Here is a 72,089-nt window from a genome sequence, read left to right on the forward strand (position 1 = left end):
AAACTACTTTATTTTAAAAGCTTCTGCAACGAGAAACATTTTAAAGCAAATGTTTTAAATAAGTAAAACAATTCCCTTTAAAACTAATAAGAGATAAAGATAGGTAGTAACATTGAAATAATTTTATTGTAATAATTTATTTTTTGAACACACTATCATGTAACATCGCCAGATTCGGCCATAATGTCTAGGCCGGGTTTGGGGTGTTACATTTAGTGGTATTAGAGCCAGGTTACAAAACTTGGCTGTGGATTATAGGTTTTAAATTTGGTTTTTGAAGAATTGATTTTCAAATTTTTTAAAATCCTTCTACTGAGTATGTGGTACACCGAGTCTCCGGCGCCGATCCTGTAAGTATTCCAAAACTGATATATGCTTTAATTGAAAATGCTATGCTGTTCTGAAACTACTATAAATAGTATACTATGAAAATACTCTAGTTAGTATACACTGAAAACGGTAGTTGAACTGAAACTATAGTAACCTATTAGAGACTGCAATAAACGAAAACAAACTATGAACTTCTAGTACTGTTTTACATAAAATATTTGTTAATAAACACTGGAATTGTAACTGATTCATAAAACTTTTAATATAGATAAATTTGATTAGATATGAGCACACGAGGTATCCGCGGATGGGGTACTAGAGGCCGAGGTAGAGGCTGTAGAGGGACTCGAGCTGAGTCCTTGTCATCGGGCAGCCTGCCAAATTTGGATACGAGTGAGACGCTAGTGTCACCCGCTACTGAGACTAGGTCTCAAGATCACATTTCTAGGGACGACGCATTGTCCTAGACTATGCTCAGGATTTTGGAGAGGGTCGCTGGGCCCAATACTTGATCTGGGGGTCAAGGGTTGGTTACGGAACGACTCTGGTCCAATAGAGCTGAATTATTTAGGGGTGTCACTGGAGTTGCCACTAATGTGGCCGAATACTAGATTGAAGCCACGGAGAGGATCATGGATGACTTGGATTGTACCCCCGAGCAAAAATTTAAGGGTGCAGTCTCACTGTTTAAGGACGAGGCTTATCAGTGGTGGCTTACTGTTAAGGAGGGCAATAACCCGAACGTCTGACCTGAGAGTTCTTTAAGATCGCCTTCTAGTGGAAATATGTGGGAGCCAGTCATGTGAATACCCGTAGAAGGAAGTTTCTGAATCTGGCACAAGGAGATCGAACAGTGTCCGAGTCTGAGGTCGAGTTTTTGAGACTGAGCCGCTATGTCCAAAGTATGGTGGCATCGAACTACGAGCGATGTGTCCGTTTTGAGGATGGCCTCAAGGATAACCTAATGGTTCTAATAGCTCCGTAGAGGGAGCGAGATTTTTCTACCTTGGTCGAGAAGGCAAAGATCTTCAAGGAGATTAAGCGCACTGAGTGCCAAAACTGCGATAGAGAGAGTTAGGAACAATAAGGATTCGGAGCCCTCAAGTTCTGTATAGAGGCCTAAGAAAAATGCCAGAGCTGATGGGCCCCCTATTGCTGCTACTGGATAGCAGTAGTGTGATGATTATGGTAGACGCCACCAGGGCAAGTGTTGAAGGAGAACTGGGGTGTGTTTGAGGTGTGGATCATTGGATCACCATATCAGGGAATGTCGACTGAGGGCTGATCAGATGTAAGCTCAGGGTACTTGTAATGCACAACCATCGAGGGTAGTACAACAGCCACCGAGAGGCCGTGGTTAGGCTAGGGGCGGTAATGGCATGGGCTGTGGGTAGAAAGCACCGGACAAAGGTGCTGGACAGACTGAGGCGAGGCAGTCGACTCTAGTATATACTGTAAATTGCCAAGAGGATGGAGATGCTCCGGACATTATCACGGATACGTTCCTTATTCATGATGTACCTTATATTGCATTGATAGATATAGGACCCACTCACTCCTATATAGCCTGTATTGTGTCTAAAAACTTGGGGATATTGGTTGAGAGCATTACGAGTGAGGTTATTGTACTGAGTTCATTTGGGCAGTCTATAAGGGTTAACAAGTTATTTAGAGACATCTCTTTAAAGGTTTAAGGGGAAACCTTTCTGGCTGATTTGATGGAGCTTCTGTTTAGGGAGTTCGACTTAATATTGGGAATTGATTGGTTGGTTAAACGCCGTACCAGTTTGTATTGTGTGACCAAGATGGTCGTATTGAGAACTGAGGAGGATAATGAGGTGGTAATGATAGGAGAACGCCAGGATTATTTGGCTAACATGATCTCTACTCTAGTGGCTGAAAAACTAGTTCGTAAAGGATGTGAGGCGTACTTGGCCTATGTAAATGTCTCAGATTCTAAGGCTACAGTTAAGGATATCAGAATGGTAAAGAATTTTTTGGACTCTTTCCTGAGGAGCTACCGGGTTTACTTCCAGATCGTGAAGTGGAGTTTGGGATAGAGCTCATTCGTAGTACAGCTCCGATGTTCATCGCTCCCTATTGAATGGCATCGAAGGAGCTTACAGAGCTTAAGGTTTAGATTCAAGAGTTTTTAGACCCTGAGTTCATCCGCCCTAGTGTGTCTTCGTGGAGAGCACCGGTACTGTTTGTTAAGAAGAAGGATGGATCCATGAGGATGTGCATCGATTACTGCCAACTGAACAAGTTGGCCATTAAGAACAAGTATCCACCTTTCGAGGATAGTTGATTTATTTGACCAGTTCTGAGGGGCGTCTGTGTTTTCTAAGATTGATCTACGTTATGGATATCATCATCTAAGGGTTAAGGAAGCTGATGTATTTAAGACGGCATTTAGGACTCGTTATGGACACTACGAGTGCCTATTAATACCATTTGGACTGACGAATGCATCGTCGAATTTTATGGATCTAATGAACCGAGTATTTTAGCTTTAGCTGGATCGGTTTGTGGTGGTGTTCATCAATGACATACTGGTTTATTCGAGGACTGAGGATGAGTATGACGACCACCTTAGAGTTGTTCTTCAAACTTTGAGTGAAAAGCAACTCTATGCTAAGTTTAGCAAGTGTGAGTTCTGGTTACGTGAAGTAACATTTCTGGGACATGTGGTTTCTGTTAAGGGGATTCGTGTTGACCCTCGAAAGATTGATGTTGTGTTGGACTGGAAGCAGCCTAGGAATGTGTCTAAGATCCGCAATTTTCTAGGGTTGGAGGGTTATTATCGGTGATTTGTAAAAGGCTTCTCCTTGATTGCAGCACTCTTAACTAAGCTGTTACGTAAGGGGGTACAATTTAACTAGACTGATGCACAGCAGGAGAGTTTCAAGAAGCTCAAGACTGTATTGACTAAGGATCCTGTTCTGATATAGCCTGAATCTAGAAAAGAGTTTTACAATTTATAGTGATGCATGTCGGTTTGGGATATCTACTGATGCAGGATGGTAAGGTGGTAGCATATGCGTCTCGTCAGCTTAAGACACATGAGGCGAACTATCCGACGCATGATTTAGAGCTGGCCACCGTGGTATTTGCACTAAAAATTTGGAGGCATTATCTGTACTGTACGAAGTGTATCATCTACACTGATCACAAAAGCCTTAAGTATCTCCTTAATAAAAAAAAGCTGAATTTTAGGCAGCGTAGATGGATCGAGCTACTTAAGGATTACGACTGCACCATTGAGTACCATCCTGGCAAAACCAATATGGTGGTCGATGCTTTGAGCCATAGGGCTATGATTGATTTGAGAGCGATGTTTGCTCGCCTTTGTTTATTTGATGATGGTAATTTGTTAGCTGAGCTTCAGGTTAAACTAACATGGAAATCTGTGTACTGAATAATACTGATTTGAGGTAGTCTATACTGAAATAGGCGCATAGTAGCGCTTATGTTATGCATCCTGACAGAAATAAGATGTACCGATACCTTCGTTAGTTCTATTGGTGGCCAGGGTTGAAACGTAAGGTTACTAATTTTGTGGCAAGATGTCTGACGTGCTAGCAAGTTAAGGCTGGGCATCAGTTACCTTTAGCTTTACTGCAGTCGGTTAAGATTCTTTTATGGAAGTGGGAGCGTGTAACTATGGATTTCGTTAGTGGGTTGCCTCTAACACCCACTAAGAAGGATTCAGTATGAGTCATCATGGATTGATTGACCAAGTCTGTTCACTTTATACCAGTTCTTACTGATTATTCTCTGCAAAAGCTGGCGAAGCTTTATATTTTTGAGATAGTGAAACTGCATGGGTTTCCAATTTCTATCATTTCTGATAGGGATCCTTTTTTCACGTCTCGATTTTGGAAAAAGTTGCATAAGGCTCTGGGTTCAAGGTTAGACTTTAGTACTGCGTTCCATCCTCAGACCGATGGTAAGTCTGAAAGGGTGATTCAGATACTAGAGAACATGTTAAGGAGTTGTGTTATTGATTTCTGAGGTAGCTGGGAGGATTATCTACCATTAGCGAAATTTGCCTATAATAATAATTACCAGTCCAGTATCCAGATGGCACCTTACGGGGCACTATATGGTTGTAAGTGTCGCACTCCCTTATGTTGGACTGAGTTGGGTGAACGACGTTTTCTGGGTTCTGAATTGGTTTTCAAGACAGAGGATAAGGTTAGATTGATTCTGGATTGTTTGAAAGCGGCTTCTGACAGGAAGAAGTCTTATGCAGACCTGAAGAGATGCAAGATTGAGTATTTTGTGGGGGACTTCTTATTTCTCAAGGTTTCGCCGTGGAAAAAGGTTTTGAGGTTAGGTCGTAAGGGCAAGTTGAGCCCTAGATTTATTGGACCTTACCATATTCTGAAATAAGTGGGACCAGTTGCTTATCAGTTGGAGCTACCTCCAAAGTTAGATTGTATTCATGACGTGTTCCATGTCTCTATGTTGAGGCGCTACCTTTCTGATCCTACTCATATTGTCCCTATTGAGGAGATTGAGGTTAGGCCAGACTTAACCTTTGAGGAGGAGCCTGTCCAGATTCTAGATCTTGACGTAAAGGTTTTGAGGAGGAAGTCTATCCCTTTGGTGAAGGTTCTATGGCATAATCATAGCACTGAGCAGGTCACGTGGGAGCCTAAGGATGCAATATGTTAGCAGTATCCTCATCTATTCTGATCAGGTAAATTTCGATGACAAAATTTCCTTTCAGGGGGTAGAGTTGTAACGCTCCAAAATTTTAATTTTTGTTTTTTGCGAATGTGTGACACAGTTTTTGGACTTTACGTTTTCTTAATTTATGTTTTATGGTTTTGTTATTATTGGGATGTAATTTGAGGACTCTTGAGACTTTTGCTTAAATTTGGTTTTTATTTATTTGTTTGTGGAATTATAACTGTTAGTAGTAGGAATTTTGGTTTTCAAAAAGCTAACGTATTTTCTAAAGTCACGATTACTTAAACTGCTTTGTTTTAAAGCTTCCGCAACGAGAAACATTTTAAAGCAAATGTTTTAAATAAGTAAAAGGATTCCCTTTAGAACTAATAATAGATAAAGATAGGTAATAACATGGAAATAATTTTATTGTAATAATTTAGTTTTCGAACACACTATCATGTGACATCACCAGATTCAGCCATAACGTCTAGGCCGGGTTTGGGGTGTTACAAAAATAGTAACGACCTAGTTTCCAGTGGTACTAAAAATTTCAGTTTTGGAACTCTATTTCCATAAATCGAGTCCATAAATATCAAATAAAGATATTTACAGAGTTATTATATAGATGAATTGAAATTTTTATAGTTAATTTAACCAAAATTGTGATTAATTAAGGCTCAGGGACTATATCGTAAAGTCCAATCACTAAAGATTTTTAATTAGAAAATGAATTAGGGACTTAAATTGTAATTAAAAAAGGTCCAAAAAAGAAATTAGACTAAGACAAAGAAAGTTTTAGTGGGCGGTATAATCATAGGGTTGTTAACTTAATTAATTTAAGATTTATTTAACTAAATTTAGGTTAATTAAATTAATTAAGAAAATAATTTCACTATATAAGTGAAATTTCGGTGGAAAGAGAGATAAAACTCATCTTCCCAACTATATTAAAAGAAAATAAGAATGGTTGACACCATTGTTAAGTTTTGGAAGCTTTTGGTCCTTAATTCAAGTAAGTCCCTAACCATTTTCTTTGAATTTTATAGATTTTTATCTTGGAAGCGTGATTAAGACTAACTCAAGGATAAATTTGATCAATTATTTAAGTTTTTATAAGATTCCATTGTTGAGAATTGAAAGATTCGGTGTTAAATTCATAGAAATTAAGCTTAGTTTAAGAAAATGACTAAATTACAAAGCTTAATTGATAGCAACATAAATTAAGGACTAAATTGAATGAAATATAAAATTGGCATGAAATTTCAGTAGGAATAAGAAATAAAAGGTCTTTAATGAGTAATTGTGAAACTAGACTTCAATTTGAAGTTTTAAATTGAAAGTTATGTTTGTCCTCAGTTTAGATACTAAATTGAATAAATTGTAAAATGTGCTTGATTTTGTGTTTGGTTCTAATTTGAATGGAATTTGATAATATTATGTGTTTTATGATTTTATTTAGCTAGTGTTGACATGAAACCATCGAGAGGAAAAAGAAAATTGAAAGTCAATGATGAATAGCTCAAAATTTTGGTTTGTATTTCTATTATTCAAAACTCATTTATTTCATGCATTTTTTATGTAATTTTGAATTCAATGGAGTTTGATGTGAGTTATTGATGATTATTTGAGTTAAATTTGTAACGCCTAAAATTTTAAACATTTGTTTGATAAATTTTGTCACTAATTAAGTCTTTGTATTTGTAGTTAAGTATTTTGTTTATGTGTTTGAGATCAAGGGTTCGAGTCTTCCTTCTTGAATTTTTAATGTTTATTTTGGTTTAACACCTACCATTGAACTTTTGACTTAAGTTTATTTTTGCGTTAGTCTATGTTAAGAATGAGCTTGATGGTTTAATGGTTAAGTTTTTATATACCTTCTGGTCATTTGTTCGAGTTTCTGTGTAAGCGAAGCAGAGATGTTTTTATCGCTCTGTAGGATTAGTTATTTTTTTTAAAAAAAATAATAATTAAAATGTTTTTTCTTTCTCTTCTCCTCTACTTTTTTTCTTTCTTTCTTTTTCTTCTCTTTCTTGATCTTTGAAGTTACCGTAAATTTTTGTTGTTGTGTGGTCGGGGAAGTAGAGTATTTCGTTGTAGTTCGAATGCAAGGTTAATTGTGTGATTTCTTATAGAATTTCTGTTAACGTCCGTTCTTGTTAGTTTTGCCAAAAAAAGTTGGTTCGTTCTTGTTTATTTTAATTTTCTCGATTTAAGTTTCGTGTGGCTTTCTTTTAAGCGAGGATCTTGATTGTAATGTCTCTTCAATGAGTTAGTCCAATGTATTGTTGGTTCATACAAGGGTGAGTACCTAATTTTTTAGTTGGGTTTTATGTCAAAGCTTGCGACGTAATTCGATTTGAATGTTAAATTAGCGTTTTAGTTCGATCTAATCGTGTAATTGGACAATTGGTTGTCATTTTTAGGTTTCGGGATCACATCTACTGTTTCTATGTCAAACCCATCCTAGGTGTGTATCAAAAACCCGAAATCTTGCGAATGGAAAAGGCCAAAAAAATGACTGTCGATGCCATACGGTCCTATAGTAGGTCGTGTGAGCCACACGATCGTATGTCAAGCCGTGTGGTAGGCCATGTAACTCACTTTTTTAGCATTAAAGGCTCATAGGCTAGAGACACGGGCATGTGTCCGGATTGTGTATCTTACTGTTTTTGAATTAGAGACACACGAGCCAGAAACACGGGCGTATGTCCATGCCGTGAGAGATACATTTTGGGTCTTGAGTCACATAGGTGTGTGCTAGGCCATGTGATAGGCTGTATGAGACACTAACATTGGCTATACGGACGTGTGCTTGGCTGTGTGGACATATGGGCTAGCCACCCAGGCCGTGTAAATCCACACAGGTGTGTGGGTCAAAAATTAAGATTTTCCCTAAAGTCATAATCATCGTTCGAATCAAACGTAGACCTATCGTAGAGCTCGTATGATCTGAATTAGATAATGATATCATTATCTGATGATCTATTACTGAATGATCTGTTATTTTCATATAAGAAATTTTTTATATGAAAGCTGATAAGTGTGATAGCATTACATGAGCATGATCTGAATTTGTCTTCCTGTATACGGATGTATGATATCTGTTAAATTTGCATCTGCATTGGGTTGGGATTGCAAAAAGGAGGAAGTGTGGACAGTTTAATAATCTGTCAAATTGGTGGCTAAGCCACAAACATATATCTGACTCTGGTGATTTATCACATTATGATTTGGCAACTAGATTGCAATTATTTTAAAACATGACCCACCGTCAATATACGGTGTGTAGGGATGGATAGGTACTTGAGACCCTATATGGTGTGTAGGGATAGACGAAGATGATGTGTAGCAGCTGAGGGTAGGAGCCTATATTTGTATCTGAAATGTTCTGCAATTGTATATGATATCCTTTATTTTTGTTTCTGTATCCGATTATAAGAATTGATTGATTAATGAAATATTGAAGTCATATTTTTTGTGTTACTGATTAATTGAAAATGTAAGCTACACATTGAGTTGTAAACTCATTTAGTTTGTTTGTTTAGATTACAGGTAACCCACAAACTTAGACGGGTCAGCGTGGTAGGAGTTTGGTCATCTCTCTTTTAGTTATTTTACTATTTTATTTAGACTTATACTATTATGTGTTTCATTTCAAACTACGATTTATAAGTTTGGATTTCTATATTTGGTTTAACTATTTAAATGATTTCTGATTGATAAACTTGAAATAGTTAAAGGTTGGACTTTTTTGAAATGCTTTAATGTAGCTCTTCAGACTTAGTGAACGTCTAGGCCGGGTATAGGGTGTTACAGAATTGATGTAATTAAGAATGATTATTGAGACGGGGACTAAATTGAATAGAATAAAAGTTTTATGATTTGATTGATATTTGATAATTAGTTTGAAATTGAACTGAAGCATGTTGTGTTATATGATAAATTAATGATTGATGATAAATTAAGATTGAAAGAATGTGAATTGATCTACATTTGTAATGAACTGAAAATTGGTTACCCTAGTAGTTGTTTGGACCGAGTCGGATATAGTTGGCTTGCCATTTGTTCAAAATTGTAACGACCCGAAAGCCAGTTGTGTCGGAAGTGAAGGTTTTGGAACCCCATTTTTTATGTTTAAGCTCATAAATATTAGCGAGGAAATGCATAGAGATCAGAAAGAACACCAACGGCAAAAGCACTTTACTGGGCCGACACTAACACTGAAAGACGAAAGCTATTGGAGCGAATGGGATCAGATACCTAGTAATCCTCGCCAGAAATAATGAATACTAGGTGTTGTGTGTATCGACCTGTGCACTGCTATAGCTAGCGCATTAAGCATCTAGCTTGGGGTGTACGTTCACAAGAATAAAACTCAAAAGAATTGACGGTGGCCAACACAAGCGGTAGAGCATGTGGTTTAATTTGATGCAAAGTGAAGAACCTTACTAGGGCTTAACATGCCGCGAATCCTTTTGAAAGGGAGGGGTGCCTTATCGAATACGGACACATGTGGTGCATGGCTGTTGTTAGCTTGTGTCGTAAGTTGTTGGATTAAGTCCCGCAATGAGCGCAACCCTCATGTTTAGTTGCCACTGTTGAGTATGGAACCCTTAACAGACTAGCGGTGATAAGCCGGAGGAAGGTGAGGATGACATTAAGTCATCATGCCCCTTATGCCCTGGAGGACACATGTGTTACAATGGATGGGATAAAGGGTTACGATCCCACGAGGGTGAGCTAACTCCAAAAATCCATTCTCAGTTTAGATTGCAGGCTGTAACTTGCCCGCATGAAGCCAGAATCGTTAGTAATCGCCAGCCAGCCATACAACGGTGAATTCATTCCCAGGCCTAATACACACCGCCTGTCACACTATGGAAACTAGCCATGCCAGAAGTTGTTACTTTAACCACAGAAAAGGGATACCGAAGACAGGGCTAATGACTGGAGTGAAGTCGTAACAAGGTAGTCGTACTGGAAGGTGCGGCAGGATCACCTCCTTTTCAGAGAGAGCTAAGCTATGTCTAAATTAAACTTAGAGATGGAGGCCTTCTTTTGTTTCTCGACGGTAAAGTAAGACCAAGCCCATGAGCTTATTATCTTAGGTTGAAACAAGTTGCTAGGATATTCTTTTATACCGCTAGGTCCCTCCCATGTGGCGACATGGGGGCGTAAAAAAGAAAGTGAATGATAGGGTTTCTCTCTCTTTTGGCATAGTGGGCCCTCAATGAAAGGCCTGCACAATGGGCTATTAGCTCAGTAATAGAGCACACCCCTGATAATTGCGTTGTTGTGCCTGGATTGTGAGGGCTCTCAGCCACATAGATAGTTCAATGTGCTCATCAACGCCTAACCCTGAGATGTGGATCATCCAAGGCACATTAGCGTAATTTACTTCTCTTGTTCAAACCGGGGTTTGAAACCTCTTCTCAGAAGGATAGATGGGGCGATTCTGGTGAGATCCAATGTGGATCGAACTTTCTATTCACTCATGGGATTTGGGCGGTCTAGGGGTACCACCACGGCTTATCTCTTCTCGATAATCCATGCATCCCCTATCAGTGTATGGGTAGCTATCTCTAGAGCACATGTTTAGGTTCAGCCTCAATAGGAAAATAAAATGGAGCACCTAACAATGTATCTTTACAAACTAAGAACTACGAGATCGCCCCTTTCATTCTGGATTGACAGAGGGATCATACCATTCGAGCCTTTTTTTAATGCTTTTCTCGAAAGTCTGGAGAAAGCTGCAATCAATAGGATTTTCCTAATCCTCCATTCCCAAAAGGAAGAACATTAAATTCTTTTTCTTTTCTTCAGGGACCAAGAGATTGGATCTAGCCATAAAAAGAATGCTTGACTGATAAATAATTCACTTATTGGTCTTTGACCCCTTCAGTCACTACGAACAACCCCGATCAGTGCAATGGGATGTGTTTATTTATCTATCTCTTGACTTAGAATAGGAATAGGCTTGAAAAAGGATCTTAGAGTGTTTAGGGTTGGGCCAAGCGGGTCTTTTACTGCCCTCTTTTTTTTTCCTTCTCATCCGAGTTATTTCTTATTTCACAAAACTTGTCATGGTAAGGATGAAGGGAGGAATAAACACACTTGGAGAGCGCAGTACAATGGAGAATAATACTTATGAGGTTAGTATGAAATTTAATTAAATTTTGGTCCTTTAATTTTGTTAATTTGATAGTTGATTAAGGTACAAGTGTATCAACACTAAAGTTAATGGTGTCAGAAAATGAGATATTGGGACCTCATTTTCGTAAATCAAGACAAAAATTATTTTAATAAATATTTAGGAAATTACTATATAGGTGAATTGAATTTTGGGTAAATAATTTTGTCGAATTAGTGATTAATTGTAGTACAATGACTAAATCGTAAAAATGGTAAAAGTCAATCATCATTAATTTTTATTTGTTAAAAAAACTAATTAATATTAAATCAAGGCTTTAATTGGAAATTTAGCCATTTTAAAATATAGTGCAGGATTAAGTACTTATTTTTTTTAATTAATGTTAAATTTATAACTTAATTATGATTATATGTAAAATGTTAAGAAAAAAGTCATAATCTTTTCATTTGGTTTTCCAACACCTAAAATATCAAGTAGAAGAGGGATAAGCCATTGTTTAACTTCAAGAAACATTCGGCCATTGCTTGATGAGCTTAAACCGATTTGTTTTTTTGTAAATTTTATGTTTTTGATATTGTTGTAGCTTAAACTAGTTAGCCCAGGGACTATTTCATAAAATTTTAAAAGTTTTGAAATGTTTTCATTTATGAATTTTGAAGCGATTGGTGCTAATATGTTGGTTTATAAGCTTAGAAATAAAAAAATAGACTAAATTGTAAAGTTAGAATGCTAGTTTTGTGTATAGGAACTATAATGAAAATAATTCAAAATTAGCATGAAATTTCTATAATTATAGATACTAAAAGTCTGTAGAAGTATGTGATTGAAATCGGATTAAAAAATAATACTTAAATGTGAAAGATATAATTGTTTCGATTTTAGGGACTAAATTGGATAAAATGTAAAAATTTAGGAAATTATTAAAAAATGACTTTGGACAGTTATATGCATGAAATAAACTGTTATAAGACATTTTAAACTGATAAATTGAAATAAATTACCATATAGATCAAGATTTGAATCAATGATAGATAATCGAGGAAAAAGGAAAAATTGTGGATTAGTCCCTAATACTTTAATTATCGCTGATTTTACTTGGTAAGTTCATATGGAACTTACTATACAAATTTTATTATATGTTTGATTATATTTAATTTTTATTAGTTTAAATTAATTCTAATATTAATGAATTTACTTAAAAGGGATTAAATCGTACACTTTGAATTGTATAATAAATATGAATAAGTACTGTCGAAACCACCTTTCAAGGTTTTGAAAAAACGGGGATCGACTTTAAAAAAACGGAAATGGAGCCGCCACCAATCTTTTTTTGTTTAGGTGTGATTGGGTCACCTAATAAAACATGTTGTTTTATTAAAATCGATTTTGGCCTACATAAATATAAGAAAACGGGTTCGGGAGCCAGTTACGTATGAGGAAGGATTAGCACCCTCATTACGCCCAAAACTGGTACCAAATTGATTAAATACTGTCCTTATGTCTGAGATTTAAAATTTTTTTTGAAATGTGGTTCCTTTTATAAACATTTGAATAGCCCAAGTTGGTCGTCAAAATTCTCTTGTTTTAGAGGAATATAGCATCACATCCAGCACGATAGGACACGATCCTTTATACCCTCGAAAACATGGTAAATTTCGACTCCCAAAAGTTTTTATGTTTAAAATCACAAAAGGATGCCAATTATTTAGTCCAACGAAAAAACCGAAACCCAGCACAGTAGGGCACGATTCCTCGAATTTCTAGACATTGAACATTGCCTTATTTTAGAATTTAGAGAACATGAGTGAAATTCTAAAGGGATATTCGATTATTTTGAACAAACGGGAAATTGCAACCCAGCACGATAGGGCATGATTCCCCAAATTGCCAAACTTCGAACATTACCTTTGTTTTAAAAGATTTTGAAACACATGAGTGAAATTCCAAAAGAAAATTCGATTATTTTGAACAAACGAAAAATTGCAACCCAGCACGATAGGGCATGATTCTCCAAATTGCCAAACATCGAACATTGCCTTCGTTTTAAAGAGTTTTTGAATGAATAATTATAAAACTAGCTTAAAACGCATTAATTTGACTTGAAATAAAATGGAATACTTAGTTTTTGAAAAAAGGGTTGAAAATTATAAAGCAACATTTCGTAAACCAAAAGAAAAAATAAAAGTATGGGATAATATATGTATGCATAAAATAAAATGATGTATGAATGAAGGTAATATATATATTTTAATCGGCTATCAAAATGAACACGTTAAGTATAACTAACCTAAAAAATAATCCAATTACAATAATGCATGGAGAATAATTGATATGATAATATAGAAACGAAAATAATATGCCACAATAACATACATAGCCTAATACATTACAATCAATACAAAATATCCGAAACAAAATAATAATTAAAAAAGACTATGGTATAAGACAAATTTAAAATAATGATGAACGTGATATATGCATTGACGAATCGATCAATTAGAAACCATTTGTAAAGACAAACTAAATATATGCATGCAATTATTAGAAAACGTATTATAGAATGAATATTTTTAAAATCAAGAAATATACAAAAGGGAAAAAAATGTTTATTGAAATATATACATGAAAATTTAAATAATGTATAGGATATTCAAGAATAACAAAAATAAATTGTAAAATATAATTTTAAGAAATGCATGCAGTAGGTTTATAAAAACATATTTATGTATAAATAGATTTAGAAATAGTTATTTGCAAAAAGAACATAAACTTAATAATGCATTAAAGATTAAATTAACTTCATTATAAACTATACATAATAGAGTTAAAAACATACTTTTATATATAAAGAAAACTATAGGTATAAAGTACATGGATTTAGTAATGTATATAGATTAAACATAGACATCAATAAATATATATACATATAATAATAATTTAAAAGATATATCATGTAGGATTATGTAATATAATATAAGAATAAATTTAAAACAAATTATATGTATAAAATAATATAAGATTAATAATATGCATAAAGTGAAATTAACTTTATTATAAAGTATATATATATATGTATAATAATGTATATAAAAAACATTACATTAGTGATTTTAAAAAAAACAAAAGAGAGTCATTAAAATAACTTAGAATGTAAAAAAAACAAGTAAACAAGGATAAAAAATGTTGAATGTATCTTAAAAAAATGATAATGAACCATAAAATAAATAAAATAAAAAGGGGGAAACTCAAATAAAATAAAATTGAAATGGAAGGGACAAATGAAATGAACTGTTAAAATAAAAGGAGACCAGCGTGCAACATGTGCGAATGCGCAGGGACCAAATCTGGAAATAATCCAGACCCCAAAACGCAGCGCTGAAGCACGGACCAAAGTGCAAACACGCGCAAATTACAAGAAGAATTTAAGAGAACAAAGAAATCGGGATTAGGCCTAATCAAACACCAGCACGAAAGGAAGGGACCAAACATGCAAATAACCCTTCACCGCAAAGACACGCGGGTCCTGAGGGTTAGGAATCGGATTGGGTCGGGCCTTGTCCAAACGATGTCGTTTTTAAACCATAAAAATTGGTTTAAACGGCGCCATTTCTGTTACCATAAAAAGGCTAAACCGTGCCTTCATTCAGCCGCAACCTTAAAGTAACCCTAGCCATTTCCTTTTCAATCGTTAAGCCGACCCTTAACACTCCTCTAAGAGCTGATCCGCCACCATGAACGGAGACTAGCCCGTCCAGGCCTCAGAGTTGTTTTTCAACCTTTAGACCCCTTCTATATTTTGATTTCGACGAAGAAGAAGAAGTTTCATGGCGTATTTACAAGGTAAAATTTCATTTCCCCTTTTTTATACATTCAAATGCGAAGAAAAAGAAGAAAGATCCAGAAAGAAAGAAATTGAGCAAAGAAGAAGAAGAAATCCGAGAAATTTTAATCTGAAATCACTTTTTTTGCTATTCTTGATTGCTTTTTTTTTCTATTACTTTTTTTTCTATCCTCTGTGTTCGTAAAAAAAAGAAGGGCTTTAGAATCGAAAATAAAAGGCTTTATAGCCGAATAATAAAAAAAATACAACAATTTTTGTTCTCTTATTGGCTACTGCTCTGCTGCTGTTTTCTTGTTTTCTTTCGCAGGTATGGAGCGTGTGCTGGCACTAGGCGTGAGGGTGGCATACGGCCTGTTGACGGGGAGGCACGAGTGGCGTTGGGGCTGCACGGTGGCTGAAGGCTGCGGCGCAAGGGAAAGAAACCCTAGGGTTTCTGTTTCTAAAGTCTTTTGGGCCATTTGGGCCTTGTAACTTTGGGCTGTTTTGTAAATGGGCTTGTAACTAGGCTATTGGGTCTGATATGTAAAGGACTGGTAATTGGACTTTATATTATTTAGTTTTTTTGTATTTATATTTTGTATTTTGGTTCTTCTTCGGGCCCGGGCAAAAATGGCCCATTACAGCTGCCCCTTTTTGCTCATTGTCTTGTAACGAGAATAGAGCAAAGACTTCAAAAAGAGCCAATTTTGCATGGTCTCGCAGAATCATGACTTCTTTGGTGTTTTTCTTCTCCGAGGTAGCTTTGTTTCGATCCTCTGCAACTTCAGGGATATAGGAATTGTTGCTCCAATCTGTTTCGCTGTAACTCTAGAGAGACTAGCCTTATAGCTTTTAATCTGCTCTACCGCAACTGCTCCTCTGCAACCTCAGGGAGATACAGTTTGTGTATTTTTATCTTGCTCTACTGCAACTTCAGAGAGATAAGGACTGTAGCTTCGATCTGCTCTACTGCAACTTCAGGGAGATAAGATCTGCTAACTTTAGTTTGCTCCACTGCAACTTTAGGGAGATAAGACTCACAATTTTTAGCCTGTTACCCTACTGTTTAGAGGGTTAAGGCTCACCGTCTTCGATTTGCTCCACTACTGCTTAAGGAGACAATATCTATAATTTTTAGCCTGTTACCCTACTACTTAAGGGGTTAAGGCTCACTATCTTCGATTTGCTCCACTGTCATTTTAGGGAGACAAGATCTGCAATCTTCAGTTTGTTACCCTACTACTTAGGGGGTTAAGGCTTGCTTCTTTGATCTGTTCCACTGCAACTTTAGGGAGACAAGATCTATAATCTTCGGCCTGTTACCCTACTACTAAGGAGGTTAAGGCTTGCTGTCCTTGATCTGTTCCACTGCAACTTCAGGAAGACAAGATCTGTGAATTCACCAATGTTGCTACTCCATCTTCTAAGGACATGATTTGTAGAATTGGTTTCTTGTATCTATGCTTATGCCAAATAATTAGGATGCCATAATCAAAATGAGTCAAATGCTCCTAACTAGATGAATGATTATGAATGTAGAAATGTCATGAGAGTGATTCCTTTTTAAATGCTTAAGGTAGCATTGCTCATAGTTCATCAGGGTTCTATCATTGATGTGCTATTGTGTCTTCTTGTTTAGCCGGTATCTTTGACAGAAAATTTGAAGAAAGTCACAAATTGGACTATTATTTTCCAATATTTCCAACTTTTGAATCTGGTTAGTCCTGACTAGTGGCCCTGTTTCAGGTCCTTGTACTATTCAGAGACCTTCCAGAGTAATATGCATAACTTCTTTTGTATGAATATTATAAGTCCAAAAAAAATTATGATTTTAACAAAAATGCTCGAAAGAGACTATCATAATGGACAAGATGGAATTTTATTGAGCAAAACTCAAAGTTAATAGATTAAACAGGATAGCAAATCTGCTAAAGTACAATATAAGATAAGAAAAAGGTGCCCCAGATATCGCAGCACGAGCTTCACTATTCTAACTTCTCAAAGGCCATTTCGAGCTAAATATGTGTTTAGGAGATCCCGCATATTTTGTTGATGCTCCAAGACGTACTGTTCTTCCCTCTTGTTAATTTGGGAGGACAAGATTACCACATACCCCATCTTCATAATTTGAGCTGCCCATTTTTAGGGTTTCAACTTAAAAACCCCTTTGGTCTCAAAGTGCCCTTTGCGGTTTTCACCTTGGCCTCTCCATTTTTTTTGGGTTTCAAAGCGCCTTTTGCGGGTTTTCACCTTGGCCTCTCCCTCTTTAGGTAAAATAATTTTTGATGGAATCTGAATTCACGGGATTGGGCAAGTTTTTACCATCCATTTCAGCTAGAATTAACGCTCCTCCGGAGAAAGCTTTCTTCACCACGTAAGGCCCCTCTTAATTTGGCATCCATTTTCCTCTAAAATCCTTCTGTATAGGAAGGATCTTTTTCAAAACCAGATCTCCCTCATGAAACTCTCTTCGGTGAACCTTTTTTTCATAAGCCCGCATCATTCATTTTCGGTACATCTGACCATGACAGATAGCTCTTAGCCTCTTTTCTTCAATCAAGTTCAATTGATCGTATCAAGACTGGATCCACTCTACTTCATCTAACTTTAGCTTCGACAACACTCAAAGGGATGGAATCTCAACTTTGATTGGCAAAACCGCTTCTATTTCATAGACTAAAGAGTAAGGTGTTGCCCCAGTTGAGGTTCTGATTGATGTTCGATAAGCAAAGAGGGCAAATGGTAACTTTTCATGCCAACCTTTGTAGGCCTCAGTCATGTTCCCCACGATCTTCTTAATGTTTTTGTTGGCTACTTCCACTGCGCCATTAATTTTCAGGCGGTACGGTGACGAGTTGTGGTGTCTGATCTTAAATTGACTGCAGACTTCCGCTATCTTACATTGTTCAAATTTAGTCCATTGTCAGATATGATCCTCTCCGGCATTCCATATCGATATATGATCTCTTTTTTCAGGAATTTGCTCACTGCCGACTTTGTAACATTGGCATATGAAGCGGCTTCTACCCATTTGGTGAAGTAGTCGATAACCACAAAGATGAACCGATGCCCATTGGAAGTTTTCGGCGATATTGGTCCAATCACATCCATTCCCCATATAGAGAAAGGCCATGGGGAAGTCATGACATGCAGCGGCGAATGAGGCACATGAATTTTGTCTCCATAGATTTGGCATTTATGACATTTCTTGGCGTAATTGACACAATCTCCTTCCATAGTGGACCAATAATACCGAATCTCATAATTTGCCTGGCCATCGTAAAGCCATTAGCGTGTGTCCCACAGACGCCCTCATGGACTTCTTCCAGGATTTTCTTAGCCTCTACAATGTCTATGCACCTTAATAGCACTTGATCCTTTTTTCTTTTGTATAGGATCTCCCCATCTAAGACATAGTCAATGGCCAATCTACTCAACGTCCTTTTATCATTCTCACTTGCCTAGTCCGGGTACTCACGATTCCTTATGTATTGCAATATATCGTGATACCAAAGGTGATCATCTTTTTCTTTGTCTTCTTCAATATTGTAACAGTAAGCTGAAGTTTCATAAATGCTCATCCGGATGGGTTTGACATCTTCTTTTTTGTTCACCTTGATCATGGAAGCTAAGGTGGCCAAAGCATCGACCATCTGACTTTCATCCCGTAGAAGGTAGCGAAAGGTAATGCCATCGAACTTTTTAACCAATTCAAGGACCAGTTTCTGATAATTGATCAACTTGGGATCTCTGGTCTCCCATTCTCCCTTGAGTTGATAAATCACTAACGCAGAATCTCCATACACCTCTAGCACTTTAATCTTGCGTTCTAGGGCTGCACGGATTCCCATGATGTACGCTTTGTATTCTGCCATGTTATTCATACAATCAAAATACAATTTACTAGTAAATGGATATGATCTCCGTTTGGAGATACCAAAACTGCCCTGATTCCATTACCCGCAGCATTTGACGCCCCATCGAAGTATAGTTTCCAAGGAAGTTCTTCCAAAGCACCTTCTTCAATGGTCACAACACACATCAGGTCTTCAGTCAGGAAATTGAAGTTTAAGGGCTCGTAATCTTCAAAAGCTCTACTGGCTAAAAAATCTGCTATTGCACTCCCTTTTACTGCTTTCTGGTTCACATAGACTATGTCGAATTCGGATAGCAGAATTTGCCATTGGGCCATCCTTCCATTCAAAGCTGTTGACTCCATCATGTACTTCAAAGTGTCCAGTTTTGAGATGAGCCAAGTAGTGTGATACAACATATACTGCCTCAACCTTCGGGTTGTCCAAACCAGGGAACAACACAACTTTTCTATCGACGGATATCTCGTCTCACATTCAGTACTTTTTACTAAGATAGTAAATAGCTTTTTCTTTCCTTCCTAACTCATCATGCTAACCAAGTACGCATCCCATGGAATTCTCAAATACTGCCAACTACAGTATCAATGGCTTATCGGAGTTAAGTGGCATCAGCACTGGAGCGTTGGATAAGTACCGTTTGACCTTGTCGAAAGCCCTTTGGCATTCCTCATCCCATACACCTGGGTTGTGTTTCTTAAGGAGGCGGAAAACAGGGTCACATTTCTCGGTTAGTTTTGAAATGAACCAAGCGATGTAATTTAATCTTCCTAGGAAGCCTCGAACCTCTTTCTGGGTATGCGGCGGGGATAGCTCTTGTATGACTTTGACTTTGTCTGGATCGATCTCAATCCCTTTCTCACTAACCACGAATCCGAGAAGCTTTCCGGACTTGGCTCCGAAGGTACATTTGGCTGGATTGAGTTTTAGCTGAAACTTCCTCAACCTTAAGAACAACTTCCTCAGGACTTATACGTGCTCCTTCTCTGTTCAAGACTTTGTAATCATATCATCAACATAAACTTCGATTTCTTTGTGCATCATGTCGTGAAAAAGGGTTACCATGGCCCTTTAATATGTTGCCCCTGTATTTTTCAGTCCAAACGGCATCACCTTGTAGCAGATTGTGCCCCATATGGTTACAAATATGGTCTTCTCCATGTCTTCAGGGTGCATCTTGATCTGGTTATATCCGGAGAAACCGTCCATGAAGGAAAACAATGAGTGTCCTACCGTGTTGTCCACCAGAGTGTCAATATGAGGTAGTGGGAAATTATCTTTCGGGCTGGCTTTATTCAAATCTCTGTAGTCTACACACATTTTTACTTTTCCATCTTTCTTAAGGACGAGGACAATATTGGCTACCCATTCTGAGTATTTTACCACCTTTAAAAATCCAGTGTCAAACTGCTTTCGAACCTCTTCTTTTATTTTTAACAAGACATCGGGCCTCATTCTTCGGAGTTTTTGCTGAACTGGCTTACATTCTTCTTTTATAGGGAGTCGATGCACCACAATATCAGTGTTCAACCCGGGCATATCTTGGTATGACCATGCAAGACATCTTTGAATTCTTGAAGTAATTCGATAAGGTTTCGCTTCATCTCCATGGTGATACAAGTTCCGATCTTCACCTCTTGTCCCTCTCCTAATCTTACAATTTCTACTGATTTTTTGTGAGGAAGGAATTATTTCTCATCTTGTTCTACCATCCTCAACAAATCAGGAGATAGGTTACAGCTTTGGTCATCTTCAAAATCCTGAGAATCTTCCATACACATATCTTACTCAAAAGGAGACTCTAAACCACTAGCAGTGTCACTCATATCATTGATATCTGGGAACCTGTAATGAGGATGAAAGAAGATACAAAGAACCTAAAGAATTTAAGAATACTTATCTGCATGGTATGATTATGAATGAAGAACGAAAGAATGTTTAGAAGAATGTTCGAAGGAAAAAAGAATCCAAAATTAATTATTTGTATAATATGATTATGAATGAAATGGAAAGAATGAAAGAATATATGCTCAAAATGATAATAACTGTTCATTTTATTGAAATAACGTTCTTGAACATAAGCCTATTTTACAAAAGATTCTTATTACTCCTAGGCCTAGAGCAATAAGTGTGTTTTGGACATTACTCTGAGTCAGCTCTAAATATTACAGGAATCTCTTCCATAGTCCAGTTATCTAGAACACTTCCAGGTATGTAGGGGCAAATGCCCGTCAAATTTTCTCCTCCAACCCCTTCTTCGTATGTGGCGTTGATTTCCAAGCTTTCCAACTTTTCTTCTATGGCTTCCTTTCTTGGCATGCCTCTCTCGGGATGAATGCTTCCTCCGGACACAAAATTTTTCGATATATGGGGGAATATCATTGGCTCCCATTTGATTCCCTCCCCCTTTAGTCGTGCTCTCCTTCTTTCTTGTTTCTTTTCCAATTCCTTTTTCCTTTGTCTCGCATCCGGCTTAAATCCTAAGCCGAAGCGGTCTCTCTTGTCCTTCAGTACTGGCGTTTCAACCCTTCCTTGGAGATGTCTCTCGAGTCCTCTTTCCGGTAGAGCTCCTTTTCCAACCATCAACTGTAGACTCATCCTTGTAGTTTTGGATAATTTCACTGTCAAAATCCTTCTCCCCTCAGTAATGAATGTTGCATTAACAAATTCTAAAGATCGAAATGGGCATTCGATTGCTTTGTCGTCCGTCTCCAAATAGGGTGCATCACTGTTTACAGCTGCAATGATATCCTTTTCAGCATTTATCGTTATCAACCGCCCCTCTGATGCTAACTTCAACTTTTGATGCAATGATGAGGCACTGCCCCAGCTGAATGTATCCAGGGCCTCCCCAATAAGCAGTTGTATGAAGGCTTGATATCCATCATGAGGAAATCCACCTCATATGTGTTTGGCCTGATCAGAAGAGGTATCGCAATTTTGCCCATCACTCTTCTCTCCGTACCATCAAATGCCTTCACTATATTCTGGCACTCTTTCATGTGAGAGCCGTCTACAGGTAATCTGTTCAGTGTAGTCAATGGTAGGACGTTCAAGGCCGACCCGTTGTCAATTAGTACTCCTGGTAGTGTATATCCCTTACAACGCGTGGTGATAAGTAAAGCTTTAGTCAACCCCCTGCCACCAGGTGGTATTTCATCGTCATTGAAGAAGATAAAGTTATCGGCACTTATATTGCTAACCAAGCGGTCTAGCTTGTTAACGGAGATATCATTGGCAACATATGTTTCATTCAAGACTTTCATCAAATAGCTGCAATGGACTTCCGAACTTAGGAGTAAGGCCAGCATTGAGATACAAGCTAGTTGTTTACATAACTGTTCCACCACACTGTACTCACTGTGCTTTAAAAATTTTAAAAACTCTTTAGCCTCCTCTTCGTTGACCTGCTTATTAACAAGGAGTTCAAATTTGGCCGCTTTTTCCTTCTTCTGTTCGACCACTATGGCTTTTCCTTTTGAGGGTTCTGCTTTCTCATTTGCTGAATCGTAGTGCCTTCCGCTACGCATAGAGGAGCCCATATCTTGGTCCTCTTTTGAAACATCAGCCAAGTTCTCTTTTCCCGGAATCATCACGTTATAGTCATAATTCCATGGGACCCTCTTGCTGTCTTTATAGGGGAAGACTGTAGGTCTTTGGATTATGACTCTCGGTGGCATTTTCACTCCTACTTCATTATTTTTGGGTCGTGATATGATAACCACAGGGTAGTTAACTGTTTGGTTCTGCGCCGTCAGTTCTCCCTCCAATACACATATATCTCCCTCTTCGGGGTTTTTGGTTTCTTCATAAAACTCCATTTCTCTATTATTCATCATGTCTTGCACGAGGGCCCTGAACTCCGTACACTCTTGAATTTCATGCCCCACCTCGTTTTGGAACTCGCAGTAGTTCCTCTCTTCTTCAGATTCTTCTCTCGCATCTAACATGATTAATCCTCTCTTGACCATCTCTTTCTATACCCGTCTCAATGGGGTCCTAACCTCTGCAATCCGTATTTGATCTCCTTGCTTCCGCCTTCACTTATCTCGTTTACTCCTTGGTCGGTATGATTGGGGAGCGGGTTTCCTACTACATTGAGTACGGCTGGGTCATCAAACCTCACAATCCCCATTTTAATGAATCTTTCAACTAGCTTCTTGAACGTGGTACAATTTTCGATCGAATGCCCGGTGATTCCTGCATGGTATTCGTATTGGGCGTTTGTGTCATACCATTTGGGAAACAGGGGTTGCAGTGGCTTCAGGTAGAAAGGGGACACTACATGAGCGTTGAATATGTTTTGGTATAGCTCCTTATACGTCATGGGTATAGGCGTGAACTATGGCCTTTCTGTGTTTACCCTCGCGTTGGATTCTTGTCTCACAGTGCTATGTTGATTGGTGGCCACTGTCTTTGGTTGGTTTATAGTTAGTGACTTGAACTGACCCTTACTGAATGTGCTCGTGTTGTTCGCTTCATTATCTTTTTTCCTCGGGGCCGATCTTTTGGTACTTTCCCCGACTTCTATTTTACCTCTCCTCACAGTGTTTTCAATCATTTCACCCATCATCACTATGTCTGAGAAGCTTTTGGTGGAACTCCCTAACATATGAGTGATAAAAGGGACCTTCAAAGTGTTGATAAAGAGCATCGTGGTTTCTTTTTCTAAAAGCGGCAGTTAAACTAGTATGGCAACTTCTCTCCATCTTTGCGCATACTGTCTGAAACTTTCATTTGGTTTCTTCTCCATATTTTGGAGAGTGATCCTGTAAGGAGTCATGTCTGTCACATGACTATATTGTTTCTTAAAGGCTTGAGCTAGGTCTTTTCATGAGTTAATCTTAGCACGGCTCAATTGGTTATACCATTTAGATGCCACCCCAACCAGACTGTCCTAAAAACAGTGAATTAATAGCTGGTCATTGTTGACGTATCTCGTCATTCGCCTGCAAAACATAGTGATATGAGCTTCAGGACAGCTCGTTCCATTGTACATCTCAAATTCAGGCATTTTGAATTTGGGGGGAAGGACCAAGTCTGGGACCAAACTCAGGTCATTAGCATCCATCCCTTGATGACTATCTGCGCTTTCCATAGCTCTGAATTTTTCCTCCAGCCAATTACAACGTTCCTTTAATTGCTTCTGTGATTCCATCCTTGTCTTTTCTTCTTCTGCAACTTCATCCAAATCGGGAACAAACGGATAATTCGGGTTATTAACAGGGTTAGAGCTTGAGACAGTTTGGAAATTCATCGGTATCAAAGTTCCAGCCTGAATCTGCTGAGGCCTAATCGTAACAGATGGTCTCTGTAGATTAATTTCAGGTTGCATCAGTACATGTGTCGGAGTGAAGCCAAGAGGATATTGAGGGTTTTCATTATTTTCCCCAACATTATCCGGGACCCTTTCCTTTATCCACTCTTCCCATCAGCAATTGGGACAACTGACTCATCATCTCTCTTTGGGATTCCATCATTTGCTCTTTCATCTCTCGCTGAATCTTGGCTAGCTATTCTTGCATCTGTGACTGCATCTGTTCCTGCATGTCCTTTTGCATTTGCTCCAATTTCTCAAGTATTTTATCCATTGACTTTTTCCTTGTACCTTAGGGGTGCGTAGTTGGTTAGTTTTCATTGGTTTCCAGATTACTGAAATGATTTTTAATTAATTAGAAACTTTTTATGACCTTTAATGCATAATGATGTGATGTAATGCAAAAATGCAAAGGATGCATCAATTTTGATTCAATTCCCTTTAGAAAACTTTACTAGAAAATAAAATTCTTTACATAAAGCTAAGTTACAAATACAACTTCATTCTAATGCTCAAAGTCTTAATTTTCCTAAGCAACGAGGCTAGTTCCTGCCCTCGATCTGACTCCAACTCGTACTTCACGCTCAGCATGTCTGCTTGTACCGCTAAAGCTTACAAGTAATCGGCTACCTCCCAAATCTCGGTTATAACTTCCCCCATAATGTAATCCCTGTTTCTGACTTGGTCTTGTGCATGATAAAGTTGATCCTTCCAACGCTCCTTACTTGCCTCGAAAAACTAAATCCGCATCTCATGGTTTTGTAGTGACGCTTTTAATTCTTCTACTTTTCCCTTTATTTCTTCCACCTTACTCAAGCTTGCCCTCAACTCCATTATGGTATTACGGCTTCGGTATTGATGAAGAGACTTTTCGAGTTCTGCCACTCTAGCCCTTAATTCACCTCGTTCATTTCTGTTTTCTGACAGAATCTTCTCTAAATCCTCATTTCGTGCCTGAGCCTCTCGGAATTTCCTTTCTCATCGGTCGAATTTGGTCTTTTCCTCTCGAATTTCATGGCGCCATTGTTCGGAAGTTTTTCCTAACCTCGCAGTCCTCATAGACAGGTGTAACTTCTTATAATCTGTCTTCAAACTGTCTAGTTCTTCTTCGGCCTTACTTTTCCTTTTCTCCACTTCTTAGCTTCTGACCTCTGAACATCAACGTCTAATTTCAGATGCATCATTTCTTCCTCCAATTGTTCAATCTTTTTCCCAAACTCAGAACTATTCTTCTCGAAGTCTTGCTTTATAATTTCCAACTCTGACAAGGCGATTTGTAATTGTTCCACCATAGGTCGAGCATCTTCCAAGCTTGGCCTAGGAACATTATCATTGACCCTCTTCCTAAACCATCCGTTGCATTCGGGTGTCACCATAGTACCGATAACCAACCTTTTCATCCAACGAGTTTGCTTCCAAGTGTCCGAAAGTTCCCAAACCTTCTTCTTATAATGGTCACCTTTAAAGGAGAATTCACACTAAGTAAGCCCATAAGTCGCGGGTACAAACTACCTCGATTTATATTGCCTTAATGCAAGCAATGAAGTATACCCAGTAGCTCCCTAGATTCCTAACAACGGCACCCAGTCAAAGTTCCCACATCGATATAGGATCTCATTGGGGACCATCCGAAATGCTCTCCACTCTATATCCCCCTCCTTGAGGTTTTGAAGAATTTCCATCCACTTCTCCTTCGAGATATCCTCTCTCCTTTGTATGGCTGCCTCCTCTTTTAACGGGGAATAACCTTCAGAAAAGACCCGATAAGAAACCTTGTCCACCTTCAAAAAGTTCCCATGAAACCACACCATCAACAGCTATGCACACCCGATAAACTGCCCCTCGCCTGTCTTCTGGCACATGCTCAAGGATCTGAACGTCTTAGCCAATATTGCAGGTACAGGTGTGATTCCCTTCTCGAGACGATCGAATAAGTCAGTGACCGCCTCATCCACGTACCTTAAAGCCTTAGGAAAAATTACCAATCCATAGATGCTTAAAGTGAAGATATCGACCCTCTTTCTTTCATCCAGATGTGTTAAAACCAACTCTCTCAAATTCTCCCAAGGGATACATTTACTATCTCCCTTTTGTTGAATCCGAGCAGTGACCCAAGGCTTGCTCATCCCTGAAATGGTCATCAATTTCTTCGCGAAAGTCTGACCATTAAAGACCTTGGCATAAGCTCTTCTAACTTGAACTTTCAGACACCTAAGCAGAGTAGTATATTCCTCCACGGTAGGTACTACATCCACTTTCCCAAAAGTGAAACACTTGTAAGCAGAATTCCAAAATTGCACCATAACTCGGAACAGATGCTTGTCTACCCTAATATCTAGCAAGTAGGATATATCACCATAGCTTTGATAGAACAACTGTTTGGTCCCTTCATCCCAATGAGCCCATATATCTCTCGACTCTTGTAACTCATTCTGTGCTACATTGACGCGAGTGAATTCCTGTAACTCTGATGTATATCCTTCTGCCAAGCTATCCCCTTTCTCCGATTGTAACTTCTCTGACCATGCGCGGACGGCTGCATTATCCTCAACTTTATTAAGAAATTTATTCTCCATGTCAAACTTTCTAACTTAGTAATCGAATACGAATCAACACCTCCTTTAGTATGCAATGTCATGCAAAACACAATCAAAACAAAACACAAGTTAGTGTCAAATAATAGTGATAAAAAGCAAGCACAGAAAATATAATTATAACACATGTATGGGCAAACACTAATGCTTGATGCAGCTCCACCCAAGGATAGCTCTTAAGGTTCGCTATATGTGGTTCGGTTCTAGAGATAAGGTACCTGAACCAGCAGATTCCTCAATCCTAACCCATTATAGGCTCATATGGATCGAGTTCGATTCAGGGGGATGCATTTCCCTATGACCATGCGGAGATGAAAATCTCACGAAATCATAGGTACGGATGTACCCCGAAAGCAATCCACTAGCCCATGCGGAGGTGAAAACCTCACGAAAGCATAGTTTCTTACACCCACTTAGAAGGTGTGACCACAACGGTCATGCAATGAAATGCAGTATTATTCTAAAAGCCCGAACCATAATAATCATACAAACAAATGCAATAATGATAAAACATATTTTCGATACTTCGATAAAAAGACAAAAAATAATCAATTTTATGTATAGACTCTCTTACGTCCCCAATGGAGTCACCAAGCTGTCGAAACCACCTTTTAAGGTTTTGAAAAAACGGGGATCGACTTTAAAAAAACGAAAATAGAGCCGCCACCAATCTTTTTTGTTTTGGTGTGATTGGATCACCTAATAAAACATGTTGTTTTATTAAAATCGATTTTGGCCTACATAAATATAAGAAAATGGGTTTGGGAGTCGATTATGTATGAGGAAGAATTAGCACCCTCATTACGCCCAAAACTGGTACAAAATTGATTAAATACTGTCCTTATGTCTGAGATTTAAAAATGTTTTTGAAATGTGGTTCCTTTTATAAACATTTGAATAGCCCAAGTTGGTCATCAAAATTCTCTTGTTTCAGAGGAATACAGCATCACATCCAGCATGATAGGACACGATCCTTTATACCCTCGAAAACACGATAAATTTTGACTCCCAAAAGTTTATATGTTGAAAATTACAAAAGGATGCCAATCATTTAGTCCAACGAAAAAATTGAAACCCAGCACAGTAGGGCACGATTCCTCGAATTTCTAGACATTGAACATTGCCTTATTTTAGAATTTAGAGAACATGAGTGAAATTCTAAAGGGATATTCGATTATTTTAAACAAACGGGAAATTGCAACCCAGCACGATAGGGCACGATTCCCCAAATTTCCAAACATCGAACATTACCTTCGTTTTAAAAGATTTTGAAAGACATGAGTGAAATTCTAAAGGAATATTCAATTATTTTGAACAAACAGAAAATTGCAACCCAGCACGATAGGGCAAATTCCCCGAATTGCCAAACATCGAACATTGCCTTCGTTTTAAAAATTTTTTGAATGAGTAATTATAAAACTAGCTTAAAACGCATTAATTCGACTTCAAATAAAACGGAATACTTAGTTTTTGAAAAAAGGGTTGAAAATTATAAAGCAATATTTCGTAAACCAAAAGAAAAAATAAAAGCATGGGATAATATATATATGTATAAAATACAACGATGAATGAACGAAGGTAATATATATATTTTAATCGGCTATCAAAATGAACACGTTAAGTATAACTAACCTAAAAAATAATCCAATTACAATAATGCATGGAGAATAATTGATATGATAATATAAAAACAAAAATAATATGTGTAATAGCCCATTTTTGCCCGGCCCATTTCAGTATTTAAAATTATAAACCCCCAAAAAATAAAAATAAAACAAATTCCAAGTCCAGTACAAAATTACAAACATATAATTTGGCCCAATCGAAATGGCCCATTACTTGAAAAGATTTAAGGTCCATCTATAAGCTTGACTCATATGGAAATATAATCCTTAAGGATATACAATCTTAGATATGATATGCAATCTTAGATATGATACAATCTTAGATATGATATGCAATCTTATATATGATATGCAATCTTGAAGATATGATCTTGTAATCTTGGAGATTTAATTTGTAGATATCCTTTAATCTTAACCGTTGATGTAATTGATCTGTACCGTTGGATTTGGGGAGGCTCAACTATAAATAGAGGCCTCTCCCTTCATTGTAAATCACTTGGGTTTTGGGAAGCAATAAGAATTCTTGAAAGCATTCACTCAAATTTCTCTCCCTCTTGCGTTCTTACTCTCTGTGGTTTGTTCTTATTTTATTCTTCGTCTATCTTAGTTTTTCAACCTTTTTTTATTTTAATTTCTTCATTTTACAAATATGTATATTTATTCCTATCTTTTATACATTTGATTATGCATTTTATATATTATAATATTTAACCTTTTTATATAGTTTATTTTCAAATATATATTTTCTATGCATATATATATTATATTATCATTTCATGTATTTTGAACTATTGCATTATATTTTTATAATTTGTAAATGTTCTATTTATTCAATTTTTTGTATATGTCATTTATCTTATTTGTGCATAGTTTCATTTTTTTATATGCTATGTTTAATTATTTCTTTTATGTGCTATTTTATGATATATATTGTTGTATAATTTTTGCATGTATTATGTTTTTATTTTAGTTTACTCATGTTTTTATTTGTTTATTATCTTATATTTACCCTAGTATGATTTTTTCATTAAACGTATGTTCATGTTATTTATTTTTGTCATAATGATATTATTTATGTTTGTATGGAAATGTTAGAATATTTTGTACATCTATGCTTCATGATGCATTAATATGTCATCCTAAAACGTCATTTAAAAATAATATTCCAAGGTTTTTTTTAAAAAAAATTAAAAGGCAATGCTTGATGTTTGGAAACTTCGAGAAAGGTAGTGCCCTAACTTACTGGGTTGCGACTTTTCTCGTTGAATTCGAATAGTCAAGCACCTTTCTAAGTGATTTTGAGCTTTCAAAACTTAAACAATTATTTCGAGATTTCAAAACATCGTGTCCTAACTTACTGGATATGGCGTTTTGTTGTTTCGAGATAGAAATTTTCGAAAGAAGAGCTTAGTTTCAAAGGTTTTAAAATGATGCGTCCTAACTTACTGGATGTGATGTTTTGACTCGTTTGAAATAAGTGAGCCTTAATTTTCAAAATTGAGACATTCTAATTAAAAGAGGTTTGCATCTTAAAACTTTCAAAGTTCCGACATTAAAGACACTTGATAATCAATTAGGTACCAATTTTTGGGCGTTACGAGGGTGCTAACCCTTCCTCGTACGTAATCGACTCCCGAATCTATTTTCTCGACTTTCGTAGACCAAAATTAATGCTTTAAAACAAAACATTTTATAAGGTGATCCAATCACACCTAAGAAGATAGGTGGTGACTCCCGTTTTCATTTTTCTTAAAGTCGATTCCCATTTTCCAAAACTCGATTTAAAAATGGTTTCGACAGCTTGGCGACTCCGCTGGGGACTAATAAGAGAGTCAAGCCGTGTAATTAATTATCTCTTGTCTTAATGTTAGAAATTAAAAATTTTAAAATTTAATCCTCTTTGCATTACATGTGTTTGTATTATTACATGTGTTACTATATTCTGATACGCATTGTATTTGCATAACCGTTGTGGTCACACCCTTAAGTGGGAGTGAGAAGCTACGCCTTCGTGAGGTTTTCGCCTCCGTGCAGGATAGTGGATCACTTTCGGGATACATCCGTACCTATGGTTTCGTGAGATTTTCATCTCTGTGTAGCCATAGAGAAATGTATTCCCCTGAACTGAACTCGATTCAAATGAGCCTATAATGGGTGAGGATCGAGGAATCTGCTGGTTCGGGTACCTCAAACTTTAAAAACAAACTACATATAGAAAAACTGTAAGAGCTCAATATAGATAGAATTATACTTAGGTTATCTTTGTGTTTATTAATATCATATGATACTGACTGTTTTCTTTCTTTTGTACATGTCATTTTGCATTTAAAAGGTATCGATTCACGGTCAGTTTCTAAGTTAGAAAGTTTTATTATGGAGAATGGACTTCTTGATAAAATGGAGGGCAACACTAATGTCCATAAATGGTCAAAGGAAACGCTGAAGGATACACATCAGAATTATGGGGTTACACTCGCATCAGCGTGGTGCAAAATAATCTCCAAAAGTTAAAGGAAATATGGGATCAATGGAGTAATGAAGCCAAGCAGTTGTTCTACAATAACTAAGGGGACTTGCAGTATTTGCTTGACAGGAGGATAGATGAGCAATTCAAAGTGAGTGTGGGAGTATTGATGGACACTTCTACCATTATAGCATTTCTCTTTCATATGAAGACGGTTGCCATGTGGATGGTAAGGGTATTGGAAGGAAAGTGATTGATAGAGTGCATGAGACCTACAAAAATGAGTTGGATGGAAAGAATTTTGCCTATGATGGTAAAAAGCTCGTTTACTATAGGACCGCTACCAAACAACGAGCTTGAGTTTACTATTGTACTTATCAGAAATAATGGAAATGCAAGGCCCGATGGCCTGGATAGATCAAGTAAGCGTGAAAGAAAATGATTAAAGAAGACCGTATCATACAAAGACCTTTTGAGATTAGCTATGCTGCGAAGGTGCCGAGGCAGGATGCTCTGCGTGGGTAGAAATCTGAAAGCTCTCAAGAAACATTGAGGATATAGGATATTATTTTAAGGTAGCACACTGCAGAACAGGATACCTACCTGTTCGCTAATCTATCTCAAAATAATCAGAACAACTTCACAGGTATTGGAGGAGGTGCCCTTAGCTGCACGGATTACCCCACAGGTGAGGTCGTAGCTCAAACTCAGGAGGCAACTGATTATTTATAGACATTGGCGGCACAGGCTGACATATTGAGCACCAATATGAGCTACAATCTGATCGTGGCCAAGAGTTTGTTTTGTTGTTAAAACTTTAGGCATTAGAGCGAAAGTGTATTTGTAATCCATTTATATGTAAAGATATTTTTTTTCTAAATAAAATTTTATAAATGAGATTGAATTGAGATCGATACCTTTTGCATTCATTTGCATCTTATAGCATTTCATTGCACCATTTGCATTCAAAATTATAAAAAGGCCCTAATTAGTTAAAGTTATTAAAAAGAGAAAGAAAAAGAGAGAGAGAGAGAAAAGGGTCACGGCTGAGTGAAAAAGAAGTTGAATGGGAATTAACGACGTTCCCTTACATATCCCCAACTTTTGTGTTAAGAGGGATAGCTTACCCGGATAAGGGGGTTTGGAAATGAAAATCATCCCATCAATGTCATACATGAGGAAGGGACTGAACAAAGAAACCTTGAGGGCATTCGCCCTTACGAACCGAAAAGTTCTTTAAACAATTGGACTGCAGAAGAACTTCCTGTAATCTTTAGGAATTTTACGGAGTAATACTCAGAACACTCTTGTTGCTCTAAAGTCTAGGAGTAATGAGATTTTTTTTGAGAAGTGGGCTCATGTTCAGACATTTTTATTTTCAATAAAACATACTTTTATTATTTATCTGAGTAAATATTCTTTCATTTGATTCTTTTGACCTTTGACATTCTTTATAAATTTTCATTTCGTGTAAATAGTCATTCTTGAATTCATTTATTCCTTGTATATTCTTTTGTGTGCCTACCATAGATCCCTAGATATCAATGACACAGGCAACGATAATACAGATTCAGAGTTCCTTTTGAGTGCGATATGTGTTTAGAAGAATCTCAGTACTTTGAAGGTGACAGAAATTGTGAATTGTTTCTGAATTTGTTGAAAATGGTTTTTACCCCATGAAGTGGTGGTAGGAAATATAGCCTTAGAGGAAGGAAAGATTGCGAAATTGGAATTAGCTGAGGAGACAAAACAAGAACTTGTTGAGACTATTATGGGAATTCAAAAATATGGTCCAAAGACCCATACAGGAGGATTTGCAATTGCCAGGATAAACATGAGGTTTTGGGCACTATTGGTCTACCGTGGAAAGGGATCACATCAGTTGTACAATGAATGCCAAATTTAAAGGAGTCAAGACTTATGGGGCATGTATGTTATGGGCCCGAGCTCGTCAAAAGTTTTAAGCTGACAATGACTCATCTTTGTGGACGTCAACTACTCCATTAAGAGGGGGAGATAGCTTCATATGCCAATATTACAAAGTCAAAAGTCATCCATTTCAAAAAAAAAATATTATATATAACTGCACAATGCCAAAAGTTTGTAGTCTTTTCAAAGATAATGCGTCATAGCACAGTACAACAAAGGTTGCCAAAAGAAAAGAAAAAGAAGAAAAAACAAATTATAGAAGATGACCGAGACTGGTAAAAATTGGCATAAGAAACTACCGCCCACTCTCTATGCTTACGCTGGGGCAAACACCTTCAATTCTAGTTGTTTCAAAGGTTCCAACCATCATCCTTGGAATAGGTGCATTGTTTGGCTTTCCTAAGCAGTCTGATGTACCGTCAACAGCTGCGATGGTTAGCTCCAGGCAGTGGCCATTGATTTCCAGCTATGGGGCATCAGGCCGTACACAGTCCTTGAAGCTTAAAATGATAGATTCTTTCTTCAAAACCAGTTTTTGACAAAGTGGATGACGGTATCATGAAGGAAGCTCTCTTAGACTTCTATACAAGTTCAGGGAAGAGGAAACCTGATCAAATCATTATTTTCAGGGATGGAGTTAGCGAGTCTCAATTCAATTAAGTTTTGAACAAGTTATTGAGGCTTGCAAGTTCCTTGACGAGAAGTGGAACCCTAAAGATTGTGGTTATTGTTGTACGAAAAACCATCATACCAAGTTTTTTCAGCAGGGATCTCTTAACAATGTGCTACATGGTACTATCATTGACAACAAAGTATGCCATCCAAAGAACAATAAATTTTTACCTTCGTACCCATGCTGGAATGATTGGAATCATGAGGCAGACCCACTATCATGTTCTCTTAAACCAGGCTGGGTTTTCGGCTGATGATTTGCAAGAGTCTATTCATTCTTTATCCTATATGTATCAAAGGAGCACCACAGCCATATTTGTTGTGGCTCCTATTTGCTACGCTCATTTGGCAGCCTCATAGTTAGGGGCAATTTACGAAGATTAGGGATGCTTCAGAAACATCATCGAGTCATGGTGGGATGTATGCTTCGGGAGTAATCTCTGTACCTCAGCTTTCCAGGTTGAAGGATAAAGTCAGCAACTTCATTCTTATCAGCTGAGAATCATTGAACCATCTTTTTATAGGGTTTATTAAACGACAGCCAGGATTGCTGCTGGGGCAATCTCTTTCTCATGAGTTTATGATTCAATGGAGTAAAATATTACCTCCAGTGAACTTAACTTGAAAGTATTTATCCTAATCAAATGTACCAAGAATGGATGACACAGACAAAGAGTGTTCGTTCACAAGAACTTCTCAAGGAAGCCAAAGTGAAAACCCGCAAAGGGCACTTTGGGACTTCTATTTCAAAAAAAAAAGGAAAAAGAAAAAGAAAAAATAAAAAATAAAATAAAAAAATGGAGAGGCCAAGGTGAAAACCTGCAAAGGGCGCCTTGTGACCAAAGGGGTTTTGAGTTGAAAACCCGAAAGGGCAGCTCAAATTTTGAAGTGCACACGGTAATCTTGCTATATCTGATTCAACGAAGAGTGAAGCGCGTTGCATATCGGGGCATCAAAAAAGTACTTTGGATCTTTTAAACACATGTTGAATTCAAGAAAGTCTTCATGGAGCTGGCATATAAACGCTCAATCGGTGATATCTAGGGCATCTAACTTTTGTCTTGTTTGCTATCTTTAGATTCTTTTTCTTCTCAAAGATAGGCCTTCAGATTAATTTTCTTTTTATTTTTGACAAATTTATTCAAATCTAATTATTCTCAAGATTAAATTCATCTTCCATTATTCTTAAAGTATGTTGCATTAAAATAATGATAGATGAACTAAATATCTTTACAAATGAAGTTTTGCATATTACTCTGGAAATTTATAAATAATACAAGAAACTGAAATAGGACAATTGTTTAAGGAATTCCCATATGTGAGGGTCGGATGTACTCGGGGAAACTGAAATTTCTTTCAGTCTAAATGATGATTGAACAAATCAAACGATTCGATCCTAAGAGAGGATCATTTTACAAACATTTTCAGCAGGTCATAGCATTTGAAGAATGGTACAAACCCACAAGCTGAGTAGGAATGAGACTTCGAGAGAAGTAAGGAAAACTTCGATGAGGGAATAAGTGATGACGTCTGAAATAGGGGTCATATTCATAACATTTTGCATTATAACATGTCTAATTAGGAGAATTTGACTCACTTCAATCATAGCATCCTAATTATTAGGCATGAACTCATACGCATTCTACAGGTTATGTCTTTTATGGGACAATGTAGATCAGAGAAACAAGATTTGGCATCCCTGTGTTTATAGGGAACAGATTGAAGATAGCAGATCTGACACTCCTATACTTACAGTGAAACAGATCGAAGATTTCAGCATGGCATCCCTGTGTTTATAGGGAACAAGTTGAAGATAGCAGATTTGGCATCCCTGTGTTTATAGGGAACAGATCAAAGATAGCAGATCTAACACTGCTGTGCTTACAGCGAAGCAGATCGAAGATTTCAGGATGGCATCCCTGTGTTTATAGGGAACAAGTTGAAGATAGCAGAATTGGCATCCCTGTGTTTATAGGGAACAGATCGAAGATAGCAGATCTGACACTCCTATGCTTACAACGAAGTAGATCGAAGATTTCAGCATGGCATCCCTGTGTTTATAGGGAACAAATTGAAGATAGCAGATTTGGCATCCCTATGTTTATAGGGAACAGATCGAAGATAGCAGATCTGACACTCCTGTGCTTACAGCGAAGCAGATCGAAGATTTCAGCATGGCATCCCTGTGTTTATAGGGAACAAGTTGAAGATAGCAGATTTGGCATCCCTGTGTTTATAGGGAACAGATCGAAGATAGCAGATCTGACACTCCTGTGCTTACAGTGAAGCAGATCGAAGATTTCAGCATAGCATCCCTGTGTTTATAGGGAACAAGTTGAAGATAGCAGATTTGACATCCTTGTGTTTATAGGATCAGATCGAAGATAGCAGATCTGACACTCCTGTGCTTACAGCGAAGCAGATTGAAGATTTCAGCATGGCATCCCTGTCTTTATAGGGAACAAGTTGAAGATAACAGATTTGGCATCCCTGTGTTTATAGGGAACAGATCGAAGATAGCAGATCTGACACTCCTGTGCTTACAGCGAAGCAGATCAAAGATTTCAGCATGGCATCCCTGTGTTTATAGGGAACAAGTTGAAGATAATAGATTTGGCATCCCTGTGTTTATAGGGAACAGATCGAAGATAGCAAATCTGACACTCCTGTGCTTACAGCGAAGCAGATCAAAGATTTCAGCATGGCATCCCTGTGTTTATAGGGAACAAGTTGAAGATAGCAGATTTGGCATCCCTGTGTTTATAGGGAACAGATCGAAGATAGCAGATCTAACACTCCTGTGCTTACAGGGAAGCAGATCGAAGATTTCAGCATGGCATCCCTGTGTTTATAGGGAACAAGTTGAAGATAGCAAAATTGGCATCCTTGTGTTTATAGGGAACAGATCGAAGATAGCAGATCTGGCATCTCCATTTCGACGGAGAGCAGATACATAGCAGATCTAACCTTCAGATGATTTTATTGAAGCAGATCCAAGATGATTTGACATCCTTGTGTTTACAAGGAGCAAATTGAAGACACAGCAGATTTGGCTTTCACGTGTTTACGCTGAAGCAGATCTAAGATGATTTGGCATCTTTGTATTACCAGAAAACAAATCGAAGAAGCAGATTTGGCGTCTCTGTGTTCGACGGAGAGCAGATCGAAGATATCAACATGACAATCCTGAGTTTACAAGGAGCAGATTGAGGACCATGAAGTCTGAAGCTGATGAGACCGGGAAAAATGGGTCCTTTTATAGTCTTTACTCTATTCTCGTTACACGACAATGAGCAAAGAGGGGCAGCTGCAATAGCCCATTTTTGCCTGGCCCATTTCAGTATTTAAAATAATAAACCCCCAAAAAATAAAAATAAAACAAAGTCCAAGTCCAGTACAAAATTACAAACATATAATTTGGCCCAATCGAAATGGCCCATTACTTGAAAAGATTTAAGGTCCATCTATAAGCTTAACTCATATGGAAATATAATCTTTAAGGATATACAATCTTAGATATGATATGCAATCATAGATATGATATGCAATCTTGAAGATATGATCTTGTAATCTTGGAGATTTAATTTGTAGATATCCTTTAATCTTAACTGTTGATGTAATTGATCTGTACCGTTGGATTTGGGGAGGCTCAACTATAAATAGAGGCCTCTCCCTTCATTGTAAATCACTTGGGTTTTGGGAAGCAATAAGAATTCTTGAAAGCATTCACTCAAATTTCTCTCCCTCTTGCGTTCTTACTCTCTGTGGTGTGTTCTTATTTTATTCTTCGTCTATCTTAGTTTTTCAACCTTTTTTTTATTTTAATTTCTTCATTTTACAAATATGTATATTTATTCCTATCTTTTATACATTTGATTATGCATTTTATATATTATAATATTTAACCTTTTTATATAGTTTATTTTCAAATATATATTTTCTATGCATATATATATTATATTATCATTTCATGTATTTTGAACTATTGCATTATATTTTTATAATTTGTAAATGTTCTATTTATTCAATTTTTTTGTATATGTCATTTATCTTATTTGTGCATAGTTTCATTTCTTTTATATGCTATGTTTAATTATTTCTTTTATGTGCTATTTTATGATATATATTGTTGTATAATTTTTGCATGTATTATGTTTTTATTTTAGTTTACTCATGTTTTTATTTGTTTATTATCTTATATTTACCCTAGTATGATTTTTTTCATTAAACGTATGTTCATGTTATTTAGTTTTGTCATAATGATATTATTTATGTTTGTATGGAAATGTTAGACTATTTTGTACATCTATGCTTCATGATGCATTAATATGTCATCCTAAAACGTCATTTAAAAATAATATTCTAAGTTTTTTTTAAAAAAAAATTAAAAGACAATGCTTGATGTTTGGAAACTTCGAGAAAGGTAGTGCCCTAACTTACTAGGTTGCGACTTTTCTCGTTGAATTCGAATAGTCAAGCACCCTTCTAAGTGATTTTGAGTTTTCAAAACTTAAACAATTATTTCGAGATTTCAAAACATAGTGTTCTAACTTACTGGATATGGCGTTTGTTGTTTTGAGATAGAAATTTTCGAAAGAGGAGCTTAGTTTCGAAGGTTTTAAAATGTTGCGTCCTAACTTACTGGATGTGATGTTTTGACTCGTTTGAAATAAGTGAGCCTTAATTTTCAAAATTGAGACATTCTAATTAAAAGAGGTTTGCATCTTAAAACTTTCAAATTTTCGGCATTAAAGACACTTGATAATCAATTAGGTACCAATTTTTGGGCGTTACGAGGGTGCTAACCCTTCCTCGTACGTAACCGACTCCCGAATCAGTTTTCTCGACTTTCGTAGACCAAAATTAATGTTTTAAAACAAAACATTTTATAAGGTGATCCAATCACACCTAAGAAGATTGGTGGCGACTCCCATTTTCATTTTTCTTAAAGTCGATTCCCATTTTCCAAAACTCGATTTAAAAATGGTTTCGACAATATGCCACAATAACATACATAGCCTAATACATTACAATCAATACAAAATATCCAAAACAAAATAATAATTAAAAAAAGCTATGGTATAAGACAAATTTAAAATAATGATAAACGTGATATATGCATTTACGAATCGATCAATTAGAAACCATTTGTAAAGACAAACTAAATATTTGCATGCAATTATTAGAAAACGTATTAAAGAATGAATATTTTTAAAATCAAGAAATATACAAAAGGGAAAAAAATGTTTATTGAAATATATACAAGAAAATTTAAATAATGTATAGGATATTCAAGAATAACAAAAATACATTGTAAAATATAATTTTAAGAAATGCATGCAATAGGTTTATAAAAACATATATATATATGTATAAATAGATTTAGAAATAGTTATTTGCAAAAAGAACATGCACTTAATCATGCATTCAAGATTAAATTAACTTCATTGTAAACTATACATAATAGACTTAAAAACATACTTTTATATATAAAGAAAACTATAGGTATAAAGTACATGGATTTAGTAATGTATATAGATTAAACATAGACATCAATAAATATATATACTTATAATAATAATTTAAAAGATATATCATGTAGGATTATGTAATATAATATAAGAATAAATTTAAAAGAAATTATATTTATAAAATAATATAAGATTAATAATATGCATGAATTGAAATTAACTTTATTATAAAGTATATATATATGTATAATAATGTATATAAAAAACATTACACTAGTGATTTTAAAAAAAAAACAAAAGAGAGTCATTAAAATAACTTAGAATGTAAAAAAAAAGTAAACAAGGATAAAAATGTTGAATGTATCTTTAAAAAATGATAATGAACCATAAAATAAATAAAATAAAAAAGGGAAACTCAATTAAAATAAAATTGAAATGGAAAGGACAAATTATAAATGAAATGAACTGTTAAAATAAAAGGAGACCAGCGTGCAACATGTGCGAATGCGCAGAGACCAAATCTGGAAATAATCCATACCCCAAAACGCAGCGCTGAAGCATGGACCAAAGTGCAAACACGCGCAAATTACAGGGAGAATTTAAGAAAACAAAGAAATCGGGATTAGGCCTAATCAAACACCAGCACGAAAGGAAGGGACCAAACATGCAAATAACCCTTCACCGCAAAGACACGCGGGTCCTAAGGGTTAGGAATCGGATGGGGTCGGGCCTTGTCCAAACGATGTCATTTTTAAACCATAAAAATTGGTTTAAACGAAGTCGTTTTTGTTACCATAAACAGGCTAAATCATGCCTTTATTCAGCCGAAACCCTAAAGTAACCCTAGACATTTCCTTTTCAATCGTTAAGCCGACCCTTAACACTCCTCTAAGAGTCAATCCGCCACCATGAACAGAGACCAGCCTGTCCAGGCCTCAGAGTTGTTTTTCAGCCTTTAAACCCCTTCTATATTTCGATTTCGACGAAGAAGAAGAAGTTTCATGGCGTATTTACAAGGTAAAATTTCATTTCCCCTTTTCTATCCATTCAAATGCAAAGAAAAAAAGAAAGATCCAGAAAGAAAGAAACTGAGCAAAGAAGAAGAAGAAATCCGGGAAATTTTAATCCGAAATCACCTTTTTTTCTATTCTTGATTGCTTTTTTTTTCTATCCTCTGTGTTCGTAAAAAAAGAAGGGCTTTACAATTGGAAATAAAAGGCTTTATAGCCGAATAATCAAAAGAAAAAATACAACAATTTTTGTTATCCTATTGGCTATTGCTCTGCTACTGTTTTCTTGTTTTCTTTCGCAGGTACGGAGTGTGTGCTGGCACTAGGCGTGAGGGTGGCGTACGGCCTGTTGACGTGGAGGCACGAGCGGCGTTGGGCTGCACAGCCGCTGAAGGTTGCCGCGCAAGGGAAAGAAACCCTAGAGTTTCTGTTTCTAAAGTCTTTTGGGTCATTTGGGCCTTGTAACTTTGGGTTGTTTTGTAAATGGGCTTGTAACTGAGCTATTGGGTCTGATATGTAAAGGACTAATAATTGGACTTTTTATTATTTGGTTTTTTTTATATTTATATTTTGTATTTTGGTTCTTCTTTAGGCCCGGGCAAAAATGGCCCATTACAAGTACTTGGAAGTTGATATAATTTGATAAAATGATTTATGGTTGATAGATGATATACTAGAATTATATAAGTTGGGATGGCTAATGTGGCATAATGATTAGTGCCTTGTTGGTATAGGTATGTCTTTACCATGTTTAAAATAATTATATAAGTGCCGTCGTAAATAGGAGAAGTGAATTGGTATAGGACCAATTAGTAATTGATTAAAGTATTACATGCATTCTTAATAAGGAATTGTAGGATTGCATGTTAAAGTTGAAAGGTAAGTTGTATATGGTTATTTGTATATGTTTTAGACATGTTTTATGTGATAGGAGAAAGGAATTAGTTAAGTTGCTTAAATAAGTATGCATAGGCAAGGTAAGCAATTATGGTATGAATTGATGATAGGTTGAATGAATAATTGAGTGGATGAATTGAAAATGGTATGGTAAATGCTAAACTTATTGAGCTGGTTGTTTTGGAATGATTATATAAATGAGAATGGTTGAGAATGCTGCAACTTAGAAATGGTATGTATATACAACTAATATATGTGAAATTTTAGGGATGTGTAACACTTATATGAAATATGAACTTGATGGGGAAATTGTTAGATAATACATGTATTATTTGTATGGAAAATTAGTGATATTAGGACATGACTTAAATGTTGTGTTATCTTGGTATAACTTTTGTCTACATGCTTTTATATACTATGATAATGGTGTACGTATTTGGTTAAGTATAAGTAAATTATAAATAAGCTTGAATATGGTATAAAGAGTTATAATAGTAATTGAATTTAGTAGTCTAGGTAAATATGTTAATTCGTATAAATGAGTGATACCTTTGGTACACTAATTGTTATAAGTCTTGTATGTCTTGTGCATAATTTGAAGCATATAAGAATGGTGTTTTATCTTGAATGATTTGTAATGCTTATATAACCTTATTGTTAGATGGTGCTAATGAGACATATTGATTAGATGATTAAAAGGTTAATACATGGCATGTTTTAGTTCAGTTAGAAATGCTAAGATGATTGGTATGTCATGTTTGAGTGGTTGATGATTACATAAGTTGTTAAGCTTAGCAAAGTGTCGTTATTAAGTGGAATAGCTTATATGGTATTATGGTTGGTTAAATGGATGTATTAGTATGTGTTTAAATTGACATTAGGTGGTTTGAATGACCAAATGTGCACCAATTGAGCTATAAATTTGATTTGGCATGAAATTTGATACTTAATAGCACATTCTTACACCACACAGGATGGTAACACAACCGTGTGACCATCGAAATGTAGGAGTCTTTTAGCCACACGATTCCCGATTGTCACCGGGACTGGCCACACGCAAGTGCAAGTAATGTAGATATGGTAAAAATTTAGTCCACATGACCTCAATTTGTTGCACGGCCTAACCACACGGTCTTGTGACTTTTGGAAAAATTGGAGTTTTAACCTACGTGATCAAAGTGAGTTATAAGGCCTGGACACACGGCCGTATGACCTCTATTTTGTATTTTTGCCCTTTTATTTGGTAAAACTTTCAAATTAGTCCTTGTTTGATCCAGAATTAATCTTAGAGCTTTTCGTAAGCTCATTTTGGACTTAGTTTTAGTTGTATTTCATATTATACATGGAATTATGACATGTTTTAATAATTAAATGAAATTAATTGCTATAAATTGTAAGTGTTATATTACAATATATGTGGTAATATTTCGTAGTTTGGATCCGGTGATCGGACTCCACGATCAGGATTGGATTACGAGGTGTTACAGATTAGTTTAAAATTATCATTATTATGAGTATAACGAATTGCCTCTATAAATTGTATTGAAGCAGGAAGAAGAAGTGTGGTGTGGTCACAAAACAAAAGTTTGGTAACTTCAGGTTATAAGAATAAGTATATGGTAGATATATACATATAGATATACACGTTTATTTTGGTAGAATTGTTAATGTTAATATTATCTACTTAAATTATAAAAATACCACTGAATACCTTACTCAGCATACAAACTATTTTCTCTGTGCTGAAGTTAGATTTAAATCAGGATTTCTATGCATCGACTTCAGCATCGTATCCACAATCTCGGCCTCAGTCATATTGTTAGTTCTCAATATTACTTATATTGGTATGTACCTAATAGGTTAGGTTTTGTAGTAGTTGAATAATTGTATAATCAAATGTTATGTTTTATATAAGAATATATATACACGGTAGATATGCAAATTAAAATTTTTATAGTTTGATTTTATCATACTTAGTGTTTATACTGTTATAGTATACCCAAAAACCAATCATGAGATGATTGTAATTACATACTTGTTTTACCTTATTTATTAATATAAGGCATTGCTATTATTATTTCAGTTTCTTTTTCTACGTATATAAATAAATTGAATTGTAATAAAGTCCTAAGAAAAATATGATTATTCTTAAAAGATCCTTAGTCAAGTATTATTGTAGGCTTGGACAACAATAATGCATTGAGACTAATGTATAGTTGATTGATGACAAAGTGTTGTCATTGACATAGGAATATTAAAATCAATACATGAGTATGTGCTAGAGAACAACAAATTGGACTGACCCACTATGAGTATGTTTCTTAGACTATTATGTAATAATCACAACATTACTCATAGTGATAACTATGGATATGATTCTCAGACTTGAGATCATCATTATCCCAACATCATGAGTCGAATATTTTGATACAATCAAATGTCTTCCGTAACAAGTTGTACTAAAAAAACTTATGTTGGATGTGTCACAATTTATGTAGTAGGATATGGTTGATTAATATAGGATTTGTCTCTCCTACATAATGGGAGCAATATCTTAGGCCACTTGGTTGAGTGAGATTAGAAATGCATGGCCATGCTCCAATAAGTTGATATGAGATATCATATTTATTTGCTTATTGTAGTCTACTTGAGATATCAAGAAACATGAGATTGGATTATACAAGTGTGATTGTTCCATGACTTGTGTCCAATTTAGATATTAAGGATAAAATGATGTAATACATGAAAGGTTAATCACAAAAAGGTTATGTCGAATTACGACTTCTCGTAACTTAGGTAGCAATGATGCATTGCTAGATGCCACTCATTACTTGTATTATTAGAAATGTCCTAATATTACTACTAACGTTACAAGAACCTACAGGATCACACCTTATGGTTAAAACGAACAAAATCCAAACACAGTTGGTATTGTGTTTAAATGTCACTTGAATTAAATTAATTTTTGAATTAATTTAATTTGACAGTTAAATATTAAAATAATTAAATGTACAAGCTTGTTTTACACAATAGAGAACATAGTTAAAATTAATATATGAATTTGATTCATATAAAATTTTAACAGGATAAAATTTATCGAAATTATTATAATAAATTATTATAATTATGATTTCGATCAAACATTGAAACATGGTAGTTATAATTCTTTTTGGAAAGAATATAATGTTTTTAATGCTTCCCTTATATTCTCTATAGAATGATTATGTTTTCAATATATGGATACTGAAATCCCGAATTAGGGTTAAGTGTGTTTTAAAAAGGAAATAAGAAAAAGGTCTAGCAAACGTTTTGGGAGATATTCTCTAGAAAAGTTCCAAGAGAGTTTTTACCATTCATTTTAATACTGGGTGAACTATGTAGAGGCCAGGATGTTTTCGTTGTGGCTTGGAATCGACATCGAATCAGCAGCATCCTTTCGTCAGTTTTCATTTAAGAAGGTATATCTTCAACCCTATTTCAACTTGTTTTCATTCCTCGTACATGGATCTATGGCTAAGGATCGTTAGAATAATTTTTTTGCTGCGCCATGAGGCATATTGGCGTTTCCAACATATGTTACTTGTAAATTGATTGTAGTTGCTCCGACAACGAATGTGACACACTGTAGCTCAGATTCAACGATCGGGTCGGGTATAGGGTGTTACAAGATTACTGATTGAAAACCATCATTGTCGGACAACCTGGGGTGGTAGATTGTACTTAGTGAGTCATCACTTTTTGAGCGACTCAGGTGACGGATTAATCAAATTGAGATAGTCATTGTTGTCAGGAAATTCGAGGTGGTGTTATATAAATGTTTAACGTCATCATTTTTGGGAAATTCGAGGTGAGGGATCCGACTATCCATTTTGAGTCTGTGTTTGATTAATAGGGTTATAAACATATGAATAAATTAAATGGTATATGACATGAAATTGCAATGGTATATATGAAAAAATACGAAAAGAATTGAAATTGAGCCTTAAGGGCCGAATAAGTACGAAAGAGCCATTAGGCTCGGAAATTGTTGAAATGCCAATATGAAATGGAATATAAATGCTTAATTGTTGATGTTGATAAATGAATATGTACATGTAACAATAAATGTGATATGAATTGATTTAGTTGCTTATGAAATGAATGATAAATGATAGTTAATATGCATCTTAAGGGAATTAGTGTATTAGCATGAATATTTGCATGTTTACATTGTATTAATAGTTGTTGTCATGGAATTGTATAAGAACTGCCTATGAATTGGACTTGAAATCAATAAATGCATATTTTCTTTAACTTGTATCTCATTGTCTTGAATCATAGATTTACCATTGAGCGTATTTACTCAGCGTGCTATTTGTTTTCTCCTTACACAGGTATAAAAGATATTCAATATATTGAGTAATTATCTCAGCATCCAACAATCGATCTCTGATTGAGCAAAGTTCGTATATTTTCATTTTGTTAAAGTGTGGCATGTACTAGTTGAGTTGGTTCTAGGTGTTAAAACTATGTTTAGGTAAACTTTTGAACTAAAAGTTTATATATGCAATGGAATATACGAATGCAATGTGTATATGAGTTATACAAATGGTTTGAAAGGTATGAATTGTTGTAAATGTTAATGATTTTGGTGAAATAGGTATGAATGCATAGGATTTGAATGAGTTAAACTAGTTGGTTAACCTATGAGTGATAAGGTATTGAAGTGTTTAAATTGATGCTGGAAAATTGCATATATTAGCTAATCTTTAGGTGTGAATGTGTATTATGTTTGTTTGGAAAATTTGCAGGTAATGTTTAATTAGAAATTACAGAAATAGTATGTGACGTCGCGACGTCAGATGAATGTCATTGAGATAAGATTAGGACTCCAAGCTACGGTGTGATGTTGAATGTAGTTGACATGACGAGACTAAAATAGTTTGTCATGTCGTGACGAGAAACTCCTTACGTCGCAACGAGAAACTCCCTACATCGCAACGTCAACTTGAAATTTCGTCAACATTACAATTTAGTCATAATTCAACCTCGGGTTAGCATTAGAGCTTTCGTATGCTCATATAAGACTTGAGAATGATTATATGTCGTATCATATACTTTTATTAATTGTATTTACATGTTAATTGGTATTAATTGAATATAATTTAATTGTAGTTGCTTCGGCAACGAATATAGCACCTTGTAGCTCAGGCCTAACGATCGGGTCTAGTATAGGGTGTTACAAAAACATAAAGCTTTGTAAGTTTATCAAATTTATTTGTCTAAGCAAGCTCCAAACTAAATTATTAGAATGTTCAAACCATTTTATCAAAAGGAACTTGCTCAAACAACTTTTAAAATTCTTTTTGCAAAAATGATTTTTCAACAACAAAATTATCTTTAAGGCAAAATTAACTTTTTATTATTTATTTATTTTCATTATTTTTTTCTAATAATTTTTTACCATATCATAAAATTATTTGACTTTAAATTTATTTTAAATACTACTTAACTAAAATTTAAATTACATTTTAATTTAATACATATGATATGTTTAATGCTTATTGGTTTAATAAGTCCTCAAACTTTTTCTAAAAAATCAATTTAGCTCATCTGAACTTGTTTCACCCAATTGAGCCCCTAAATTGACAGTTTTAACCAATGAGACTTTTTGACCAATATTGACTACTAGAAACTAACGTCAATGCTAATGTGGCTATTAACAGATGGCACATCTACGCCGATTTCTAGGTGGCAATGAAAATAAAAAATAAAAAATATTTTATAAATAAGTACACTAATGAACTTGGGCAAATGGTCGTCCAAGTGCATTCGAATCTAGACAAACTTTTGTTTAGATTCATTCTAAAATTATAAACAAAACATAAAAAAAAAATCAAAATCATCAAAATTATTAATATTTATAAAAAATTATTAGAAGTTAATTAATAACCATAAAATTTATAAAAATAATTCATTAAAAACCATAAAAAATATTTATAAAATAATAATTAGGGTAAACTACTTTAGTAGTCACCTATGTTTTTTTTTCTTTTTTGGTCACCTAATTATGAAAAGTTACAAAATGGTCATCCAACTATGTTTTCTTTTTCTTTTTTGGTCACTCAACTATAAAAAGTTACAATATGGTCAACCAACTATTTAATTTTGTCTTTCTTGGTCACCGGCTGACTAATGTAAAAATGTTAAAAACTCCAAGATAGTTGAGTGACAAAAAAAGAAAAAATTGAATTGTTGAGTGGCCATTTTATAACTTTTTATAGTTGGGAGACCAGAAAAGGAAAAAAAAGCGCATAATTTAGTTACCATTTTGTAACTTTTCATAGTTAGATGACCAAAAAAGAAAAAAAAATACATGACTGGATGACTACTAATGTAATTTAGTCTAAAAATTATTAGAAATTAATTAAAAACATAAAATTTTATAAAAATTAAATTATTTTTTATACAATTGTATGAAAATTATTTTTCTCATTTTGATTAATTTATTTGACTAATATAACTTGCACAAATTGAAAATTGAGAAGCAAAAGTATAACAAAAAAATTTATTAATCTTGATAAGCTGTTGATGTTGATTTATAAATTATTTTTATAAATTTTATAAAATCATATGATTTTTAATTAATTTCTAATAATTTTTAAAAAAATTTAAAAAATTATGATTTAATGAGTTTCTATAAAAAAAATTATATTTTTATAAATCCAAAATGTATTTGGACTAACCTGGACAATTTTTTTTTTCAAATTCATTGTGCACTTATTTTAAGAATAATTTTAAAATAATTTTTATTATTTTTATTATTTTTTTATTTTTGTTGATATCGCATCTATTAACAGCCACGTTAGCGTTGTTAGTTTCTAAATGTTAATGTTAGTCAAAGCGTCTTGTTGGTCAAAATTGTCAATTCAAGAGTTCAATTGGGTACAAAAGTTCGAAGGAACTTAATTGATTTTTTTTTTTAAATTTGAGGGCTTATTTTACCAATAAGGCTATATTTAAATTTTAATTTCAATATAAGAGATAAATCTCAAAATTATATATAAACTTTGATTCAATGTACAATTTGATATAGAAAGGTTGATCCTGTATAATTATACACATTGAACTTTGATTTTAATTCAATTTTATATATTTAAAGAAATGAATAAATCAATTACTTTTATATTGGATAAGTATAATTATGTGTACGTAATATATAAATACAAATTGATGTTATATTGATAATGATGCTAAACGTTTATGAAAATTGAACCAAATGAAAATGAATGTATAAAATTACATAAAATCAAAATTCATATATAACATTACAAATTGAACCAAATTTTATGGATAGTTTTAAGTTTTATCCCTCAATTTAATCATAGATAATGAAATAAACATTTTATTTTATTTAAAGTAAATAAATTAATTTTATTAAAAATAAATAGGATAAATAATGAAATAAATACATTAATTTATTTGATTTAAAGTAAATAAATTGAATTTTTTTAATAATAAATACAACTGAAACTTTTTAAAATTAATCATATTTTTATTTTATTTAATAGGAACAATTTCGAAATTTACTATCCCATTTCAAGTAAAATCGTCAATGTAACTTTCCCGATATACCAAACGTCGTAATAACCCCATTCTTACAAGAATAGAAATCATTCAAAATGAAAATGTACCAGATGAACTTACTCCCGACCTTGCTGTCCAAAATCCTCCCTCGTATTTATTCCTTATAACCCTCTAATCATAGGCAAGAAGGCTGTTGATTACCCATCAAAATCATGCATTTTGTTGTAAAATACAAAATATCAAACAATACTTTCTATGACACATTGTCAAAGAATTGTTATCCAAAACAAAATACATTCTTGACCAACGTTTGAGCTTTGGCTTTCGGCTTCGAGTTTTGACTTCTTATAATTACACAACTAGTCTGGCGCCAACGATGCTACGGGTTGCTTTTTGTCCCTTGCTTAAGCTGTTCTTCAAACAGACAACGGTAATAATGCTAAATAGAGGCAAGCAAGATTTTAGTTGGAGCCAAACTCCTGATTCCATTGTTCAAGTTCTTCCCACTTGCTTTTGTTTAAACTGGGCCTGATAACAGACATTGCCTTCTGAAAGTCTTCATATCTTAGAGGTCTCACCTGGAATAAGAAATATTGGTTAGCTTTAACCTTAAAATACCAATCATTTATAATCAGTCTGTAAGGACATCTTTAAGCTGTCCACGCTGATGAGTAAAGCAGATGATTCAAAATCTACACATATGTGATTTAACACATATTTGAATCTAAATCCCAGGTTAGTTCAAGTTTGGGATAAGCTAAATACAGCCTCCTCACATCTTCATAATTTGCCGAAAACAAATTTCAGTATCTCATTGGACCAGCCCTTCATCCAACATCTCCTCGATGGAAAAGTTAGTGCTTAGGATCATTCTACCAAATAAACGGGCTCATAATAGAAGAGCAGGCTTTAGACATTAACCGGTCACAATACGAGTGAGGATGTAGGACCTTCTATATGTATTAATTAACCCAAAATACCACAAGTTCTTTTACCAGATTAAGCCTCTTCAACATTTCAGTTTTTGAAAATAAATGATTACCACAAACCATTAAATCCACAATAAAACTACAAAATCTAACTTGAAAGCTGTCGCAAGATCTACAAATCTGATTTTTTCTTGTGCATACAATCAGTAAAAAGCTAATTTCTTGCTGGACTACCTGATTTGCCTTCACAGTAAGTATATTTGAACCAAGCTCTCTAATTGGCATCATAGCCGCTTCTTCACATAGCGCTTGCAGATCACTTCCAGAATACCCTATTCACAAAAAGAAGCAAAAGATAAGTTCTGACATTAAATCAAATACTACTGTTTTCAAGCACTGCTGCAGGGCTGGCTAAGTGCACTGTTAGTACATTGGCTGCAACATAGCAACCATTACTTAGACCAAGCTGAAGAAGGAAGTAAAATTCCTAGATATTGGCCACAGTCCCGTTCCCAATCAAATAAGTCATAAAGACTCAAAAGAATAGCATGGAGAATTATCTTACCTTCCGTCTCCCTCACAAGTCGTTCTAGGTCCCAACCTATCACAGATGATGGAAATTGAATTGTCATGTAAGGGCCATGGTTGAGTAGTTAAAAGGGACAGATGATCACTTCAGTTAAATACATATAAACATATATTTATGAGCTCAAAGAAATAAGAGGCATCAATTCATACAAATTAGAGAACAAGAGCATCTCTTACCAGGTAAGGAAAATTCTTGACCCTTGAGTTTGTGTTTTAGAAGCAGTCTTCTAACATTTTCATCTGGAAGAGGTACATATATCCTCTTAACCTGATCCAATTCACTATAGCATTATGAGGCAATCAAAATTCAAAAAGCCATGTTTTATTTGGGATCATAGCAGATATCTATCTTTTGAGTAGCTGGGAAATCAAATTGCAGCAATTTCATACTAACCAATCTTCTAAGAACAGCATCATCCAATTCCTGAGGCTTATTAGTGGCACCTGCATTAACATTTAAACAAGCAAATAAGGAAATACATATGTAATTAAGGAAGATTCCGATAACACAAATAAAAAGCAGGATTATCATCACATGAACAGTATGGATAACAAAGTTTATTGCACAAAATCCAACCATTTTCTGCAATAATTTTGATCTAATTGCCAAAAAGAAAATAACTGAATACACTACCAATGACAATTACTAAATCATTAGGATTGGATGCCACTCCATCAAACTGGATTAAGAACTCCGACTTCAACCGTCTACTAGCATCATTTTCATTTGCCAACCTGGTTGACATGACACTATCAATCTGTAAACAACAGAAAAAAAGATGCAATAAAATGTCAACAATGAGCAGGAATACATAATATTTAACCAGCTATCATCAATTATAATTATGGAGTCAACCAAGATAAATAGAAAATTGGGGAATGTTAGTATGAGAATGGAGAGTATTGATGCGAAGGCAGTTGATTGGCTTACATAAAATGTAGTTGCATGTAACATAAATAAAATTTCACTTCCCTTGACACCAAAATAGGTATAGGAATTTAGAATGTATAGGAAATACAGAAACCAAAAAATGGTCAGAAGCAACACCGTATCTAAACAGACAATAATTGTTTTTATTTATTTATTTTAAATATGCCCTAGAGCCAATCAGATTGGACATGGACATACTGCCCATAATGCACACCAATCACTTATACAATTGCATAATCACATTAAAAATTTACAGATATGATCCCGAAGGATTTGGTCATCTCTTTGATATATTATGTTTTACTTTCCATCGTGTTCACATTTAAACCCTTTTTTTCTTGGAGCATGACATCAAATCCACCAATTCATCTTTAGTTCAGCATACCATATACCAGATATGTTGAAAGCTCAGCTTGAGCTGGAGATTATGGATGTTTATTACCAGAAAAATGCTCAAAAACAATAAAAAAAATATTCAAGACACCAGCAATAAATCAAACCTAGTAGAATTAAAATGCTAATCACTTAATCTTAAACCAAGTTTCTCTTAGCATTGCCCAGTTTTGAGAGGCAGTAACAGAAACACATGAAACAACAAATCGACAACAAGTGCAATCTTGAAGCAGTTCCAAAACAAGATAATAGCAAATAGTTTTATGGGATATATAAATCCAATGAGTGATGGGAGAGAATGACATACTTCATCCATGAAAATAACAGATGGCTGTTTGGATATAGCAACCATGAAGAGAGTCCGAACAAGCTTTTCACCCTCTCCTACCTGGTTTGTTATAAAAGATCATAACCAAGAGCATCACATGGATGAGGAAAGAAATTTTAAGAACATATCTAACACCATTTAAATACTTCCTTTTTTTAAAGCAAGAACAGGAAATAATAGCAGGGACAGAGACAGACCCATTTAGATGTTAGAGAGGATGCAGAAACATTGAAGAATGTTGCCTGTGATTCAGATGCAACTGCTTTGGCAAGCATGGTCTTCCCATTACCAGGTGGACCAAAAAGAAGCAGACCTAGAAACCAAAATGCAGCAGTAATGTTCATTAAAACAATTCCTCAAGCATGGAAAACTTATCTTCATGAATATGGTCTAGTAAGATTCAACCTCTAGCTGGCCTTCTAAGTCCAGTGAACAAGTCCCGCCTTCTAGTTGGCAGAATAACCATTTCCATTAGTGCTTGCTTAGCCTTTTCTAGGCCAGCTGCAAACAACTAGGAGAAGTAAGTTCATAACTTCAATGCAAGAAAGAAAGAAAAAGGTAAGCATTAGAAAGCAAAACCACCAAGGGAAAAACATATGCAGTATCTTACCAACATCATCCCATTTAACAGCAGGGCTTCTATCAACTATTGCTGTATTGATCATTTCAACCAACTTCGACTCATAACCATTACCAGATTCTTGAGAAAATTTCGAACTCCCAACTTTATCAACCTGATTTCTCACCACCGGGTTACGAGGAGACTTTTGTAACACATCTCTCCTAGAATTTGATGCTCTTGGTGAAACTGCAGCAGTTTGTGCATGAGTTAAGGTGTTCTGCAAATATGTATAACATTATATAATAAAAGAATGGGAACACTGTAAGACAATAATCAATCTCAGTAACTAACAACCGCATAACGCAGTTGCCATCTAATAAACATGGTTAAGTTTACATTTAACTAACATAAGACTGAGAAAGCCATACCTTGTTCGCGGATGTGCTACCTAAAGAAGATAGAAAAATAATAATAAACGAAATGAGTATGTATTTTAATTATTGTAAAATCACTTAACATGATAAATATTCAGAACACTACTAATAACCTGATCGGCGACTTAAAACCTGTAGTCTCTCAGATACTTGACCTTGCCATTTCGATATCTTTTGCCTATACGATTTCACCTTTTCTTGTTCACTATCACAAAATATGAGGAGTCAAATTTATAATCCATCAACACCAAATGATCAGGCAATTAGCAAAAGCAAAATGCAAAGATAATTGTTGAAATACCTAGAGCCGATATATGAAGGTGTGGCAGTGGAGCTAGCCTCGATCAGAATTCGCTGTGCATTTTTATAGTGAATCAGGGCGTCGTCTACTAAACCCCATTCTTCCGCTCGAACTGCTTTGTCGATCTCTCCTTTGGCCAAATCGAAGTATCCTTTGAGCTTATACGCGGTGCGTTCGTTTCCAGCTATTCCCTCCATGTTCTGACACGTGGAAGAACTAGGGTTTTGCGTTGATTCATATGGCGTGCTATCGGTTGAGATGATTGAGCTTAGAGAGTCGATTATGTCTTTGATGAAACTCATATCTACAAAAACAGAAAGAAAAAGAAGAAATAGATCAATCCTCGAAGAAAGCAATCAAGATATTTTAAAGATGAAGAGCAATTTGGCTAACCATTTATGATAAAATGGGGGAATTTCCCGAGTAAAAAAGTTCATCGCTTAGATCAAATTTTAGGGGAAAAAAAAAGGAAGCAATCGTTTTCAAAAGAAAAGGAAATTTCCGAAATTAGTTGGCGAGAACGAGAGAGGGGGAAAACAGAAAAGAGAAACCAGTTGCGTTCTTCTGATGGTTCTCCCTCCGGAAACTTTCAATTCCGTCGGATAGATAGCCTGCAGTGAGAGAAAGAAGATGGGCATTTTACACTTTGAGCCCAACAGGCGACGTCGTTTCACTGTTGATCTTAAAGATGGGTCTTAAAAACCCAATCCAATTTGTACACTTCTCGGCTCACTTTAAATAAAATGACGGACCTTAAAGATGCAGACGGTCTGTCTAGACTTGACCGGGCTTAAGGCAGCCTTTAACTCTGACACACTTCAACGTTTAAATGGGCTAAAAATTTATTATAATTTCATTAAAACTAATAGAAAGCATTTCCATACTGGAGGTCACGTAATTATTTTTTACAACTCTAAAAGGGACAACACCAATTTTTCTTTTTTGTGCCACATATTAATGAGGAAAAAAAACTTATAAAATAGATTTTTATATAGACCTAAAGTCTCACTTCCTTTTTTTCTTTAAGCAATATAGGATATGAGATATATGTATATATAAAATTATGAATAGGTTTGCAGTTTATTCCTAGACAATGTAGGATTGCTTCCTCTTTTAACTAATAACATAAAATTAAAGGTTACACTATATTTTATAATTTTTTTACTTATAAAGTTTAAAAATTTTATTGATGTAACAAATATTTTCCTTCTATGTTTTAGTTTCCTTTTAGAAAACTTTTACATGTTGATAGTTGTATTTATATTTTGCATAATTTATTATTATGATTTATTGTGAATAAAGTTTATTTAAAGTGATGTGTTGAAAATCATTACAATTTTATTCATAATGTCAATTCATAATATTATTTTTTATTCGTTTAGAGTATTACAAATTTTTATATATTCTATACATTAATAATTCATTTATATAGATATGAACACATGCATTAATATTGTATTCACATCATTTTATTGTTTAATAATTTGATATAGAAATTTAGTTTTAACATTAAATTTATTTTATTAAAATACGTTATATAAATATAATTAATATAGTGTTATATACAAAACTTTAATCTAATATTTTGGGGACCGTTGAGTCATATTTTGTTTAAAGATATGTGTATATAGTACTATATACTATGTGATCCTTTTGGTAGTTGCAATATCTTGGAAAAAGAGTTAATAGTATTAGTGACTTGTTTCTTTCACTCTTATTAGTGTGCGTTTTAATATTATAACACTTTCATGTTGATGTATGGATTTAGATTTGTAATGTAATCACATGCATATGATAATAATCGCATGAATGTTATATTGACGTTTCAAGATCGTTTTAATTTGATACAAATTGGTGAGTCATTTCATTTAGATTTTCAAGTATAACTTGATTGTAGATGTATGTATGTATTTATGTATGTATGTATGTATGTATGTTCTGCACACAAAAAATTAAAATGAGGTGATACTCCCTCCTATGCTGATCAAAAAGTGTCTGGAACTTACAGATACAAAGAATCGATTGAGTATTAGTAAGTTTCCCTCCCCCCAACTTTTGTGTGTATATATATTCGTCATTTTGAGTTATATATATATATTCTTTTAAATTTGTAAAATATTGCTGTTGTTTTTGCTTAATATCTGTAGGCTATGTATGAAAATTTTCTGACATCTATTATTTGTTTTGTTTTATATCCCTCCTTCAATTCATTTACCTTGTTTTGTTTACATATGATTATATGCTTTTCACTATTTGCTATGTCCTTTTGCTGGAAAAAAATATTAGGACTTGTTTGTCATATTAGCAAAACTGAGTTATTATTTTATGTTCTTATTGAATCACTAGTTATACATATGTTTATATCCCATATTGTTTAAGAACAAGTTACAAACTTATTCATGAATTTATATAAACATATATCTCATCTCACATTGCTTAAGAAAACAAGAAAAATGAGACTTTGAGTCTATATAAAGACATGTTTTATAAGTTTTATTTCTATATTAATAGGTGGCACAAAAAAAATGGTGTTGCCACTTTTAGTGCTGATGTGGCGAAAAGTGCTTCTAGTTTTAAGTGTTTTTCTGTCAATATGCTGAAAACGTGTCTAGCTGGAAGTATTTTTTATGAGATTTCTCTAGATGGAAGCGTTTTATCAAAATCGGCCCATTCTCGTAAATTTTCAACAATTTGGTTTATTTTCGTAATTTTTTTTAAAAATGGCTTTTTTTTGGTAATTTACTTTTGTCCTACATTTTTTTAGATCTCTTTGACCCTTAAGTTTTAAATTTTAGTCAATTTACTTTCTTTTATATGAAAAAATTAATTGGACTACTAAAATATTAATAGTAATGATATGACCACTCACATGATAATCTACATATGCTTCATAGAAATTCAAAAAAAAAATAAGTTCATAAAAAGTTTTAGAAAATTTATCCATGTCTACAACAAAGTAACATAAATTGTCATACAATTTGTCACATTAATATCATTAAAAGTTTAACAGTTTAACCAGCTTTTGCGTCTAAAATAAAGTAATTTGGAAAATACTTGAATATGTAAGGCCAAATTGATCCTAAAAGGCTAAAGGGACAAAATTTGTAAATATTAGAGACTTAGTTTATGCTTATGCCTATTTTGAACTATAAATAGAATAAATGATCAAGAGATCCATGTACTATAAAGTTGGAAGCAATTTATTAATTTCCCTTCAAAATAAATGAGGAAATTGAGTTTTTTTTAAGATAGTAGGCAAGTTAGTTCTTATACACTATTATAAAATGAGTAAATAAACATAATTGAATACAATGTTAACTATTTTAATCAATAAATTATAAGGTAAGGGGTAATTAAGTCAAGGAGTTCTACTTTGAGCTCTTTAAAGAGATCTTATGATGAGCTTATTGGAAAAAAAATCTAGTTTGAAAACAGTTTTCTTATACAGCGAAAAATTAAAATTTTGAAAAACGACCCTGTTTATGATATTTATAGCAATAAACCCTAACCGAATTCATACTTGTGCTTTCGGCTTAGCGAACGTTCGTTGTTCCCAGCTTTCGACCAAACGATCTTCTCCGTTATTCTCGTACCACGAATTGCTGTGAGTGTGGGCAAGTAATTGAATCGAAACACAGAACTAGAAAAGTTTTCTCTCTTTTATTCAGGGTAAAAATAGAAATTCTCTCTTCTTAATAGAAATTGATAGAATTGTTATTCTGGAAAAAAAATTGGCAATTGTGAATAAAATTTCTCTGTTTTTCGGTAGACTAACAGTATCTTAAAGTTGTGTTAATAGCTTTACTGGTATCATCTATTTATAGGAAGAAAAGGTAGAACCATTGTTGAGTTGTAGTGATTTATTGCAAATAGAAAAACAATTTCCTACTTAGAGTAGCAGTGGGGTGGACTGCACACATTTGTATCCCCGCTAGGCTTGTCGCCCCTTTCATGTTATATGAGGGAGATTTGGGTCTCTTTCACATCAAGTCCAATTACGAGTACTTTTAGAGCCTTTTGACCCAATACTTTAACACTCATAAACAAAAATTGTTTAATATAGAATGTTAAAGTTTATTTTTGGAAATAGAAAAACCGAATAAATCGATAAATGGATTCAGGATCTATTCTACTTGGGTCTAGTCTGATATACTATAAGCCCAGTCAATCACATCTATATCTTTATCTTTTAGGAGCCATCTGCTATGATGCCCAAGACAAGACATCTCCCTCAATTGGACTTGATATGCAGCATATTATTCTTTCAATCAGTTGGCTCATTTTTTACTAGACTAATGACATGTTTAGGTTCGTCTACTAATACAAGCTATTTTTTCGTATTATGATTCAACCACGTAATATTACTCAATATTAGTTAAACATTACACAACCAATGAGCAACATTTGCTTCCATTTTGTTTTGTATGAAAAAAAACCATTTGAGGACAATAATAAAAAGTATTAATGTAATTCATGAATAATTTTACAAGTGTACTTAGACAAAAAATACTACACTTAAAACACCAAATCCAATAGAGTTAGAACTTACTAAACAAGTAGTAGGTAAAATTACTAAATTTCTTATGTAATTATTTAATCTATTAACAAAATTACTTAATTTCTTACAAATTTTGAACTTCATACAAAAATACTTAATTTCTAATAGAGTTACTAAATCTCTTAAGCAAATTACAAGATCTATTAAACAATTACTGAATTCCTTACAAGATTACTGAATCGTTTGAAAATTATTGAATTTCTTAGACTTTATCAAATCTCTTGAAACATCATAGAATATCTGATAACATTTTAAGGTTTACCTGATTTCTTGTAACTGATCTGCCACAATTCGTTGTGGCAAATTAGGTCATTTTAATACTTAGTAACCTTGTTTTCTAGCAAATAAGTATTATTTTTATTCAATTTCTGTTTTAAGTACTTAGTCAATAAATTGAGTAATTTGGAGTGTTTTATGACCTTTTAGGTCGATTCGGGCCTAAGGGAGAACTAACATGCTAATTGAGTGTGCAAAACTCCAATTTAGGCCAAGGAGTCTGTAGGCCACTCTCTATGTTGCAACACGCTGGCTGGATATCGTGACACACCTTCTAGACTACCTAAGGAGCATATTGTCTTCCATGTCACGACCCATACTAGAGGATGTCACGACACAACCCTGAACGTACCACAAAGGAGTATATTGTCTTTAGTGTCGCGACACAGCTGCGACGAGACCACTTAAATCAACAAGGGTGTTTTCATTTGCAAAACCTTAATTAGTCATGTTCAGCAATTGTATTAGGCCTAAATGAGTCATCTACCATGACTCCTATAAAGATGATTACTCAGAACTTAATAGAGGACTTTTTTCTTTGTTTTTAGTTTTAATCCTTAGATTAGGGTTTTGCTTTCGAAGTTGTATTTTTTTATTTTATTCTTAGTTTTTGTTCAGTTCTTAGTTCGGATTGTAGATCACTCAATAATTTCTATGGACTTCTAGTTTGCACGCAATCAATATAAAAAAACAATTTTCTTTCTTCTTTATTTTGTCTTTTGATATTTTTCAATGTCTAAATTCAACTTAGGGTTTTCATTAATTAGATGCATGGGTAACTAAAATCTAAGGGGGATTAACAAGTGAATGTGGGAATAGTTACCAATTGTTTAGGGTTTCTTGTCAGATTAGTTGGTTTGGGTTGAGAGAGATTAAACCCTAGGCTTGAAAATCCTAAGAAGTTATTTAGGTAGATGAGGTTGAAAGAATAGTCTATCACGCAACACTTAGTCTGTCTCAGTCTGAACTGTGAGGTCGAGAGATAAGTAGTTCTTACCGACTAGTTAGGTTAGTTAGAGGCCAAGAGGTAATAACTAGGTTAACTACTAGCTGATTAAATAGAACCCTAGATCAGGAGTTAGCAATGAACACTGAAGCGAGTTAGTCTTTTTTTGTCAGTATTGAGAGATTTACGACTACTTAATTTACGTTGTTTGATTTCTTTTGCATGTTTTCTTTAATTCACTCTTTCTATATAATTTATCATAATATGGTTTTGATTCAGTACTGTTTAGACTTATTAGTGTAGAAATTAATTAATAGTTTAATCAAGCCACCTTTGGGTACGATCCTTAGAATACTTTCGTGTTCTGTTGTAACAATCTATATTGCAACCTGACCAGTATACTAGCGTACACCGCCTAATTTCATATCTCTTGTAGCAGTATTCACACGCGATCAGTAACTTTGTGAGTTACTGTTTTCCTACGAATTTACTAAATTACTTAAAACATTACTCAATCTCTTACAAAACTACTAGGTTCCTTACAATATTATAAATTTTTCAAAAAAATTCTTATTATGTAAATTATTAAATTAAATCTTTTACACAATTATTGAATCTCTTATAAATTTTAAATTTCTTTCAAAAGTTCTTAATTTCTTACAAAACTATTAAATCTCTTAAACAATTACACAATCTCTTAAACATTACTTAATTTCTTATAAAAGTACTAAGTTTCTTAAACTCTTATTAAGTTTCTTACAAAAGTACTTAAAATATTATTGGAATTGTTACATATTAAATTTTTAGACTTTATTGAATCTATTAAAAGATTCTAAAATATCTTAAAATATTTTAGGGTTTATTTAATTTCTTATAACTTTTTAAATTACTAAATATCTTACAAGATTATTAAATATCTTAAAATGATTATTGAATCTCTTACAAATTACTATTTTTTAGAATTTGTTGAATCTCTTTAAAGATTACCAAATATCTCTTTAAAGGCTATGACACTATAACCATGCGAAAATAACTAAAACACCAAAGAAATCATATGAGGACAAAATATATTAATAGAAAGTATTATAAGTGATACGGTAATAATTGACAGAATAGTGAATGTAGTCAAAGATCGCTTCTGAGGACAAACCCTATGAGTTTGTTTACCAAGACTCTATTAGCTAAGAGTTTTGAGAAACACATAGAGGGCATAAGAATGTGAAATGTGATTCATCTACTTCAGTAGGGCAAGTGGGAAACTATTAGATCTAGTGCCCTAAGTGTAGTATTTTCGTTTGTGTACACTTGTATTTTTTTGAAGAAATTAATTTAATAAAAATATACATAAATTATATTAATAATATTTATATTGTCTTCAATGATTTTTACATGCAAAGTAAAATGGAAACAAATATTGGCTCAATGTTCATTTAACATTTAACTAATACTAAGCAGTATTATATGGTCCAATCGTAATATAGAAAAACAACTTGTATTAGTAGATGAACCTAAACATGACCTTAGTCTAATCGAAAATGAACAAACTGATTGAAAGGCTAATATCTCGTCTATCAAGTCTAGTTGGGGAGATGTTTTGTCTTAAGCATTGAAGCAATTGACTCCTAAAAGATAAAGACATAGATGTGACTGAGTGAACTGGCAATACATAGGATAGACCCAAGTAGAATAGATCCTATATTTGTTTATGAATTTATTCACTTGTGACATTCACAGTGTACCATTCATTAATCTTGAGTGGATCACGGACTATATATGTGTGACTTGCATACTTTGATATAAGTAAAAGGTTAAGTTCAAATAGATAAGGAACTGAAAGTTAGTGCGTTGGGTATATGACTTCTGCAGTATGTAACATCATTCACAATAGTGGAATTCATTACCCAATTAATGACTAAATGATATCCTCTCATTAGCATTACATGATAGATGAAAAGTAAACGTGGCCATAGGTCATTTGTCTTTATGATAAATGACTTGATTACTATTTTATAGTAATTGAATATTTAAGATGAAAGATGTAATAATTACCATGATATAAAATAGGATCATATTGAGAGAATAGATTTATCTGAAAGTGATTAAAGATAAACTATGAGGGTAACACACTAATAACAAGGTCATTAGATGAGTACTAAGTAACTTTTTTAATAGTATGCAATAAGGGAGAGCTCAGTCAGGATACTACTATGGAATGACTTCATGATTAAATAAGTTTATAATTAATAGGCAAAATGCTAAAACTTAATTATAAATAATTTGAGCCCTAATTACATATGTCCAATCGGTCCCTCCACTAGCTTGTTGAAACCATAAATGAATTGCATGTAGAATCAAATGAATAGAAATGAATAAAAATGGATCACATTCTCAAAGGAATGTGTTTTCTCACTGAGTATAGAAATGACTTAAGAATTAATTTAAGTTTTTCAAATTATTATTTAATTAAATAATTGAAGTTTGAAAATGGAATTAAATTAATTAGTCATTGTGAATTCGTTAAATAGGGAAATTAAATATATTTTCTCATAAATTCTTTTATAGTAAACTTGTCATGACTTTATCGAAATTAGAATTGGGTTGAAGAAATTATTTAATTGAAAATTTAAATTTATCTAATTAAATTAATTAATTAATAATATTTATTTTAGGAAATAAGAAAACATGTATTAGGTTAGATTAAATTATAAAGTGCTGGTTTAAAAGTTTAAAATGCACATATAATTGTACCCAATGCAGGAGAGGCTCGAATTCTCCTCATATTATATATGAGGGGTAACAACCCTAGTGTATTGAACTAGGGTGTATCAACCCCATTATTTAATTCAACTAGAAGACTAGTTTTTCTATTAAATAAATATTATTTTTGTTTTACTAATTCAACCAAGATTCTACTATCTCTTTCTATAAATAGATGACACTGTTAGAACTATTGTCACAAGAAACACACAAGTTTCATACAAGTTTGAGATATTGTTATTTTGTCAGTTTCTATTGAGAGAATTACTTTTTGTCAATTTCTATTGAGAGAGAATTACTTTCCTATTGAAAGTAATAAATCGTTTCTAGTTTTATTTTTTTTCGTGATTATTCAAACCCACACTCGAAACAATTTGTGGTATAAGAATAGAGGAGAAGGTCATTTGATTGAAAGTCTAGGACGTCTAGCATTCGTCTCACACAAAGCACATGTATTTTTTGGGAATAAATTAAAACTATAAATATCATAAACTGACTCATATTTCAAAATTTTAATTTTTCTTTGTGATAAAAAATCATTTTTAAACCAAAATTTTCCAACACCCAGTGCTCATCAGTACAAACCGAAGTAATGTGTGCCTAACACTCATCGGAGCGTCTGATGCAATATGCATCCATCGCTCATTGGTATAAACTAAAGAAATGTATGTCTAACACTCATTGGAATGTCCAAAGTAATATGCACGGTAACACCCCAAAATAAGGCCTATGAGTTTTAGGGGTATTTTAGGAATTTTAGCCTTAGAGTGTTTGAAATTTTGCGACATGATATACCAGTAATGTTTTCGATTATGATTTTTAGAAAATTAAACCAATTTCTAAAAATGAGTTTTAAATACCTTTAATTTTACAAAAAGGACTAATTTTCAAAACTTAGAGTTTTTATGAAGCAATTTAAGCAGATTTTAAAATTCAAGCTAAAACCCCCAGTCTCCAAATTATTTCACATAAAAACAACCTTCAAAACTAGTGTTGCCGTCTCTTGATTCTCTCTAGCTATTTCAATCAATTTTGAACTCCAATTCCTAATCCTCTTTAATTTCTATCTCCCTTAAACATTAAACCTCTATAAAAAGACCAAGAAAAACACCAAAAAATATCATAGTTTCATCTATTGTCAAGCTTTCAAGTTTTTCGAGTTTTTGATCAAACGCTCGATTTTTTGTTAACTAAGGTAACGATTCAATTCCTTATGAGTTTTCAATGTTATCTAGTATTTAACACTAAGTTTTTAGCCGTTAAAACACATGTTATAAATAAAAACTAAAAATTGGGTCACTAATGGTGGATTTTGGGATTTTGCATAAAAACGTGATTTCAAATTGTACATGATTAGAAGGTTTCTAAACTTACTTTGATATTTCATTAAAGATTTCTTGAGGTTTAATGAATTTTCAGAAAATAGCCATAAAACATGTCGAAAAAGTTGATATATTGAATTGAGTAGTTTTGTGTAGTTTAAAGGTTGAGAATTAGTCGTAGGTGAATTATAAGATGAGCAGAATTGGTTTTATGAGAAAAGATTAAGTATAGATCGAGATATTCAAATTTAAAGTTTGCTATGTTATAAGTTTTGGTTGCATGAGAACTTAGATTAGGCTTATGTTTTGTATGCTTGTAATGATCCATTGACTAATTTTTGGATGTATTGTTGTGTGACTTTGTGGGTTTGAAGTTCTGGATTCAATAAAACTTTTTATGAGTAGAGACAAAGGCAAGGAAAAGCTAGTTTGAGCTTTTGCCTTTTTAGTGAAAGCGTAATTGGTGAGTGTTTGGAATAATTACTTGTAGACATAATTCAATGTGTTATTTGGGAATTTAATAGTAGCCTAAACCCCTATTCTAAATTCCAAGTGTAAGCTTTCTCATACCTATGTCATCTTATGAACAAAGTGCTTATGTGTTTGTGAATGTGTGAATTAAGATGAGATGCTATAACATGTAATATGTAGTTATGATAACAATCGTGAAAGTGCAAATATGTATACGTTATGTATATGTTAAATGTTAGTGACAGTGTTTTGCTAAAGATGAAAATATACAATGATTGCGCACAGATAATCGGTAAGTAATATATGTTTGGCTTTGGATATTTTGGCCTTGTGATCTTGAAACCGTTGGATATAATTGGCATGACATAGGATTGTGAGTACTCACCTATATGTAAAGTGATTTTGGGCATTAAGGCCTTGGGACATGTTGGAGGGATAAGGGAATGTGAGCTAAGCTCCATTCAACGAGACATGTGAAGGGAAATAAGGAGAGTGTTAGCTTTATGTTTCACTTTTGGGACATGTTTGGCTCTATGAGTCTATGTTTGCTATGTTGGAGATCCGCGTATCTAACGAGTGATGATAAAGGTCACTTTTATGTTTCATAGCTCAAGTGCCAAATTATCTTTAAATTTATATATGTGTAATGTGGTATATGCCTAAATGAGTATGTAGTTACTATGCAAATTATAATAACTTAAGGATATGTGTGTATTGTGATATGTTTTTATGACATGTGACCATTATGTAATTTATCTATAAAGATACCTTAGAGTATTGTGGTATATGCTTGAATGTTATGTGATTTTACGAGTATTATGAAATATGCTTAAATGTCATAAGACTATATGAGTATGGTGATATATGCTTAGATGTTAGGTGGCTATATGTGAAATATGGTATATGCTTAAAAGTGAATATGTTTACCATGTAAAAAAAAAAACTAGAAAATAATGCACGAGTAAGTATATTATGACATTAAGGTTGTGTTATATGGTTGTTCATTGATGCTTGATGAATTGTTTGCATGGTAGTTATTCTAGGCATTCACTAAGCTTGTTAAGTTTGCCCACCCCCTTTTAAACCATTGCAGATCAGTAGTGTGCCGGTGTGAGTGGTGTGGTTCCGAGGGTGATCCAAGCAAGCTTATTTGTTATTTCATATGTGTTCTACATTTGTTTATGTTTTGAGGAATAAGGCAATCTGGTAGACTTGTTTATAGCCATGTTAACTTCTAGGCAATTTGCTGGTTTTTGGTTCGGTTTATAAGGATTACATGTTATTATGATGCTTGGATTCATAAACATGAGAACGAATTGACGTTACTTGCTCAAATATGGTTTTGCGATAATGAACTGTTAATTAGACGTTGAATGATTATTTGTCAAAGTAATTGATGTATGATGTTTAGGAACTAAATTGGAATAGATAAATTGCTTATGTAAGTTGCATTTTCGAGGTTTGGAGCAAAGGTATTGATAATCAGGTTTTAAAATCGATACCTCTGTGTTTTGAAACATGCAAGAAGTCAGAATAGAGATTTGGTATCGATACCTTTGCTCGAGTATCGATACTCGGGGTAAATTTATCAATACTTCACAACAGGTGATACAATCTCCCTCGGTGAAGTGATTCGAGTCGCTTAGATGCCCGATCGTAAAATGGAGAAGTTCCGTTTTATTTGGAGTTTATATGAAATTCAGCTAAGTAATGGTTTAAACAAAGGGGTTTCAAAGAGTGTTTAAGATAGGTTAATGGTATATTGGCTAAACAAAGAAATTAAGGTAAAGTTAAGATGGATAGTATTAATGGAAAATAGGATTAATGCCAAGGAAGAACCAATACTATAAAAAGTATTGACCCAAACCTTATACGAAGCTTAAGATGGATGGAAGATGGAAGATGGAAGATAATATATTGACCTGCTATCTAGGAAGATAGGAACCAAAGATATCAATGGGGTGAACGCCACACTCGATTTAGGAGTGATAAGTTCAAAGAAACAGAATGACGCCACTAGCAAAGTAGATAAGTCAAGCTGAGTCTAAAAGGAATTAAGAGAGTTGAAAAACTCACAAATGTTATAAACATCCAACAATGAGCAAAAAAAGTCTTAACAACATAAAATTGGCTAAGTATTTATAGCTAAACATCTAGCTAGCCGAATAGGCACTTAGGGAGTTGAATGGGCAGCAAATATTCAACTTAAATGAGTTGAAACTTCTTGGAAACTTCCTAGAACGTCCCTTAAAGCTTCCTTGAAGTTTCTTTGAAGTTTCCTAGCATGGGAGACGCCAATAGTCATTAAAGAAACTAAATGGACATCTCATATCAGCTTAATTAAGTTGAAGTTTCCTTGAAGCTTCCCAAAAACATCCAATGGTGTGAACAACCTTTTAATGAGCTACTTTGACCAGCTGAATGGTTTTGAAGGTGTTAAATGATGTCTTGAGAGCTCCAATGGACATTAAGTGTGAAACCAAATATGAGCAGCCCCTTAAGTGTGAATGCACAAACCTGAATGTTCATCTAAGGTGAAAGGAATTTTCTAACAATGTGAATGTGTTTATTCCTTTCTTGAGAAGTTGAAAATGCAAAGCCATTTTTAATGGAAATGTGATACATGAACAGCCAAATTGGTGTGAACACTTGATCTCCAACAGCTTCCAAGTGTGAATGGACGAAAATGAATAGCTTCCATATCCATTGCTCTTCACAAACAGCCCCTTGGAGAAGAGAAACAACTGCTAGACTTTAATTTAGCTTAATACTCCAGCTCCAAACACATGTGCCCATTAATGTCGTCCATGCACTAGCTGAATGATCACCTAAACACATTAATTAAAATTCGGTAAGGACATATTAACTAGCTCAATTAAGTTGTCTAAGTCTAAGACACTTTAAATTGCTGTTTGAGCTAAGACAAATTAAATAGTTTTCAGGCAAATTAAATGGCTGTGCAAATTGATACAAATTAATTAAGACATATTTAATGCCGAAAATACTTAGACATATTAATTAACTTAAGACACATTTAATACTTAAACTAAATTAACTAAATAACTTAAACTAAATTAACTAATATTATTTTAAGCTTATTCCAGCAACTAAAGTGCATAAATTAAAAGATGGAAGTGCATAAATTAAAAGATGGAACGAGCTCAATAAGCTAACGTTGAGCTAAAATTTGAGCTGAATCAAGCTCAATAGCCTAAGATCGAGCTGATCAGCTTGCAAAAGATTGCTAGCCTCGCTTGGTGAGCTGGACCAAAGGCGTTTCTAGGGCGTGACCGCATCAACAGGTACCGATAATTTTTTAGACTTTGATTTTTAATCGAGAAACAGAATGCAAGTTTGGTATCATTTCTCCAGGTGGTATCGATACCAATTAAAGAAAATATCGACACCTTAGTGTCAGTATCGATACCTACGGGCCTGGTTTGAGAATTTTTCTGAATGGACCTTATGCATGTTTATAAGTGTAACAGCCCGGTTCAGACCCTAGTCAGAATAGTAGTTTCGAGACCACAAATCTGAGTCAGAAAAGTATTTTAATATTATTTGCTGAGTTTATTATATGTGAATTAGTATGTGTGAAAATTTCGTGTGAAAATTTTATCGTTTGTGTGCCCGATTTGATAAAATGACCTAATTGCATAAAATGTAAAAGTTTCCTGTTGTTTGTTAAAGTGTTTAATTGATTTGTCTTATTAAATGAAAGGTCCTTATTATGTAATTGGACCATGGATAGTGGGATTGGTCATAAATGACCTTAATATTAATGTTTTATAAGTTATTAAAACAAGGGTAAAATGGTAAATGATGAATTAATGTTTATTAATTAAACAAAACATAATTTTTGCTTCATTTATTCTTCATTTTGCCGAAAATCACTAAGAAAATAAGAAGAAAAACACAAGATAGGGTTCGGCACTTTGATTTGGTGATTATTTTGATAATTTCTACGTTTTTGTAATTGTTGCTTAGTGTTCTATCAAGCCCATATTTGAATTTCTGAAATTGTTGATGATTTTGAGTTGAGCCATTGATGAAATTATGAGTTTTATGAAATTTGATGATAATATATGGAAGTTTGATGTTGGATTAACATGTTTTGTCTTTGAATTTTTGATGAATTTGAGTAATTCGGGTTAAATTGTAAAAATGATATTTTGAGAGACTAAAAGGTGAAATAAATGAAATGTGGGGGCTTATAAAAACACTATGAATATTCGTCTAGGCATGTGTACAAAGAAATTATGTGTATTATGTGATTTTGTGATTTTGTGAAATAGAGACTAAAGTGTCAAAATGTGAAAATGTGAGGGCTAATTTGTAAAATGCCCTAAATATGTGTTTTTGTATTAATTTAATCTAATGTGAGTTTGAATAAGTCAAATTTGAATTTATATAGATCAAGAACAAAAGAAAGCGGAATTAGATCGAGGAAAGTCGAAAGCCGTCGATTAGTCGATTCCGTTCGTTCAAATACGTACGAGGTAAGCCAATATACAAATAAATGTATTTTGAATTGAATTATTAATGTTTATATGCTCTTGAACAATGATAAATGATTATATGAGTTTAACATGAGATATCCGAGAAAGTATCGACAAAGTTTTAACGTCCGAAAAGCCCCGGACGAACCTTAGGAATAGTTAGGAGACAAATGTCATGACACAGGATCCGATATGTGATTTCGTGTAAGACCACATCTGGGACGTTGGCATCGACTTATGATTTATGTGTAAGACCATGTCTGGGAAATCGGCATCGTATTTGATTTCATGTAAGACCCTATCTGGGATAGTGGCATCGATATTTGATTACATGTAAGACCACGACTGGGACGTTGGCATTGTACGACCTTTCTGAGCTATCCACGTATCCTTATAATTCTGAATGGTTCAACAGGCATTCCGAGAAAAGAATGAACGCATGAAATATGTATCCGAATTAGGTAAGTTTGAAATGTATACAATGTTTGGGAATATAAGGTAAGTACATGTGCAATAGATAATATGTGTTATAAGTATGAGCAAATATGTTATATGTAAAAATGAATTGGGAATATGTGAAATGTATATGAACTATGTTGGTTATGATAGCATTTGACTATGGATATATATAATTTGATAATGCTTATATGTTTAAAATGATAAGATTATTTGTATATCGCTTACTAAGCTTTGAAAGTTTACTTTGTGTGTGTTTTCAATTATTTTTAGATATCGAAGCTATCGAGAGCTTGGGAACCTTCAAGGATTATCACCACACTATCGAACTCTATTTTGGTACCTTTTGAAAATGTATATATTGAAGTATGGCATGTATAGGCTAGAAGTATATGAATATGTTTTGTAAAGTGTTTATCATGCCATGTGATATGGCTTGGTTTTGGTTATGATTATGGTTTGATTTTGGTATATGAAATGTGATGCAATATGATCAATATGATGTGTTTATGAATGGCCAAGAAATTTGTTAAGTTTGGTAAGTTTTTGGTATATGCTTAATTGTGGAATTGGTAAGAATGTGGTATAAGATTGAATGAGTATATTAAGGTTATAAATAATATGTTTTGGTTTGATTATGGCTCATGATATGGTATGTTTTGGTATGGATGTTAAGCATGGAATTTGTTGATAATGATATGGCATGAATGATGGTTGTTTTGTGGTTGAAATTGGTTGGAAATTTAATGTATTTGATGCTTGAATGGTATTTGTAGGGAGGACCCTAAATGGGTGGCAAATTAGCCTTGTAAATGGCCTATTTTGGCCCACACGGGCCGGGACACGGACGTATGTCTCAGCCGCATTGCTCAATGGCTATTTCAAAATGAGCCTGGACAGACCACACGATCGCACACACAAGCTTGTGGTAGGCCGTATGGCCAAGTCAGTTTCGAGCACGTGCTAGACACACGGGTGTGTGACTAGCCATGTGACCCAAGTCAGTAGCCTCCTTAATTTTCACATGGCCTGGCATACGAGCGTGTCTTGTGACTGTGTGGACAAGTCAGTATGTATGCCATGTTTTGCCACAACTTAGACACATGGGTATGTCTAATGCCGTGTGAGGCACATGGCTTGTTCACACGGGCTTGTGACCTGTATAGCTTTGAAAAATGTTTAAATTTTGAAAAATTTTGTATGTGCTCGGTTTAGTGCCGACCCCTTTTTAATGCATGTTTAAAGTCTTGTTGACCTACGTAAAGGACTTGGTTATGATATGTGACTATGATGATATAATGATTCTGAAATGTTTGAGAAATGTTCCGATATGTCCGATAATACCTCTTAACCCTAGCCCGACGACGGATACGGGTTAGAGGTGTTACAATAAGACTATTTAATGTAAGTTTAGCATGTGATAATGATAACTAGCTAGTATGATTGTCTTAAGACCAATGCAAATAACAAGCTGATGGATGTTTTGTTGGAATGAGATTTTTCTTGCTGGTTATGACATGAGACGGTGGTGTGGCATCCTAATATTTAGGCTTGGCCACCAGGGTGGGTATGGGGTGTTACATGCACCCAGAACTTGTAACACCCCTAACCCGTATCCGTCGCCAGATTAGGGTTACAAAGCATTACCATAAAAATGAAAACATTTAAACTTAATATCATTCAATAATATAATCGCATTGTAAACCAAACATATACGTACATATTGTCCCTAAATTGAGCGTTTGAGGCCATAAAAATAGCTTACAAGCAAATCGAGACTAATTTGAAACAATTTGGAAAGTTTAGGAAAAAGTCACAAAAATTTTGAAACATGGGTTACATAGTCATGTAGCCAAGACGTGTGCTTTATACGGCTGAGACATACGCCCATATCTCAAGCCGTGTAACCTTCAAACTAGGGACACATGGCCGGGTCCCAGCTCGTGTCCTCACCTATGTAACTCTTTAAGTTGCCCCACATGCCCATGTGCCAGGCTGTGTTTAGGCCGTGTAACTCACTAACTTGTACCATAATGAAATCGTCAGATGACACGCGGCCGTGTTGTCGGGCTGTGTGCCTCACACGACTGAGTCACACGCGTGTGTCTCAGGCCGTGTGGACCCAAATTTACCTAAAATCAAGCCATTACAAAACCATGTCATGCAAAAACATCTAGATCAATAATGCACACATTCAAGGCATCAAAAACCTCACCTAAACACACATGTATTTGTCACTTCCAAAACCTTAATTCAATTAACCAATGTGCCAATCAAGGCACCACCATTAATATCCAAATATCTCATACATAAACAAGTTCATATGACACATTTTGTGCATATAAATCTAGTCTATTCAGGAAAAACATACCATATTTAACAATCTAGTCCATTAAGGAAAAACATACCATATTTAACCATTTCCAAACCATTCAAGACATACCATAATAGCCTCATACTATTAGGTACCTAAAACACATCACAATTGACTATTTTCAAGCCAACAAATTGTACCAACAAGCCATACACTTTCATTGTCAAAAAGTGGCCAAAAGGACTTACCGAAACAAACATTGTAAGCCATAAACCATATATAAACATCAAGGCATAAAAATGCTCAATTATCATTTTTAAACTATCATTAACATGCCAAGACAACCTTATAAACAAGCATTATAAAGTTACCCCAACAACATAACTTGGTAAGGCATCAAAATGTATCAAACCAACATAGCTTTCCAAAGCTTATACTTGCCAAGACATCATTAACACATACACCATAATACAATTACAAAACACCCTATACATGCCATTATAAACCTTAGCCAAATTAATTAACAACTATTGAATTGTCCAATGGATAATGTGATAAATCTCCGATAAACTTCCAACCGATTGAGCTTCCGATAATCTGTAAAGCAAAAGAAAATAACTATGTAAGCAATGAATGCTTAGTAAGCTTGTATAAACTTTAAACATAAGCTTGTATAAACTTTAAACATAACATACCATTTCAATAGTGAACTTTATAGAATAAGTATAAAATTTTACCAATGCCATAAGCTTAATAAAAGCCTATATAACACCATCAAACTCACAAGTTAGCATACTTGTTCATGATGCATATGAAATCAACCATATATAAATAAACATAACATTTAATTCATCATCATTACCGTGCGATCATGTTTCATTCCATTTGCTTACTTATCGTTTCCAATACTAGGAATTTAGTATAAGCCTATTCAAGCATCATCAAGCTCACATATTAGTAGATTCATTGACAAATCATACAGACTCATTTAAGACATAAACAGGTTTCATAAGATACATTACATACACGTTAAACCTTTCATAAAGTCATGAACCTTTTCATTAAATCACTTATCATTCCATTCCTTTTCTTGCCCGTTGGACCATCTAAAATTACATCGAATACTCGAAAAGCTCACACGAAGTGTGCCTATACATATAACCGTAACATTTATTTTACATGAATGCTCACACGAGCTGTGAAATGGGCCTGCTCACACGAGCTGTGGGTTAGAATGTAAGCTACACGATGCTGCTCACACAATGTAGGACCTCATCCGTCGGTAGCATATTCAATACCAACACTCGAAATATGAAATCTCTAATAACATGTCATTTGTATCCTAAGAATTCTTAAGGTTTAACTAGGACTCAATTTCTGTCAAGTCATCATAATGTGGTTACATTCACACATATATTGATTCATTTACCTTAAAAACAACATAGTAAACATTTAATTTAATTAACATGATAATGATTACAGTTCATATGAACTTACAAGCTAAATTGCAGCAACGACTAAGTACAAAGGCTATTTGATAATTTTCTCTTTTCCTTGATTTTTCACTCGTTCTTGATCCAAAATTATAATTCCATTAAATTCTCTAATTCTAATAGAAAATTCAAT

The 72,089-nt window shown here is 34.3% G+C and overlaps 3 protein-coding genes, 1 long non-coding RNA gene and 1 pseudogene across 4 annotated transcripts; 2 read left to right on the forward strand and 3 right to left on the reverse strand.

Moving 5' to 3' along the window:
• Positions 1–9,470: 9,470 nt before the first annotated feature.
• LOC107955809 (uncharacterized) lies at positions 9,471–10,813 on the forward strand (annotated as a pseudogene).
• Positions 10,814–18,442: 7,629 nt separating this feature from the next.
• Positions 18,443–19,023, reverse strand: LOC121203708 (uncharacterized). The gene is made up of 2 exons (XM_041074148.1): positions 18,919–19,023; positions 18,443–18,748 (listed from the first exon to the last, which is right to left on the reverse strand). The coding sequence occupies exons 1-2, from the start codon at positions 19,021–19,023 to the stop codon at positions 18,443–18,445; spliced, it is 411 nt and encodes a 136-aa protein (XP_040930082.1).
• Positions 19,024–20,995: 1,972 nt separating this feature from the next.
• Positions 20,996–22,824, reverse strand: LOC107955808 (uncharacterized). The gene is made up of 2 exons (XM_016891606.1): positions 21,819–22,824; positions 20,996–21,726 (listed from the first exon to the last, which is right to left on the reverse strand). The coding sequence occupies exons 1-2, from the start codon at positions 22,822–22,824 to the stop codon at positions 20,996–20,998; spliced, it is 1,737 nt and encodes a 578-aa protein (XP_016747095.1).
• A 16,596-nt stretch (positions 22,825–39,420) lies between these two features.
• LOC107952910 (uncharacterized) lies at positions 39,421–40,604 on the forward strand. The gene is made up of 2 exons (XR_001698983.2): positions 39,421–39,942; positions 40,238–40,604. It is a non-coding gene; the product is annotated as an uncharacterized lncRNA (long non-coding RNA).
• Positions 40,605–48,526: 7,922 nt separating this feature from the next.
• LOC107952909 (spastin) lies at positions 48,527–53,502 on the reverse strand. The gene is made up of 14 exons (XM_016888114.2): positions 53,258–53,502; positions 52,865–53,168; positions 52,677–52,768; positions 52,558–52,577; positions 52,178–52,406; positions 51,973–52,068; positions 51,765–51,880; positions 51,547–51,627; positions 50,550–50,673; positions 50,310–50,359; positions 50,093–50,183; positions 49,893–49,928; positions 49,562–49,659; positions 48,527–48,976 (listed from the first exon to the last, which is right to left on the reverse strand). Exons 2-14 carry the CDS (start codon positions 53,164–53,166, stop codon positions 48,860–48,862), a joined length of 1,452 nt encoding a protein of 483 aa, XP_016743603.1. The 5' UTR covers positions 53,167–53,168; positions 53,258–53,502; the 3' UTR covers positions 48,527–48,859.
• Between the last annotated feature and the right edge of the window lie 18,587 nt (positions 53,503–72,089).

This window comes from Gossypium hirsutum, chromosome A07 (assembly GCF_007990345.1).
Source record: "Gossypium hirsutum isolate 1008001.06 chromosome A07, Gossypium_hirsutum_v2.1, whole genome shotgun sequence".
Lineage (NCBI taxonomy): Eukaryota > Viridiplantae > Streptophyta > Magnoliopsida > Malvales > Malvaceae > Gossypium > Gossypium hirsutum.

Excerpts from the sequence above, each read along its gene's own strand:
- LOC121203708 (XM_041074148.1), bottom strand. The coding sequence starts at position 19,023 with ATGTGTGTTGTGACCATTGAAGAAGGTGCTTTGGAAGAACTTCCTTGG. Across the intron at positions 18,749-18,918 it reads ATGGAATCAGGGCAGTTTTG|GGAGAATGGGAGACCAGAGA; the intron begins GTATCTCCAAAC and ends TATCAACTCAAG.
- LOC107955808 (XM_016891606.1), bottom strand. The coding sequence starts at position 22,824 with ATGGTCAAGAGAGGATTAATCATGTTAGATGCGAGAGAAGAATCTGAA. Across the intron at positions 21,727-21,818 it reads TATAGTGAAGGCATTTGATG|CCTTCATACAACTGCTTATT; the intron begins GTACGGAGAGAA and ends ATGGATATCAAG.
- LOC107952909 (XM_016888114.2), bottom strand. The coding sequence starts at position 53,166 with ATGAGTTTCATCAAAGACATAATCGACTCTCTAAGCTCAATCATCTCA. Across the intron at positions 51,628-51,764 it reads CCTCTCTAACATCTAAATGG|GTAGGAGAGGGTGAAAAGCT; the intron begins GTCTGTCTCTGT and ends ATAACAAACCAG. Across the intron at positions 50,184-50,309 it reads ATGCTGTTCTTAGAAGATTG|GTTAAGAGGATATATGTACC; the intron begins GTTAGTATGAAA and ends GAATTGGATCAG.